The following is a 72,089-nucleotide window of genomic DNA, read 5'->3' as shown; positions in this document are numbered from 1 at the left end:
ATCTATTTTTGTTAGTCTCAGTCTAGTTTTAGTCATCACAGATCTATTTTTTGTTAGTCTTAGTCTAGTTTTAGTCATCACAGATTTATTTTTCTTAGTCTTAGTCTAGTTTTAGTCATCACAGATTTATTTTTGTTAGTCTCAGTGTAGTTTTAGTCATCACAGATCTATTTTTGTTAGTCTCAGTGTAGTTTTAGTCATCACAGATCTATTTTTCTTAGTCTTAGTCTAGTTTTAGTCATCACAGATCTATTTTTCTTAGTCTTAGTCTAGTTTTAGTCATCACAGATCTATTTTTCTTAGTCTTAGTCTAGTTTTAGTCATCACAGATCTATTTTTCTTAGTCTTAGTCTAGTTTTAGTCATCACAGATCTATTTTTCTTAGTCTTAGTCTAGTTTTAGTCATCACAGATCTATTTTTGTTAGTCTAGTTTTAGTCATCACAGATTTATTTTTCTTAGTCTTAGTCTAGTTTTAGTCATCACAGATCTATTTTTCTTAGTCTTAGTCTAGTTTTAGTCATCACAGATCTATTTTTCTTAGTCTTAGTCTAGTTTTAGTCATCACAGATCTATTTTTCTTAGTCTTAGTCTAGTTTTAGTCATCACAGATCTATTTTTGTTAGTCTCAGTCTAGTTTTAGTCATCACAGATCTATTTTTCTTAGTCTTAGTCTAGTTTTAGTCATCACAGATCTATTTTTCTTAGTCTTAGTCTAGTTTTAGTCATCACAGATCTATTTTTGTTAGTCTCAGTCTAGTTTTAGTCATCACAGATCTATTTTTCTTAGTCTCAGTCTAGTTTTAGTCATCACAGATCTATTTTTGTTAGTCTTAGTCTAGTTTTAGTCATCACAGATCTATTTTTGTTAGTCTTAGTCTAGTTTTAGTCATCACAGATCTATTTTTGTTAGTCTCAGTCTAGTTTTAGTCATCACAGATCTTTTTTTGTTAGTCTAGTTTTAGTCATCACAGATCTATTTTTGTTAGTCTTAGTCTAGTTTTAGTCATCACAGATCTATTTTTGTTAGTCTCAGTCTAGTTTTAGTCATCACAGATCTATTTTTGTTAGTCTAGTTTTAGTCATCACAGATCTATTTTTGTTAGTCTAGTTTTAGTCATCACAGATCTATTTTTGTTAGTCTAGTTTTAGTCATCACAGATCTATTTTTGTTAGTCTTAGTCTAGTTTTAGTCATCACAGATCTATTTTTGTTAGTCTAGTTTTAGTCATCACAGATCTATTTTTGTTAGTCTCAGTCTAGTTTTAGTCATCACAGATCTATTTTTGTTAGTCTAGTTTTAGTCATCACAGATTTATTTTTCTTAGTCTTAGTCTAGTTTTAGTCATCACAGATTTATTTTTCTTAGTCTTAGTCTAGTTTTAGTCATCACAGATTTATTTTTCTTAGTCTTAGTCTAGTTTTTATCATGGAACAAAGGCTGTTGATCATTTTTAGTTAGAGTTTTAGTCGCTGAAATTAACACTGACACACACACACACACATAAATGTTATTGTAACTGCCATAATAGTATGCCATTTGAGTTATTTACTTGCACATTTAATTTAGTAGTGTATTTTGTTGAAGGGTCTGATTTTATATGCCTAATGTAAGGTAGGAACTATTTATGCTCTCACTGCAATAAACCGGAAACAGTACAGCGATGCATTATCGGTTGCAGCCAATATTCACAGGAAAGACAAAGGCTTAAGGTATAACTTTTGGTTATTCAAACTCAGGAGACAACTGATGTCCACTCTTAGGTTTTAATCTCCACAGAAGAAAAGACGTGGAGCACCATGAAAACTGAAATTATAAACAATGTACAGTTTAAAACAATATACGACATACATACATCTTAAAACTCATAAACAATAAAACAAACAACATTTACTGTGTTCGCCTGAAAACCAACAGAAAAAGAGGACAAAAGGACAGTGGGAGTTTACTCTTCTCCATGGCAACCCGCGAATCTCTCTCTCTGTCCTAGCTTGCTTCAGGTAACACACGTCACCATAAAACTTTATTTACAGGATGAACACGGACAAATAAATAAAATAATAACTTGACTAATAACATTATAAACATTGACAAAGTAGAAATTTCTTGACTGAAAATAAAAATTACTCTAGCAACCCTGTAAATTAAATATATGTATTTTGCTTTTTATGTTGCCATGACAACCCAAAACAACTCTGACAGCATCAGCTACACTTAGGGTGAATCCCATTTCTACCCCTTAGCCCTTATCTTAGCCCTACCCCTTGGCTTTGCACGTTCACATCAGGTGAAGTGGTGTCCCAGTTCTCTTTTGAATCGAGGGGTAGGGCTAAGGGCCGAGGGCTACATAGCCCTTTAAACGAAGATTTAACAGGACCACACTTGAAACCAAGGGGTACGATGAATTTCCCCTCCATGCACTGCGTTCAACAGCGAAATGGCACAACAGACTATGAAGGAGGCGCATAACTGAAAAAAAAACATTTTCGGCAAAATGATTATAGAAAAGACAACCATTTTATTTTCTCATATATTGTATTTTTGGTGTCCACACATGTAAACGAGGGTTGTTAATTGTATAAATAAGTGGAGAAGATCAACGCAGTATGAACGAGACGGTCGAAGCTTTATAGTCACCTCCGATGACGCAGCTGTTTATCGGCAATGTGTGATGATGAACTGCGTGTTACGTTTTTTTTAAACATGAAAGATAGGTGGGTCTGTTGAACTTCACTGTTTTATGTCTCCGTGTAAACACATACAGCCAGTGTCGTCTTCTTCTGCTACTCACTTGCATTATTAAGTATTGACAATATAAGTAGCTCACAGGTCTAAACATTATCTTGGCGCCGCCTAGTGGCTTGGCATATTAACTACTCCCATCACTACACTGCAATCAAGTGGCGTCTCGTTTCTTCAGGGAAGGTTTTCACCTCCTCCCTTACCACTCTGTTTCAAGGGGAAAGGGGGAAGAGGTAGACGAAGGGGAAGGGCTAAGGGGTAGAAATGGGATTCACCCTTAGTCTCTGTGGAGGAGTGGGCAGACAAATGGGGCTTCAAGATCTCACCTGCAAAGTCCAAATGTATGATCTTTGGTTTCAAACGGAAGCCTCCAAGTATTGAACTATGTATGGATCCCCTTTAGAGAGGGTGAAAAACTTCAAATTTTTGGGTGTTTGGTTTGATTAACGTATGACTTGGACAGTCCATATCATCAAGAATGTTAAATAAGTGTGAGTAGAGTACAAAATGTCATGAGAAGTTTAGCAGGGTGTGACCGGGGGGCAGAGAGAGGGTCCATGCATTTAAGATATCAAGCAATGATAAGATCTGTTCTTGATTATGGTTGTTTTTTATATGGATCAGCTGCCAAGTCAGTGCTTGGCAAGTTAGCTGTCCTTCAGGCCAAGGCGTTAAGGCTATGTTGTGGAGCTTTTAAAACTTCCCCTGTCCCTGCGCTGCTTTTGGAGATGGGAGAAATGCCCTTACAGTTAAGGCGCATTAAACTGGGGCTGCAATACTGGGCAAAACTTAATGGCTTCCCTCAATCCTTCCCTTCAAGGTGTTTGTTACAGTAGTCCTCCGATACTGATCTCAGGGTCAAGTACATACCGTTTCTTGATGGCGTGAGTCAGCGGGTCAAAAACCAGGGATTAAGTCATGACAGCATAGCTCAACATTTAAGCTGGTCACCTTGGCTGCTACAAGAGGTTGACGTTAACTTGTCCTTTCTAAACCAAAGAACAAGTGAAGGGATAGGCCCTAAAGTAGAACATCTACTTAATATAGAAGAAAGACCTTATCTGAAAGTCTTTACAGATGGGTCTATGGATCCAGAGAGTGGTACTGCAGGATTTGGAGTATTTGTGGACCAGCTTGGGTATGGATTTAAGAAAAGAATTTCAAATGAGACCTCTGTGTTCACTGCAGAACTACTGGCAATCCTCTGGTCCTTGTGGTGGATAGAGGACGCTAGAATATCAAGAGTACTGATCTGCTCTGATTCTGCAGCTGCACTAACGGCTTTAAGAGGAGGCGGATCGAAAGCTCGTCCTGAAATATTCAATGAAATTTTGTCTGTCCTGTTCAGAGTCGGGAAGGCTGGCTGTGAGGTCAGGTTTTGCTGGGTACCTGGGCATGCAGGTGTACAGGCAGTACTCAAGTTGAGGGGGGGGTGAGGGGGGGTGGCATCCCCCCGAAATAAAAATGGTCAAAACCTTCCCCCTAGTAGAAACTATAGTAGATCCTTTAGTTAGTGAATTCATGGTAAAGCTCCCGTGCTGGTTCTGATTGACGTTGTAGAACTTCCACGCACTGATCAGCTGTTTTAAAATCAGATCACGGGTGAAAACAAATAAATAAAACATATATTTTAAGGTGATATAATAAAATTAAGCCTAGGGAGGGTGCAGGGGTGTATTTGAGAGGGGAAGAGGGGGGCAAGATCACTGGTTTATGCTAGTTTAATTCTGAGGGGAAACCCCAATAAAACAGAGCTGAAAGATGTGGGATTAATGTTACGATGAAAATAACTCTTGAAAAAGTCAGACATTAAAAATATTATCTTTATTATTGCAACAAGGAATATGATCATTGAAAGCTCACAAAAATGTGAGAAAAATGGTCAGAGGGCAGCAAAAACATGGCAAAAAATGAGTGTGAAAGTGACTAAAATGGGCAAAAATGAGGAAAAAAAGGGTCAAAAGAAGGAAAAACAGCCAAAAATGGGTGTAAATGTGACTAAATTGGCAAAAAAAATTGAGAAAAATGGTCAAAAGCAGCAAAAACATGACAAAAATAAGTGTTAAAGTGACTAAAATGGGCAAAAATGAGGAAAAAAAGGGTCAAAAAGAAGGAAAAACGGCCAAAAATGGGTGTAAATGTGACTAAAATGGGCAAAAATGAGGAAAAAAAGGTCAAAAAGAAGGAAAAACAGCCAAAAATGGGTGCAAATGTGACTAAAATGGGCAAAAATCTGAGAAAAATGGTCTAAAGCAGCAAAAACATGACAAAAATAAGTGTTAAAGTGACTAAAATGGGCAAAAATGAGGAAAAAAAGGGTCAAAAAGAAGGAAAAACATGACAAAAATAAGTGTTAAAGTGACTAAAATGGGCAAAAATGAGGAAAAAAAGGTCAAAAAGAAGGAAAAACAGCCAAAAATGGGTGCAAATGTGACTAAAATGGGCAAAAATCTGAGAAAAAATGGTCTAAAGCAGCAAAAACATGACAAAAATAAGTGTTAAAGTGACTAAAATGGGCAAAAATGAGGAAAAAAAGGGTCAAAAAGAAGGACCTCACTAATTTTGAAACCCTGGCTACAGCCCTGACCATCCCCCCTGATTTTTTTTTTACAACTCGACTACTGGGTACAGGGATATAAAATAGCAGACTTAATAGCAAAAGCAACCCTCAAGAAAGAGGAAACAGATGTGAAGATCCCCGTGGGAAGAATTGAGCTGAGAGCGAAAATGAAAGCGTGTGGAGAATGAACGGCAAAGAGAATGGGAAAAGGAAGACAAGGGAAGACACTATTCCTCTTTAAAACCAAAAATTTAAAAAGTTGTTTATTATCAAGGAACGCAGAAAGATTCTGTTAAAATATGAAGATTCAGGCTGGGACACTGTGGATTAAATCATGATTTGTATATTATTGGGAAACAGCACAGGGCTATGTGGGTGCGGACACCCTGAAACAGTAAAACATGCTCTTCTTGAATGTTGTAACTCTAATGCTGAGAGGAGAGCTTTGTTTAAGACACTATGGGATCTGGGATTAGACTCATTTTCTATGAAATCTTTCTTTGGCCTCCATAACACTCACCAGCAGATAATGGAAGCAGTTTTACAGTTCCTACACGATACAGGACTGTATGTGAGGATATGAGACGAGAGTGTGACATCTAGTCTGACCAGTGGAGGGCAGTGATACGCCAAGATGCGCCCAAACTGCCAGAAATTGCAAAAGAAGAAGAAGAAGAAGAAGAAGAAGAAGAAGAAGAGCAGTGTTGCTGCGGCCCGAATCGTTCTATATTCAATTTCAACAAAATCGATCTTTTTAACAAACTTAATTTAAAGTTTAATACACTGATACACAAAACGGCCAAAGCTGAAACTGAACTTTCAATAAAAATGCAGTCATGAAAACTCGATTGTGTGTGTGTGTGTGTGTGTGTGTGTGTGTGTGTGTGTGTGTGCATCATTCAGTTTAATGACAGTCGAGGGTTAGTTGAGCCGTTGTGTGTAACACTACAACACTGCTCCCTCAGTAACTGCCATAAAATGCTTGGATAGGCTGCTGAGCAGATGTAGACGCATGTTTGCACATGTGCAGAACAAATCAGGTTTCCGGGACGGATCGGGTAGTGACACCAACGTTAGCTCTGTCTCATCCTGCTAGCTAACTCAACTTAAACCAGTCCATTTTTGTCCAAAAACGCCAATTCATATGAATTTGACTGAAATCCAGACTCACCCACACGTCTCTCCTGTCCGTATCTCGCTGGATAGTTAGAAAATGTTGAGCTTTAATGTCATTTATCCTTCATTTCACCAACAGACAACTCTCCCGCTGAAAGCAGAGGGAGACGAGCAGCGCGCGCTTCCCGCCGTTTGTGTGGTGAGTTCAGGAGCGTCGGAGAACAGAGAATCTCAGCCTATTGTTGTCAATGACTGTGTTTAGAACTTAATGTCATTCTTGGAGGACTGCTGTAATGACTTTTTCTTGACTTGAAAACCTGTTTAACAGTTTTATAATTATTATTAGTAATAATAATAATAATAAGAAGAAGAATTATTAATTTGTAATGATTCATTTTCTAATGTTCCTTACTTTATGTGTGTCGTTTGGTTCTCCATCCTCTCAGCAACCATTGGTTAGAGTTAACTTTAACTGCACATGTGGACAAAATATTTGGGACGCTTCTGTTAAAGCAAGAAAAACCCACAATGGTCACTGAAATAACTGTAAACTGACAAAAGTAATAATAAATAAAAATGTACTGTAGCTTTGGTTTCCTGTTTCTGCTCTTTAGACAGTTTTTATTATCAGCAGTACATTAAAGATCAAGTCAAACAGCCACGTTTGGACAAGTTTCACTAGATATGACGTTATCTCAACATGTGATCCATGTGTGTGAGGGTCACTGACGACGCGTATCAATGATCATCATGAAATATGAGTGTGGGAGAGCATGGACAGGAAGTGACTAAAGAAACTTGTTCAAACCAGAAGAAGCTTCAGTTTGACAGCAGACAGCACATGATAATAACTAGATAAGCACTCGGAGAGCGCAGACCTCCGCCATTAGCCCTATCTCCCAAATCTCCACTTCTTGCCCCAGATGAACTCCTTTGTTGTTTTGGCAGTGTGCATTGGGTCATTATGGATGCATCTTTCCTTAAATTGCCAGGAAAATGTCAAACTGTCAGTCTCAATAGCCCAGAGGCATAAAGGACTGCCTGAGATATCAGAGGTCCTGTGTTTGATCCTTAGGGAGAGACCGAGACCAAAGGAAGGTGAAAATGTTCTTGGAAACCCTATCTACCATCTGGCTCATTACCTGGCCGTCTGCAGGTTGTGTGACTGATTCATATTCACTACTGCTGAGTTTGAAAGTCCAACATCCAAATGAAACACTGAAAGCTTTGGAGAAACTTCAGCGAGTCTCTGATCCTGTGGCTGAAGGTGATCGAAGACTGACTGGCAGTCCAAAGGTTCCTGGTTCAAACCTAATCCAGGTGGGGCTGGTTGATTTTGAAGTCCATTGTCCAAAGGAGGTAATGAAAACCTCAGACGTTCATCTGTAGCCCAGGGTCCAGGTTCAAATGTTAACACTTTGTCAGTGTTCAAGATTTGAGTCCAAAGAAAGAAAGGAGAATCTTTGGAGGCTTCTAGAGATGTCAGTCTCTGTGGTCAAGTGGAAGAGAGGTCTGGCTGGGAGTCTGAAGGTAGCAGGTTCAAATCTTAATACGGCTTTGTCAATTTTCAAGCTTTGACTCTAAATAAAGAAGAAAGACCCCTGGAAGACCAAAGCCAGTGTCTGTTTCTGTAGTCTAGTGAGATAAAGGATCGCTTGGGAGTCTGAAGGTTGCTGGTTCAAGTCTTACCATGGTTTGGTCAGTTTTCAAGACTTGAGTCTAAAGGGAGAATGTAAAAACCTTTGGAGGACTTCAGCAAGTGTCTTTCTCTGTGGCCTTGGGAGAGAGTGGGCTGCTTGGTAATCAGGAGGGTTGCTGGTTCAAGTCTTTCCATGGCTTGGTTAGAACTTGAGTTCAAAGTGAGAAGGGGAAAACCTCTGGGAGTCTAGGGGTGGAGGTTGTGACTTTTAAAGTCCGACATCCCAAATGAAGAGGATAAAAGCACCAGGAGAAGATCTCCTACTGTGAAAGGTACCGGTGGCGCAGTGGGTTTAGCACGCTCTCAAGCACCCAAGCGGGCACGAGCACCTGTGGTGGGAGAGGCTGGGGTTTGGAACTCAGTGTGGCCGGTACCTGGATCGAGCAGTGCCCTGTGGGATGGGGCCAGGGGGGGCCGTTTCCCCCCTGGCGTTCTGTGACACGAATCAGCAGGGGTTATGAAATTTTTTTTAAAAACTTGTTAAGTTATCGATAGTCGGTATCAACTTTAGTTGCCTATTATTGTTGTTCCCAACTTTGGTCACCTTCTATAGTCGTCTAAGATAGTTGTTGCCTACTATAGTGGTCGGTGACCACTATAGTAGGCAACAACTATTATATTCCAAGGCAACTGAAGTTGTTGGCAACAATGAAGACAACTATAATAGGTGATGACTATCAATAACTTAACACCTTTTTAAAAAAAATTTCATAACCCCTGCTAATTCATGTCACAGAACGCCAGGGGGGAAACAGCCCCCCCCGGCCCCATCCCACAGGGCACTGCTCAATCCAGGTACCGGCCACACTGAGTTCCAAACCCCAGCCTCTCCCGCCACAGGTGCTCATGCCCGCTTGGGTGCTTGAGAGCGTGCTAAACCCACTGCGCCACCGGTACCTTTCACAGTAGGAGATCTTCTCCTGGTGCTTTTATCCTCTTCATTTGGGATGTTGGACTTTAAAAGTCACAACCTCCACCCCTAGACTCCCAGAGGTTTTCCCCTTCTTACCTAGCCATGTGAAGACTCAAACCAGCAACCTCCTGGTTACCAAGCAGCCCACTCTCTCCCAAGGCCACAGAGAAAGACACTTGCTGAAGTCCTCCAAAGGTTTTTACATTCTCCCTTTAGACTCAAGTCTTGAAAACTGACCAAACCATGGTAAGACTTGAACCAGCAACCTTCAGACTCCCAAGCAATCCTTTATCTCACTAGACTACAGAAACAGACACTGGCTTTGGTGTTCCAGGGGTCTTTCTTCTTTATTTAGAGTCAAAGCTTGAAAATTGACAAAGCCGTATTAAGATTTGAACCTGCTACCTTCAGACTCCCAGACAGACCTCTCTTTCACTTGACCACAGAGACTGACATCTCTAGAACCCCCCAAAGATTTTTAGATAGATGCTTTCACAATCAGTTCAAATGTTTATTTTATCAGAAACAGGTACACATGAAGTTTTTAGCTCTTACACAATAAAGCAGAAGCTTAAATAATGATGATAGTATCCTTGCATAGTCAAGTGTTAAATTTGTTACTGAGTCCTTAACAAGGTGGGACGTGATATTAAACAAGGAAAAAGAGTCATGATTAAAAAAAAGTTCAAGGCAGGAGATTAAAAAGTCTGAGTGAACAGTGAGGTCAGCTCCTGTTGAAGCTTCAGCTTCTGTCCACACAGAGATCAGTGCATCATTGACCTTTGGTCAGCTGTTCATCAGGATCTGTCCTTACAAAAACAGAATGAGAACAAAATTCAAATTCACATTCAAACTTTGAATAGAAACACACCCAAAATGCTGCTGGGATTGAAGTTGCTCATGTCTGCCATCTCCTGGTGTAAAGTGGTAACAGCACAGACCTCCACCATTAGCCCTATCTCCCAGTAGTACAGAAACCTTAAGAAAATTCCTGAATCCAGACAGTGATCTGGATCAGTCCCAAAATCTAATCAGTTCTTCCTTATGCCATTTCTGACATTTCCTGAAAATTTAATCAAATCCGTCCATAACTTTTTGAGTTATGCTGCTAACAAACAAACAAACAAACAAACAAACAAACAAACAAACCCACCTGATCACATAACCTCCTTGGCGGAGGTAATAAAACAGGGATTAAAAGGAAATCCCAGTTTTCATGTAGACTTGGCACTAAAGAGCCACAGGTGACTGGAGAGCCATGGGCTGACTATCTCTGCTCTATAAGCAGAGAGGAACGTAACGCTGTGGTGCATTCCTTCATTCATTTCATCACTGTTTTAACTGGAATTACTGTTAGGGGGGCTGAGGAACATTTTAGGGGGGCTTCAGCCCCCCAAAACCAGACTAACCACGTCCCCGTTTTAGTCAGTCACTGCAATCAGTGGATTCCTGTAACTCAGTGAGACTTCTGCACCTGTCCCAGGTATTTTGGCCCTCTCCTAGGTGAGGCATATTTTTATAATATATCACAATAAACACGGTCTGTTGAATAGAAATGTTCTGTCTTCATTGATTATCAGTTAACTAAGCTTTGACTGTCAAAATGTTTCTGGTATCAGCTAAAATGAAAATTCTACTTTTAATTTATAGCAAATTCAGCTTTTGTTTATGGTAAAAATTTAAGTTGTTAAAAAATCAAATCATGTATTACATTGACCTATACTGAGTAATGTTTTGGCTTGTGACTAAAGCAAATATGTTGATTTAGGATTGATTTAGGTGTCGTTAAAAATGTGAGTTTGTACTGAATCAGAAATTTAAGTTGAGGTAACTTAATCACAACTTAATGTGTTGACATTAATCCTCAATCATCTATTCTGGCTGCTTTATTTCACTTTAACCCATTCTTGTTGGCCTCAATCATCTATTCTGGCTGCTTTATTCCACTTTAACCCATTTTTGCGGCCTCAATCATCTAGTAAAGGTCAATTCTTCTTCACATATTCTAACACAGTTTGGCTCAGTCAGATCTTGTATTTAAAGGCAAACCCTACAGTCATAAACTGTCAGTGAGTTTCATTGCTGATTCTCTCACCTATGAGAAAAGTAGAGTTACATCATGAATGTACAAATATCGAATTCTCAGCTTTCAAAGTCAAAAAGCCTGCACTTTTGATTTTTCACTGCTTTCCTACCTGCTGTCCTAAAACTCCTGCTGTGGTCTCTTTTCAGGGACCTCAGGGAGAATCTGTGCAGGAACCCTGATGGTGAACTGGCCCCCTGGGGTTTGACTACAGACCCTGAAGTCTACTGGGAGTACTGCAAGCTGAAGAAATGCTCCTTCTAAAAATAATGACAAAGAAGACTGAGGATAGAAGAAGACTGAGTCTGGAATACGTGGAGTTGAGCTTTTGTCCAGCCCCGGTCTCCTGGCTCTCTCATGGCCGCGCTCATTCCCACCTGCTTTAGCTAACCTTTATGTACAGTGCATGTCATTGATTTGGTTCTTTAATAAACGCAGCTAAATGTAGATGAAAGAATAAAGACAGCAACACTGGAAGGTGGGGAAGGAGAACTCTGGAAAACTAGCTACTCTTCTTACTTTCTCTCAAATAAAAGCATCAAAAATAAACCATTCCTGATTCATTCAAGGCTTTCTTTTCTTTTCTTCTTGCTTTTATTTACACATTCTTATTATGACTGCTTTTAATATCAAATAAGCCCTTTCACACGTTATATCCACTCATTTTCCATACAATCATCCTGTGCTTCAAACTCTCAGATGGAGAAAAACCAATCAGAGGCTCTCTAAAAGTTGAAGTGATTTATTTTTTCCCCAAATATCTGCAGATTGGCTCAACGTCCATGTGCCATGATCGGCCTACAACATGATGAGGGGGGCGTTAGCTCCTGAGACCCTAGCTTTTCTTTGGAAGGCATTTGAAATTTTTCTCACTTCTTTAGGATCAGTAGGACCTGATAGGTAAAAACCTAAGCCCTGTCTTTGAACAGGAAGTCATTTGGACCAGAATATGATGTCTGCATATGGGGACAGCAGGCTAATTTGACTCTACAACACACACTTCTACTCTCATGTGTTTTATGAACATTTCCAGTGTGTAGGGCCAGTTGGTAGGGGGACTGTTCAGTCAATAAGGCCTGGAAGGAAGTCAAATTTACACTAAAGGTTCTGGAGGTTCTGGAAAACATTGTCCAAAATTTTCAAAGATCATTAAAACATTATCAGAAATTTCTGTGAATTCAAAAAAATCCCTCCAAATGTATCCCAGAATATCCTCAAATATTCCCCAAGATTTTCAGTAAACTTTTCTGGAAAAAGTCTAAAGATAAACATCAAATTTTCTATTAAAAAAATCCATGACAAAAAAAAAAAATCTAATTTCAGAGCATTTAAAGTTTCACCAAAATAAATAAATAAATAAATAAATTCCATCGACAATTTCCTAAAAATACAAAACCAAAACAAAGTCCCCAAAAGTCCGTGAATATTCAGGTAATTTTTTAAAGTAAACTCCCTACCAAAATTTCCAATCAAATTCCCAAAACTTAAAAAAAAATCAAATAAAAGAACCAACAATTTTAAACATTTCAGCGTTAGGTCCCTGTAAAATGACAAAGATCTCTTTAAAATACCCTGAAATGTCCTCAGATATTTCCCAAATGTTCAGTAAATCTTTCTGTAAAAGGCTACACAATAAACTTAACATTTTCAATTAAAATTAGAAGAAACTGACAACTTTTCTTGGAAATATGGCAACTAACCATGAAAGGCGACAAAAACTGGGTGGAAATGGGCAAGAATTGGTTAAAATAGTCAAAGAAAATGGCATAAATGGGGGAAAAAAGAAGTGGGGGGATGCAGAAATGGGTGAAAAGTGGCAAAATGGAAAAAAATAGAGAAAAAGGTGATAGAGAAAAGGGCAAAGGGGCAAAAGAAGGTAAATAAAAGTGACAGTGTGAAAAGGGCAAAATAGGATATAAGTGGCTAAAAAGTTGACAAATACTGGCAAGAATGGATGAAAAATTGGGGAAAAAAATGTATAAAAACAGCAAATGGCAGCTGAAGTTCCCAAAAAGTTGCAAATTGATCATGTTAAAAGCAAAAACAAGGCAAAAAAGGGCATAAACGGCAAAAATTTGCAAAAAAAAAAAAAAAAAAAAACAATGCAAAAGTGGGTCAAAAATGTGCAGACTGGATAAAGAGAGGCAGAAATTTACAAATAGTTGGCAAATAGATCATGAAGGAGTGAGCAGAAAAGGAGCAAAAGCAGTAAAAAAAAAAACAACAGAAATTGGTGAAAAGCAGGATAAAGTTGCAAAAACTTGAAAAAAATTGCATAAGGTTGCTAAAGTAGGTATGAAGACAAAATTAAGTGGAAAAGAGGGGAACATGGGATGGGGGTGAAGAAATATGTTTACAAGGGGCGAAAATTGGCAAAAATGGGTGAAAAGTGAAAAAAAAAAATGGGCTAAAAAGTGGTAAAAACTGACTAAACCCAGTTTATGATGGCAGAAAGGAGAAGCAAACATTAGAGAAAGACAACAAAGAAAGTGGAAAATGGGTTAAAAAAGTGGATTTTATGTGACCATGGCTGTCGGTCTCTCTTTAAACCACTCTAACATTTGGTAACTGTTAGCAGACGCTGATCTGCTCAGAACAGGTCCTATTTATAAAAATCTCCCTGATAATAAAGAGCAGACATTTACACATAGAAAGAGAAGAGAACCATTCCTGTTTTATTGTTTAATCATTACAAGTTCAATTTCAAACTAAAGTCAGGATTAGAGTTAGTTCAAAGCTAAACATGAAAAAGAAGAAGGTTAACAACTCCATTATAACAATAAATTCAGATTACTGAATAAAACATCACTAAATGATTCAAACTAACCACTAATAACAGACTCATTTCAAGTTCAACTGCCCAAACAGACCATAATATGTTAGAGTTGGCCAGTTTTATTTCAGAACAGCATTCAAAAAAGAAAGATTGTTCAAAAATATGCTGAAAAATGACAACAATTCTTGTATGAACAGTCAGAAATGTTTAAAACTAGTAACAATGCTTGAATATTTCTGGTCCTAGCTAGTAGTGTGATCGTCTGTCTGTAAATAGACTTTTAAACAGAAGTGTGTGACGTCAAGATTGAACTGTTCACTACAATTCATTAGTTTGGATGAAAACATTTACAACATCAACACACTCAAGACTCAGCACAAGTGTTTTAAAAGTCTCTGTTTCACCTTCTTCTATCCTTCTCTAAAGCTGATTAATTATATTTATGAACAGTAAGTGTAGAACAATTACACATCTCAAAGTTAGTCAAACAGTTTAGGACTACAAAGAACTTTAACTCTCTTTTTTGACACATTTGTGTGTTTTCAGTCCAGAGCTCCATGTGAAGCTTTTCTCACAACCAACACACCAGTACGGCCTGTGTCCGGTGTGGACACGCTGATGCTCCTTAAGACTGTGAGCTGAAGCAAACCTTTTGTTACCAGGCTCATGCTGGTACTCTCTGACTCCAACATGGGTGAGTTCATGTTTGTGAAGTGAAGATGAACTCCTAAAACTCTTCCCACACTCCCCACAGACGTATGGTTTCAGACCGGTGTGGACGACTTCATGTGCGACACATTCCCCTTGACTTCTGAAGGTTTTCTCACAGTGTCTACATTTGTGTGGTTTCTCTCCAGTGTGGATCTGCTGGTGGCATGTTAAGTGTTTTTTTTGCCTGAAGGTTTTCCCACATTGCTCACAGCTGTATGGTTTCTCTCCAGTGTGGGTGCGTTCATGGGTTACCCATGTTGATGATACTGTGAACTTCTTTTCACAGTATCTGCACTTGTACGGTTTCTCTCCAGCGTGAACACGCTCATGATACTTTAAACCACTTTGATTTTCAAAGACTTTACCACAATCCTGACAAGGGTAGAGTAATTCTCTGGTGTGGATGTTTCTGTGAATCTTCAAGTAACCTGCCTGACTGCAACTTTTACCACAGTCCTCACATTTATATGGTTTCTCTCCAGTGTGCATCCGCTCATTGAGCTTGAAAGAACCTTGATCAGTAAAGCCTTTACCACAGTCCTGAGAGGGGTAGAGTAATTGTCTGGTGTGGATGTTTCTGTGATTCTTAAAGTTACCCACGTGACTGAAACTTTTACCACAGTCCTCACATTTATATGGTTTCTCTCCGGTGTGAGTGCGTATATGATTCTTCAATGCAGTTGTTCGTCTAAAAGCTTTCCCACACATCTCACAGCTGTATGGTTTCTCTCCCATGTGAGTTTGTTGGTGGATCTTTAAGTCCGCCTTTCGAGCAAATTTTTTCCCACACTGATCACAGCTATACGGTTTCGCTCCAGTGTGAATGAGCTCATGGCCTTTCAGCTCACCTCATGCCCGGAACGTTTTCCCACACTGATCACAGCTGTATGGTTTCTCTCCTGTGTGAACTTGCAAATGCTTCTTTAAATCTGATGAAGAAGAGAACTCTTTCCCACACTGCTGACAGTCATGACTACGAGGCGTGCCCCTCCGTTTCTAGAACAAGAAGAAGCAGAAAAGAAAACGGTCATGGTGGAGATCTTCAGCTGACAGCTTTGCATCACTGTGGAGGAGAGTTGTCACAATAGCAGTGTTTTCAATGTCAAACTGATACACTTTTCAATACCACTGCAACAAAAATAACCTCCTGGTACGAGTCAGTGATACGGCTAAAAAAATGGCTCACTTTTTTTTCCATCATGACCAAAACATCCACAGATTTCATTTTCCTGAGGTCAGTTGGCATAAAACATGAAAATGTTTGTTTTTGGAATGAAAACAACTGTAGAAGACCGGACTACTAGACTACTACAAGACAGGAGCTCAGTTACAGTTAGAGGAAACTACACCAAATAACTATGTCTAACCTTCCAGGACATCCAAACCTTTCTCACTGGAGGCAGAAAATCAGCTGATCAACTCCATCACGTTGTCAGAAAGGAAAAAGTCAAACTTGAAATGTGTTGAGTGTAAGTTCATTCCTACCTTGAGAGGGGGAGTCATTCTTCTTCCTCAGACAGCTGCCCTGAAGTCAGATTCAATGATGGACGGCGTTCCTCTCCACAAGAGTCTGGTCTCAGCACTGAGCTGAGGACAAACAGAGACACATTATCAGACAGCAGCTCCTCAAGTGTCCCCGGTCTGCAGAAGCCCACTGCCTCATTCTTAGAAACTTCTAGAAAGGTGCCATAGTGGCAGGTCCATTCAGAAAGAAAGGAACAGTAGGTTTTATCTCAGAGAGGAGGTGGGATCAAAAATAACACTTTAAAATAAAGCTTCAAGAACCTTGAAGTTAATTCTTCATCGCTGCTACCTTTTTCTTAAGTTCTCAATGGGGTTGAGATCAGGACTTTGACAAGGCCATGCCAAAACTTTCACATCATTGTCTTGAAAGGATTCCTCACCAATTTAGTCTTTTGTTTTGGGTGGTTGTCCTGTTGATAATACCAACACTCCCCCAGGTCCAGACTCTCAGCTGATGGCTTGAGGTTTTCTTTGAGAATCTCGAGATCCTGCTCATGAAGCCTTCCACTTTGACTAAGTTTCCCCCTGGAACAGTAGGCTGCCCCAGACATCATGACCAGTGAAAACAAGCCTTAATTTAAAACAAACAAGTCTATATCTACAGCTAAAACAAGTCTATATTTACAGTCAAAACAAGCCTATATTTACAGTCAAAACAAGTCTATATTTACAGTCAAAACAAGTCTATATTTACAGTCAAAACAAGCCTATATTTACAGTCAAAACAAGCCTATATTTACAGTCAAAACAAGTCTATATTTACAGTCAAAACAAGTCTATATTTACAGTCAAAACAAGTCTATATTTACAGTCAAAACAAGCCTATATTTACAGTCAAAACAAGTCTATATTTACAGTCAAAACAAGCCTATATTTACAGTCAAAACAAGTCTATATTTACAGTCAAAACAAGCCTATATTTACAGTCAAAACAAGCCTATATTTACAGTCAAAACAAGCCTATATTTACAGTTAAAACAAGTCTATATTTACAGTCAAAACAAGCCTATATTTACAGTCAAAACAAGTCTATATTTACAGTCAAAACAAGTCTATATTTACAGTCAAAACAAGCCTATATTTACAGTCAAAACAAGCCTATATTTACAGTCAAAACAAGCCTATATTTACAGTCAAAACAAGTCTATATTTACAGTCAAAACAAGCCTATATTTACAGTCAAAACAAGTCTATATTTACAGTCAAAACAAGCCTATATTTACAGTCAAAACAAGTCTATATTTACAGTCAAAACAAGTCTATATTTACAGTCAAAACAAGTCTATATTTACAGTCAAAACAAGTCTATATTTACAGTCAAAACAAGTCTATATTTACAGTCAAAACAAGTCTATATTTACAGTCAAAACAAGCCTATATTTACAGTCAAAACAAGTCTATATTTACAGTCAAAACAAGCCTATATTTACAGTCAAAACAAGCCTATATTTACGGTCAAAACAAGCCTATATTTACGGTCAAAACAAGTCTATATTTACGGTCAAAACAAGCCTATATTTACAGTCAAAACAAGCCTATATTTACAGTCAAAACAAGCCTATATTTACAGTCAAAACAAGCCTATATTTACAGTCAAAACAAGTCTATATTTACAGTCAAAACAAGCCTATATTTACAGTCAAAACAAGTCTATATTTACAGTCAAAACAAGCCTATATTTACAGTTAAAACAAGTCTATATTTACAGTCAAAACAAGTCTATATTTACAGTCAAAACAAGCCTATATTTACAGTCAAAACAAGTCTATATTTACAGTCAAAACAAGTCTATATTTACAGTTAAAACAAGTCTATATTTACAGTTAAAACAAGCCTATATTTACAGTCAAAACAAGCCTATATTTACAGTCAAAACAAGTCTATATTTACAGTCAAAACAAGCCTATATTTACAGTCAAAACAAGCCTATATTTACAGTTAAAACAAGTCTATATTTACAGTCAAAACAAGTCTATATTTACAGTCAAAACAAGTCTATATTTACAGTTAAAACAAGTCTATATTTACAGTCAAAACAAGCCTATATTTACAGTTAAAACAAGTCTATATTTACAGTCAAAACAAGTCTATATTTACAGTCAAAACAAGTCTATATTTACAGTTAAAACAAGTCTATATTTACAGTCAAAACAAGTCTATATTTACAGTCAAAACAAGTCTATATTTACAGTCAAAACAAGTCTATATTTACAGTCAAAACAAGCCTATATTTACAGTCAAAACAAGTCTATATTTACAGTCAAAACAAGTCTATATTTACAGTCAAAACAAGTCTATATTTACAGTCAAAACAAGTCTATATTTACAGTCAAAACAAGTCTATATTTACAGTCAAAACAAGCCTATATTTACAGTCAAAACAAGTCTATATTTACAGTCAAAACAAGTCTATATTTACAGTCAAAACAAGCCTATATTTACAGTCAAAACAAGTCTATATTTACAGTCAAAACAAGTCTATATTTACAGTCAAAACAAGTCTATATTTACAGTCAAAACAAGTCTATATTTACAGTCAAAACAAGCCTATATTTACAGTCAAAACAAGTCTATATTTACAGTCAAAACAAGTCTATATTTACAGTCAAAACAAGCCTATATTTACAGCCAAAACAAGCCTATATTTACAGCTAAAACAAGTCTATATTTACAGCCAAAACAAGTCTATATTTACAGCCAAAACAAGTCTATATTTACAGCTAAAACAAGCCTATATTTACAGCCAAAACAAGCCTATATTTACAGCCAAAACAAGTCTATATTTACAGCCAAAACAAGCCTATATTTACAGCTAAAACAAGTCTATATTTACAGCTAAAACAAGTCTATATTTACAGCTAAAACAAGTCTATATTTACAGCTAAAACAAGTCTATATTTACAGCTAAAACAAGTCTATATTTACAGCTAAAACAAGTCTATATTTACAGCCAAAACAAGTCTATATTTACAGCCAAAACAAGCCTATATTTACAGCTAAAACAAGCCTATATTTACAGCCAAAACAAGTCTATATTTACAGCCAAAACAAGCCTATATTTACAGCCAAAACAAGCCTATATTTACAGCCAAAACAAGTCTATATTTACAGCCAAAACAAGCCTATATTTACAGCTAAAACAAGCCTATATTTACAGTTAAAACAAGCCTATATTTACAGCTAAAACAAGCCAAAAAATACTAAATAGACTAAAACATCCAGCAAAAATAGTTGTAAAGACATTAAAAAACGTCTCCACTCTGTCTAAACAACGTCTAGATTTAATAGAAAAGTGAACGGTGAAAAGCAGTCATTTTCATGTCGTTGTAAAGACGTCTCTGTATAGACGTTGCTGTAATACTGTCATATTTTATACGACATTGATGACTAAATCAGATGAACAAAACATTGCTCACTTTCCTACGACTATCTTTTGTCTAAATTAAGGCTATGGAGGACTGAATGTAGAAATAAATCCTCTAAATAATGTCGTTTTTTGGGGGGAAAGGGAAGATTTGTATCTGAATCTCTTGATTTTTTGAGCTTTTAACATGTTTGATGTTTGAAGGTGAATCAGAAAACAAATCAAATATAAATTCTACACTGATTCACTCTTTATTATTGATTTTATTAAATATATTCTCAATATTTCACTGTAAATGCTTATTTCAAACACTTTTTAAATCCCAGCCCATCAGTTATTGAGCTTTTAAAACTCCTGATGTTTACTGCAGGTTTCTCTTCATGCAGGGGTTTCTGATCCACACTGAGACCAAACACTGTCAGTGTGGAGATTTGTTTACAATGAATACGGTATAAATTATGCAGACACTGCTGTTTCTGCCTCCTGACAGCTGATTGATGATCAGCTGATTGATGATCAGCCGGTACCGTCATCATAAACTGACGTCGCTTTACGTGACGCTGCAGAGAGAAGGACGTCCCATGGACCGTTAATCGTCGGTCTTATGGCTTCAGTCTTCCCTGTCGATTCCTCGGTCTCTCCACGTGTCTCTGGTGGGCGGGACTAAGACTCACGCCAAAGACTCAAGCCTTTATAACCAGAGATGTGAGAAGCACCCTGAAGCGGCTCCTTTTGTTGTTCATTCACGTTACGTCACGTTCCCGCGCTTGTGCTCCCTCATTTGCATCCGTGCCTCGTCCTTCAGTTCCGGGGCAGTGAAGCATGGAGCAGATGCCCTCTGAATGGTCAAACGTTCCGGACAGTAAGTCCTCCCTAACAGCTGGATGTTGGTTCTTCCTGGTCTAAACCCTCAAAATGTCAAACTTGTACTTAAAAACATTGAGAAAGCACAATGTAACAATATTTTTACGGACTTTAAATTAGTCCTGCAAAAACAAAATGGAGCATGGCATCGATCTCCAAAAAACAGATCTCTTCAGGGTTAATCTACTAATGTGGCCTACATTACCTGGATCATATTTAACAAACAAACAGACTGATGGGAGAGAGCAATGGGCAAGATGCTGCGGTGCGTTCAGGTGCGAATCCAAAAGGGGGACAAATAAGAGACAAGGCATTTAAATTCCAGCCTGTCCGGACACATGGCCACTAATCACTACTAAACACAGAATATGAACAGACAACCAACTTCAGCACAGATCACTTTACCTTCTTCTTCTTCCTCCTTTTCTTCTTCTTCTTCTTCTTTGGCGGTTGGCAGACCAGCTGAAAATCTCTTTAACCCTCAGAGGAGACGAAGGGCCGTGTGGACTCGCTCACACTCAGCCATGGACGAAATTTTGATTTCAGAGGTGGGGGGGGGCACAACTAGTTTGAGTACGGGGGGTATGGTCAATAGACCTTATTTACATAAAATTATACCTAATTTTTGAGAACAAATAAGCTATAATAAGCATAAAGATAAGATTATCGTCCCCCTAACATTTGTCACAATGCTCAATCTCATGACTAACATATCTTTATTCTTTCAACCTCACCTGTGAGCCTCCAGCCTCTCCTCCTCTACCTCCTCCAGCCTCTCCTCCTCTACCTCCTCCTGTATCTCCTCCTCTACCTCCTCCTGTATCTCCTCCTCTACCTCCTCCTGTATCTCCTCCTCTACCTCCTCCTGTATCTCCTCCTCTACCTCCTCCTGTATCTCCTCCTCTACCTCCTTCTGTATCTCCTCCTCTACCTCCTTCTGTATCTCCTCCTCTACCTCCTCCTGTATCTCCTCCTCTACCTCCTCCTGTATCTTATTCTGGATTTCTATTATCTGTCACCTGACAAAAATATATTGATGGATGACATATGAACAGTGGGACAATTAGGGATGCAACAATCATTGATTTTGATGGTATAGTCTGAAGACAAAACTCAGTTTCTCAATTATTATGTCTAATTTATTCACAAACAATATGGATGTATAAAATCACATTTATAATCCAAGGTTTTATTTTATTTTCCCCACAAACTTTCATTGTTAGTGTTTTTAAACAGTGGCTGCCTTTCAAAACACAAATAATACATGAGAAAAAAAATCAAAAAGTGTATCTCTTTGGCTTTAAATATACGCTTTTTTAAAATCTCTGTGTTGTTGAGGCTCTACAGTAATAATAATAATAATAATAATAATATTTTATTTGTCAGCTCTTTCAATAAAACTCAAAGACACTTTACAAGAATAAAACAATTACATAATATGAACATATTGATTGCAATATATAAAGTTAAATAATAGAATATTTAAAAGAAAATACAAGTAATACTATTACTACTACTACTACTAATAATAATAATAATAATAATAGGAGGGGAGAGAGTCTGAGTTTCTGATGATGAGGGGAAGGAGTTTGTGGTGTAATGTGTTCCTCTGAGTAACTTACACTTTGACTTCTAAAGAAGTCTCTTATATCCAGTTTTCTTTTTTCGACATCTTGCCACCTGGCTGATTACCAAACACACATACACACACACGCATGCACGCACACAGACACACATTCAATGTTAATGTAAACGAAACCTCTGATATTAAAATCCGTCTAGCTGACGTGACCCAGGCAGAACAAATGCCCAACATGTCAACAACTTACAGCAGCAGATGAACGTGGACTCATGGCCAACTAGCTAAACACCGGTGTGCTCATGTGCTGTAGTCCAGGAGCTGTTTACAACCAGATGGAGCGACAGCGGGGACGGCCAATCACACGTTAGCAAGAAACGACAGAGCCAATCGATGAGCTTGTGGGCCAGGGGGCGGTCTAAAGGGAAACAGGCTTCAGCTTGAGCAGCTGTTTTCTGCTTGATCCTAGTGCTCAACTTGTTTCCATTTAATATAGCCTAACATTGTTTTTTGGATGGTAAAAACTGCAGGGGACCAAAACTGCCTTTTTATTTATTTATTTATTACGTCCTCGCACTCAGCACTAATCGGAAGTAGATGAATGGCGGGAGTGTTGGTTGTCTTTTTTTTAAGTAAACTTTATTTCAACCCAGTTCCTCATCAGGCTGGGGCCCATAAATGCAGTTAATGGGACAGACCAGGCCAGGCTGGTCTTACCGTGCGTTCACACCAAGCGCGAGTGAATCCCATGTAAAGTCAATGTAAAGACGCGAGTTGACGCCCCTTCGCCTCGGGCGGCGCGAATCGCGCGAATACGCGGCGCGTGACGCGCGATACGCGCGAGTGATTCGCGCGAATGAGGCGAATTCGCGCCGCCAGTTCGCTTCATCGCGTCTACGCTCGAGTTCAAAAAATTGAACTCCGGCGAATTTTCGCGCCGCGATGGCCAATCAGCATGGAGATCCTCCGGCGACGTCACCGGATGTTTCCGAAGGAGGGCCGGCCCGGAGGAAGCGGCTCATTCAACCCGAAAATGGAGCAGAGACCGGGGTTGTCTGTTTCTGTGTGTGCCCCGAGCTCTACCACACAACGTGCCTGTTCCACCGGCACAGGAATAAAAGGAGATCGCTTGGAGGAAAGTCAGGGAGGACGTCGGATTGTCTGGTAAGTTGTACAAACATCCGTCTATCACGCGTTTTCTGCCATCTATTATGAAGTTAGCACAGCCCGAGTTAGCATAACATCGTCAGGCATGCTAATTTCCCCCTCACTACTGGACAGTTGTGTGTTTTATTCAGGTGGGTTATGATGAAGGAAATGGAAGAAACAGAGGGACACGTATTTGCAGAAGAGGAGAAAGGAGACAGAGTGGAGGAGTGGGTCGGGGGCAGGGCCATCAGGACCCTCCATCACCAAAGGGGGACGAGCAGTAACATGGAGAGGGGGGTCGAGGACAGTCGGGCTGCAGAGGACTTCCATGAAGATCAGGGCCAGCAGATGAGGTATAAAGTTTGTTGACAGCACACACAGCATGGAAATATTTAGGGACAAATGTCTTCAGAGGCTACAAATGGAAAGTTGTTTTTATGTGGACAAACAAGAATATAAATAGTGTCATAGCTGAACCTGTGTACTGTGTTCATATGTACACTTCTGTATTTTATCAGAACATCATGTACTCCTCTCTGAAACACTACTACCTGCTGCTGCTTCTGCTCCTCCAACACCTGGCCCATCCACTCCAGCTGCTGTTCCCACAGGTATGTAAATGAATAGAGCCACATCAATCAACAAATGATAGATTTGGTATTAAACTGATCATTCTGAGAATTTTAAAGGAGGAGGGAAGTAATCTATAACAGCTTTCTTTAGACCAGATATTTTATAATGTAATTCATGCATGTATGTTTATCTTTGGTAGAGCTAGTGCTGCCTCTCATGTCACAACCTGATCCTTTACTGTGTGTTTCCTTAGTAGTATTCTATTGATGAATTACAATAGTACCACTAAATATGTTGTTTCCATTACAGAGACCCCAAGGAGGAGACCCCTGAGTGACTCCAGACAGCAGCTCATGGAGGTGGAGAGGATGTTGCTTGAGGCCCCGAAGACCAGTCCGCCTGCAGCAGGAGGTGGAGAGGATGAAAAGTCTGCTTCCTTCCCTGCAGAGATTGCTGCTTCAGATGAACAAATTTGTCTTCAAATTCATAGACTGATGTATAAATATAGCACTGTTCTGCTTAATCTATAACAGTTGGAACCTATGGAATAGTTTTGGTTTCTACAAACTGAGGTAAATATCTCTGCAGGGAATGAGCCAGACTTTAATCTCCTGTCTCCTCTCCTTCTGATTCCTCTCTCTTCCATTTAACTCCTCCAAGCACGCTCCTTTATGTTTCTGTTGTAAATTGATTTAAGTTTGTTTAAATGTTAAATGTTTGTCCTTTTTATAAATTAAATTGTCTTTTAGTAACAATCAAAGTTGGACTTTTTAAGGTAACAATCTCATGTTTCTCTTATTATCATGGAGTAGATATTTGATTAACATTAACACTCATGTCAGTGTCAGCACTGTATGATCATTTAAAGTCTAATTATTGCTCATGTTTGGTTGGCTGGTAAGTCTGGGATAACTTTCAGTCAAAAACTTTTTAATTGGAGCTATCTTAAATTTCTGTATTGTATATATTTAGCCTCTTGCCAAGGTAATTAAAAAGAGCAAGTACTACATTTCAGTCATAAAATCATTCACAGATTCAGCTGTCCTGATACATGGTGCTGTCTTGTTAAACCTAGATTAAAATAGTTTTATCTGAAGTAAAGAGCTTCCTGTCATTAAGTTAATAATTACTCATTCTGAAGCCCAGGATCTACCTCCTTTTTCCCAGTAGATAAAGTGTGTTATTGGTATCAAGACCTTTATAGATGAGCTATTTCTGGATCTGTGCACATTACTCTGTTAAGAATAGGCTACCAGTTATTATAACTTCCTATGTGTGGTGCCTAGAGAAATGCATCTTTCAAACAAGAAATAAATCTAGTTACTGAATAGTTCTATTAGCATCATAATGTCATAATAATAATAGGACAGGTATCAAAGCACTGAAACAATTTTGTTATGGTGTTTATATGAAATATAAAAGTACAGGAAGTTTGTTGCTGTGGCTGTCTCTTTAAAGAGCTGTGGTGATGTGATGCTTTTTGCACTACATGGTGAATTGCCATGGGACTGCTCCTGCTGAGAAGGATGCCATGAGGTTTTCAGATGGCAGTGATTATATCCAGGATGATCTTACAGACGGAGGGAACACTGAGCCAGAAGCTGCTAGCAATGGTCCTGAAGGAGTCATCAGTGGAAGATATCTAGAACATAAAAAAAAACATAACGTAACTGAGTAGCAGAGAAAAACTGTAGATGAGAGTCACCATGAAGTAGCATCATTATAATAATACATGTGTACATGACTGCACATGCGTGTCCTCATGTCTTCTGCTGTTAATTGGTAATAGTGGTGTGTGAAATATACAAGTCATTTTTATTTTTCCATTGATCTGGGTGAGATCATTTCCTGCCTCTGTTTAATGTGGTTAATGAAACTACATGTGGTCATTTCCACCTGAATGACCAGACAATAGCAGAAGCAGCACACGTGTCTGTATATATGTGTGTATATATATATATATATATATATACAGTGTGGCGAGCTGTGATAAGATATGGATCAAAGATCTGTAACTTCAGTATGTCCTCATACAGACATAACCAGTGACCTTTCAGTGGAGCTCTGTAATGACCACAGACTCATACAGACAGACTACTCTGCATCTATGACTCCCCTCTCATGTGTTGCACTTTGTCAAATATTTTCCACTAAAACATGCATAATTACTCACCGGAGACAGGTGGACAGGTATCTGCAGCTGGGATATTGTCTGTAGTTGATATCCTGGAGTGATATCACGGCACCGATTCAAGCTAACAGGGGCTAACCGGGCTAGCCGACAATAGCACCGGAGGCTGCCGTCATCCAGACGACGCTTCCGGAGAAGGTGGTGGTGGACTTCTCCGAGCTGTGTGGGTCTCCCGGGGATCCGATGCACCCAGCCCCGACGAGTGTCCGTCAGTTATGGACTTTCCACAGCAGCTGTCTCTTGCGTGTGGTCCAGCTCCGCCATTGACAGCTGACTGATGCCGGATGTGGAGAAGAAAGCCCCTCCCTCCTCGCGTTTTTCGGCAGAGAGTTCGCGCGAACAGCGCGAGTTTATTCGCGCGAATTAAGCGATCGTTCGCGCTTGGTGTGAACGCAGGGTTAGAGAGAGTATTCATCGGCTCAGGTCAGGTTAGAATTTTTGTGTCCAGTCTAGGGTCTAATAGGAGACCCGCTTCCAGGTCTTTCAGAGGTCTGCCAGCCCTGGGCAGGCTTGCTATCGTTTTTTCTGCTAATGAAAGAAAAAACATTTACTAAACACACATTTATTCAAATCAACCATACAGAGAGACATTAATAGGTGGTTTTTATTTTTATTTTTTTTTATTGATTAAATGATCTGTCCAAAAACTTTACTGACAAGTTGGAAAATTCACAACACCATCAGCACATCTCTGGCGCATGTCCAGGCGATACGTTGTCTTCCTTCGGTGCAGCTGAATGCGACTGCCTGATTATGGCTCAAAAGCAGCTTATTGGCATGTTCTGGTCATCAACTGGCGGCCCGAGGGCCATATCAGGCCCCCCAATGCTTCCTGTGCGGCCCCCAGAAGATCATTCAATCCAGAAAGGAGGGAAAGAAGATGTTTTGGTTTTAGGAGTGTCTTTTGGCTTCAAATGTCTGCAGCTGTTAAATCCATTAAAAAAGATTATTGAAATAGTTTTAGAAAGATCTGATGTTGACCTGTTTTTACAGAAATTCACTCGTCATTCATAATTAGTAAATAGATTTTTAAAAATGGGTTAAGACTGGCAGAAATGTTGCAAGAATGGCCTGAGTAAGTGATAAAAAGGGGTTAGAGAGTGGCAAAATGGGTTGTGGAGACACAAAGGGGCAAAAATGTGCAGGAAAAGAGGTTAAAATGTGGCAAAAAAAATGGTAAAAGAGGAAAGAAGGGGCAAAAATGATTTTTAAAAAGGGGTTATTAGTGGGGAAATGGTGCAAAAAAGTAATGAAAAAGGGTTAAGAAGTGGAGAAAATGGATACAAAAGTGACACAAAGGGGCAAAAATGTGCAGGAAAAGAGGTAAAAATATGGCCAAAAAAATGGTAAAAGAGGAAAAAAGAGGCAAAAACTTAAAAAAAAAAAAAAAAGTTTTCAGTGGCAAAAATGGTGCAAAAAAGTAATAAGAAAGGGTTAAAACGTGGCAAAAATGGATACAAGTGGGGCACAAAGGGGCAAAAATGTGCAGGAAAATTGGTTTAAAAGGGTTAGAGAAAATAAAAATGATTTTAAAGAGGCAAAAACATTGCAAAAAAAGCCTGGCAGAGTAGTGAAAAGCGGTTAAAGAGTGGGACACTGGAACAGTCATTGGCAGGAAAGTGCAAGAATGGGTTAAAGAGTGTCAAAATGGGCAAAAGTGGCAAATATTGTTTTAAAAGTGGCAAAAATGATCAAAAATAAGTTGAGGGGCAGAAAATGTTGCAGAAAAGGCGAAATGAAGAAATGAAAGAGGTTAAAAGTGTAAAAAAAAATGAATTAATATTAGAGCTCAATCACCATTGTTTTGAAAGTAATACAAATACTAATACAATAATACAATCAGACCCAAATATTTATTTAATTTTTGTTTATTTGAAAGTCCGGCACCCAGAGTCTCTGTGGAGACTAAAGGGTTAAGAAAAAAAGTCGTAATTTTACAAGAATAAATTCATAATATTAGAAAAAAGTTGTAATATTATGTAGATCGTAGATCCACGGCAGACTGTCTTTCTTGTAATATTTTATTTCCGTAATATCACGACTTTATTCTCGTAATATTATGTCTTTTTCAGCGTATTATTACGACTCTTTTTTTTTAAATATTACGACTTTATTCTTGCAATATTATGACTTTTTCGCGTAATATCGCGACTTTATTCTCGTAATATTACGACTTTAGCCTCGTAATATTATGATTATTTTCGCGTAAATTTACAACCTTTTTTTCCTCGTAATATTATGACTTTTTCGCATAATATTACGACCTTTTTCGCGTAATAATACGACTTTAGTCTCGTAATATTATGACTTTTTCCGCGTAATATCACAACTTTTTTCTCGTAATATTACGACTTTTTTCTCGTAATATTACGACTTTAGTCTCATAATGTTAAAATAAAAACCTGATTGTTCATGTTGTTCTAATACTCCATCGTAGTTCTCTGCACCTCCATCACGGTCTGGTTTGGGTCTGCCCCCAAACTGGACAAAAACAGACTGCCTTGGCAATAAGGACCGCAGAGACAATCACTGGGGCAGACCTGCCCTCCATCCAGACCACATGGATGACTCATCCAGGAGGTCCCAGAAGAACCCATACCATCTAAAGACCTGCAGGCCTCACTGACTTAGTTAAGGTCAGAGTTCATAATTAAAGGGAAAAATTAATTTTCTTAGAAATTTGACTTTTTATTGAGAATATGAGGAGAAAACATAGATTTCAAACATAAATTTTCAGCGGCCCTGATCGCTTTTCCTTGCATCCACTAGGTGGCAGTAATAGGCAGACGCCATCATCGCCACACATAGAAGGAAGACATGAAGCGGAACTCTTGTTTTTTCCGCTTTCCAGTCGGGCCGTTATTCGCGCGCACCTCAAACATGGCGGGGTCTGTAGTGATGTTTGATTCTTCGGAGGAGTTCTCGGACTATAAACTGTCTAGAGCAGACATTCTGAGAGGGATCGTTACCGAGAAGCTGACCACGGCGGCGCAGGAGATCTTCGCGGTCTTGGAGAGAGCCGTAGCCGGATATGAGGAGGAGGCGGCGGGTCTGAGGCAGGAGATCGACCGGCAGAGGCTCCAGCTGGAGGCTGTCCTTCAGCCCAGAGTCTCTCTCAGCAGGATAGGTGGGATCTGACACTGTGGACTAAAAACTGATGATTTACTTCATTCTGGTCGTTAACAGGTCAACTGTTACCGAACGAATAATCTGGAAGGATTCAAATGTTATGCTAGTTCCGGTCGGACGTCTGTAGCGCCACACTGGGGGGTCACCTGTCCTAATCCTGACTCTTATCTCTGATCCAGATCCAGAAGCTGGATTTGAAGAAGGTGGAGAACCAGAGAGACTAGCTCGGTGCACACAGACCGGTATGTATCACAGCATGTTTGGACTGACATGTATGTTTGCGTAGACGTTGTTTACGTAGACGCCTCATTGGCTGGTGGGCCGTACGTCAACTCCGCCGCCATCTTACCAGAGGTATTCCTGGTCAAGATGCATTACTCCTGTTCAGCGTGGGGCTGACAAGTTTGGGTTGAATAACATTTAAAACAATAATAAAACCCTTCATCCCCTATCCATGGAACGGTCTTTCCTCTGGCAATATGGCGGACACGTTGACGTATAACGTCAGCGGGCAAACACAGTCAATGAGGCGTCTACGTATACAACAGCGTTACTCAACCAAAGAGCCAAATTGTTGAAAAATACCTTTAAAGAGCCACAATCTAAGAGGTTAAGCAAAAACAGCTTGAAGAAAAATAACAATGAGCCAAAGGTGGCAAACGTGGTCGAAAAGCTACAACAATGGGTGAGAATGGGGGGGTGTAAAAAAAATAAAGGGTCAGGGTTTAGCAAGAAAGGGGTGAGAAGTGACAAAAAATGAGTTATAGGTGACATAAAATTAGGGCTGGGCATTGTTAAGAACCTCACGATTCAATTTGAGTTTGATTCTTTAGGTTGCGATTCGTTTCGATATTGATTTAAATGCTTCGATGTCGATTCAGTAAGAAGTAGAAACACACAAATAACCTGTTGACAATTTTTTAATAATTATTTTCATGCCCATGTGAACATATTTGGTAAGTCACCTCACATTTTTGAGCAATAAAACATCCGAAAATAAAAATTTGCACAATAATAATTTATTTGTGCATATGGAGTACAAAAGTAAAAAACATGACAGTTCTGTATAAACACTGAGAAAGTAAAGTGCATGTAAACTTACATAATATTTCTGTCCTCTTGGAAATTGTGATAAACCTCACATAACACGGTTATGGCTGGTTGTTGTTTGGTCGAGTGCGGCCTCCGTCCATACTACGCGATTCACACTGGCCAGGAGGTGAATTAAGTGGATTTGCTGAATCGATATTGAACTGGGGGAGGAAATATTGCGAAGCATCCCTTAATCGATATTTTTGCCCACCCCAACATAAAATGGTGGCAAAAAAATGACTGAAAAGTGACTAAAATGGGTGAAAAAGAGGAAGCAAGTGGGTGGTTATTTAATGGCAAAAGGTAGCTTAAATGGGTGAAAAACGGCAACAAAAATGGTGAAAAAGGGGCAAAAATGGGAAAGGAATGGCAACAAGAAGTGGCTAAAATTGGCCAGACCTAGGAAAAAAGTGGTATTCAATGACAAAAGGTATAAATAGAGAAAATCTGCACATGTTTATGATTTTTTTTATGGCATCCAAGAAGTCTTCTGAGACGTTTCAAGGACAATGGAGCTACAGTGTGGCGTGCAAATTGACACAGACAGACACGCCGCCAATTAAAGTAGTAGGATATTAACTAAACCAACAATTTAAAGACTTGTTGTAACTTTTCTTTTACTGTTCAGGTGTGATGGGCTCAGGGATTCATAACATCTTCATCAAGACTGAGAACGACCTCAGTGAAGACTACGGTGGAGATGTGGGGGAAGAGGAGTCCGCAGATGAATCTGCAAAGAGCGACAGTCCTGGCCTAAACATCACCAGAGAGCGAGATGATCAGACCCCAGACACAAGGTTCAAATACACATCTTACCTAAAACACAAACCTGTTAACGGATACTTCTCTAATCCTTAATGCTTTGTGTGGACGCATCTTTACGTGCACCAGTTTGATAGCCGGTCGCTCAGACTGCATAGAGAGGTGATCTAGGATGTCTTCATACGTTTAAGGCCCCGTTCACATGGAAACGAAAACGCTATACTGCCGTTTCGTTTTGGAAAAGTTTTCCATAAAGACAGAATCGTTTTAGGAAATATACACGTAAAAACGAAACGGCTGAAGCGACTGAATATACCAAGCCTGTAAGTGGCGCTGTAACGCTGCCACGAAAATGCACCAAAGTAGACGAAGAATATCACAGAAAACTAACAAAAACTTTCTTCTATTTCTCCTTCTGGTTGTTCTCTGCGTTGGATTTTCAAACACATGGTTTATGCATTTCGTGGTGATGGTAAAGGAGCATCAGATTTTGCTGTAAAAGCCATAACAAGCTCAGTAGCTTCTGCAGCACAAACACAACCCTGTAGCCAGCCTTAATTGTTTTGGTCAGACCCGCGCAGGCGCGTTAGAAGAGCTACAGGGCGTAGCGTAGCATGTGACGTAATCGTTTCAAGAAATATGTGGATACGCATCCACATGGAGACGAAACGGCAGTCGTATATGGACGTATGCACTCTGGGACCCGGTTTCAAAAAGTATCGTTTACAGTCATCCGAAACGCCGTTTCCGTGTGGATCAAACACCAATCCGACAAAAAACTTTTGCGTATACACCTGAATTCGTATCCGTGTGAACGGGGTCTAAGACTAATGGTTCAACTGGTGTGGGTCCAATTTCAGCTGATATACAGTTGAGGACAAAATTATTAGCTTGTTTTTAGTTTTCTCAAGTATTTCTCAAGTATTTCCCAAGTGTTAAACAGAGGTGTGTTTTTTTTTTAACACAGTGTTTCCAAAGATCCTTGTGTTATGTTGAATGCTTACATTATTATTTTTATAGAGGTCCATGTTTGAAGAGGAAGAGGAGAAAGAGGTCTTCACTGAACCTCAGAGTCTGTCTACTGGAGGACTTCGAGGGTGACTCGGTCTTAAAATGTGGTAAGAGAAGTCAGAAATCCTGTCCAGATACTGCTATAAGAGGAAATCTCCTCAGCTAGAGGCATGAGACTAAAAGTACAATATTCTAGCTCATCCTTTAGTAAGTTTGAGCTGCTGTGAAGTTTAGTTTTAACAACATCCATAGCAGAAGACATGTCTTTTTTTCTAGTGTTCAAACACCAGGTTCAGGAGGTGAAGTGTCCCCCAGGCCTGGAGGAGGCAGACTTCCTGGATCTGCTGAGGTCTACCTTCCCTCAGCTGACAGGAGAGTTTGACATGTTCACGATCAACGCGTCCAGAGAGCTGATGCCTCTGAATCTAGAGAAACTGACTCCAGAGGAGGTCAGAAGATCCCTCAGATCCACAGCAGAAGGAACGGCTCTGTTCATCAGAGAGAAGGTGGGTCTCTTTTATTTTAACGGCCTGTTCTCTGATATAACCCTGTGGTTTTAGTTTCAGTCTTGTGATTCTCTTGTGTTTGATGACTCTGGATATCTACTGGAATCCCTGCCTGGCCATTAAAGCTGTCTGGGCTGATGACGAACCCAGAGAATGGCTCTCCCCAGCTGTAAAGCATCAGTGCTAGGATCCTGGCCAACAGTTAACAAACTATGTCAGGGTTCTCAGGTTCAAAATATTTAGTTTTGCCCCTTTTTAACACCACTTTACCTTTTCTTCCCCTTTAAACCATTTTTGCTACTAGCAACCCCTTTTTTCCATCTTTTATTCCCATTACTGCTCATTTTGACCACATTTTACTGTTTCCTACACCCATTTTTGACACTGACTATTTCCTGCCCTGTCAGCCCAAGGTTGTCCCTTTAACCCACTCTTTGCCCCTTTCATAATCTGTTTTACCACTTCTTCCACCCATTTTTGACACTTTTAAGCGGTTTTGCCTGTTTTCAAATGTGTTTCACCATTTTTCTGTGATTTGTTACTCCCATTTTCACCACTTTAAACATATTTGCTGCTCTAAACCCATTTCAGTTCTGTTTATAAAAGGATTTAACTTTTGAAGAAGGTATAACTACAGCATAGATTTAAGAATATATAAATTTGTTGCCTTTTTAAAAGGAACCCTGCATGATCAGACAAGTTGGTCTTGATGGATAGATATTTATATCTCTCAAATGTGTATCAAACTAAAAAACTCTCTAAATATCCCACATATCTGCATATTGAGTACATTTCAGCTCATAAACTCAGCAGTAGACCGCCATGTTTTGATCCGTGCTGATAGTGTGACGTCACGGTTCCGCAGCGCTCCTCTCCATTGTTAAACAGTAACTGTTTTTCAGACGGTTTTTCTGCTTGCAGCTGTTGCTGCCATGAGCTTGTTGTCTGTTGGTTTTGTCTTTCTTTGTATTTCTATGCTTTTTAGCTAATTTATGCTGTCTTCAGGGGTTTTTAATGCTACTTGTAGCTATTTTTATGCTATTTAGCCATTTATGCTATTTCTGGATTTTTTAAATGCTATTTTCAGCTATTTTTATGCTATTTAAGGGCATTTTTAATGCTATTTTCAGCTATTTTAATGCTGTTTAGCTATTTTTTATTATTATTTATGCTATTATTAGAGTTTTTCATGCCATTTTCAGGTATTATTATGTAATTAACCTATTTTCTGGATTTTATATGCTATTTTTATGCTATTTGGCCATTTTATGCTATTTTAGGGGATTTTTAATAATGTTTTCAGCTATTTTAATGCCGTTTAGCTATTTTATGCTATTTTCTGGATTTTTTATGCTATTTTCAGCTATTTTTATGTAATTTAGCTATTTTCTGCTATTTTCTGGATTTTATTTGCTATTTTTATGCTATTTAGCCATTTCATGCTATTTTAGGGGATTTTTTTCCATGCTATTTTCAGCTATTTTCATGCTGTTTAGCTATTTTTATATTTAGCTATTATATGCTTTTTTCAGCTAATTTTTTGCTTCTTCAGCGATTTTCAGCAGTTCTTCCACAATTCAGCTCTCAGCATCCCCACGCAATTTCAGCTGAAATTGCAATTTTGATCTAGTTAGCAATAGTGCCAAAACAATCACAATTAGATATTCGTTTTGAATCATTTCCCCTAGTATATTATGTCTAATATTGTGTAAATTATAAATTACAATGATTTTTTGCTTGTATTTATTGATAAATATAAAAGATGAGGAACTTTAAAATAATCTTAAAGTCAATGTCTGATGTTTTTCAGGACCCAGGTAACTCGCAGACCAGCACCGAGCAACAAAGTGAGCAACAAAGCTCTCCATTAAGAGAAGAAGAAGCAACCAACATCACAACAAATGATGAAAACTGGGAAAAATCGAAGTGAGTCAGAGTACGGAAATAAAGAAGGTTTTTAACTGGTAGGTCAGGACTAAAGTTGGTTGTGAGGTGCCCCCCAAGGATCAGTCCTGGGCCCTCTTTAATTTACATCCCCTATTAATGTTGTTTCTCCTTAACAGACTTGAAGTTTCATCTTTATGCTGATGACATTTTTGTATATTACTCTGCTGATTCTGCTTGTAATTTTATTTCTATAGTTCTAGTTTTGATAGCCGAAAGGAAAGTAGAAAGTGCTTGACAGATTTTTATCTGAATGATTCATGAGCAGCACTGCAGACGTACTGTACAGGTGTGGTGAAGAGGGAGCCGGGTCAGAATCTCTGCTCCAACTTTTTCCATGACAAAAACTAGACTAAAGGCCGGCTCAGACTACAAGATGTTTTTGGTCGTTCACAATGACACCATGTCAGACTATGCCGCCAGGATTCCGCCAGGATGTCGTTAATTATGTCACACTACAAGACCGTTTGTCATTCACAAAGCTCTAAATTGGACCTGAGTTTTGATGATAAGCTGCGGCGTAGCAGTCGGACTAAATTCTGGCTGAGTTCATGAAGTCTAAGCTGGCCTTAAGTCTAACAAAAATAGATCTGTGATGACTAAAATGGACAAAAACTAAGGTAAGTTTTGGCCAGGATGACTAAAACTGGACCAAAATATAATGTTGTTTTGGTGGGACATTCAAAATCTGTTTTATTTCTCCACTGTGGGTAAATCTGTCAAAAAAACAATGAATCTGTATCTGTTCTGCCTCTCAGCTGTAAGCAGGGACCCCAGGTTTAGCAGAGAACACACTACCATGATTTGGTACCAGATTTAGGCAAAAAAATAAGTGCCTGGACTAAAAGTAAAGACTAAAATGTGAGGACATTTATAGACTAAAACTAGACTAAAACTAAAAACGATAGTAACGACTAAAATGTGACTAAAACTAAAAACGATAGAAATGGCAAAAATGTGACTAAAACCAAAATGCATTTCATTTAATTTTTGGAAAACTTTTGGCTATTTTCTAGGGGTGCACCATATTGGATTTTTTGTTGATATTTACAGATTAATTTTAGCCGATATCGATATTTAAATGTTTTTCAGTGCTACAGCACTCTTTAAGGTTAAGAAAGAAGCAAACTAAAAACACACAAGTTTAAAGAAATAGTACAAATAAAGAAAAAGACCTCAACTTACATAAGTCTGTTGGTCCAGCCTCTAACCTATTAGTGTATATGCCCAAAATTTACAATCACTGTATGCTAGGGGTGTAACGGTTTTTGTATTCGACCCTAACTGTCATGGTCCGGGGGTCACGGTTTGGTGCTCGTAGCTCCATGACAATACATCAGAACCTTTGAAAGGATAAAAGAAAAGAAATGTAAATGTATTTTTCCACCAATCTTGGTGGCAGTAATGCTGGTAAGCGTGGCTGCTAACAGCTATTAAACCACCAAAAAAGAAGAGAAGGTTGCCGTCACACGCGAATGAAGGTCCACTCCGGACATTTGTTACAAGAGCAGAGCAGCAAGACCCGCTGCCCATTTCTCCCGCTCCTCATCTCTGCACCGTTTTAAAAAGACTTTACATGGACCGGTAGTAGAGAACGTCGACTACAAATGTGTATTTAAGCACTCTGCTCAGACCGGTTTTACCTTAACAACTTCAGAACTGCTTAAAACATCTAAACATTCAATCATTTTCAAGATTTTAACCCTTTAAATGCCAGTTTGATTATTTGAAATATTTATTTTTTACTACAAAAAAAAAACAGAAAGTGAATTATTTTCCATAAAATTAATATGGAAAGATGGGGCTTTGGTGCTGATGAGAGTCTTGGATGGGTCAAAGATTAACAACAAAATTATTTTTTTTTTTTTTGTATTTTTTATGCAGTTCCAGTTTTTACATTAGGGCACCTTCTGGACACCTTCGAGGCAAAAATGTACATGTTAAAAAAACTGCTATTAAATCAGCATACATTAATAGTTTTTTCTATTTTTTTTTTTCATAAATATCTTCAACAACTTCAGACCTGCTCAAAACTACCAAACATTCAATAATTACATGTACATTTTTGCCTCAAAGGTGTCCAGAGGGTATTAAATTTGAGGAGGGCATAAGGGTTAACTTTGGTGTGCTTTGGGCAAAAAAACGTTTGAAAACCACTGGTTTACAGCATGCATTTAAAGGCTCCTGCTCCCACGTTTATTAGAATTTGTGTTAACTGGAAGGAAATCATTCGCCCAGGAACATCACTGCTATTCATTTTGTCCTGAATACTGAGGTCTTTATTCTGTACATTTTCTAGCACATTTGGATGTCAGGAGAACTGATTCTAACAGCGTCTGTTTTTTGCTACCTTCAGTTTTAACAGCGGTCCTGATGAAGAACTGGGGGGCAATGACTGGGAGCCTTACCCGAGCACTTCAGGACTGCAACAAGATGTGGAAACAGAGTTAGACTGGCAACAACAGGAAGTACCTGAGCACCTCAATGCCCTGTATTCTACTCAGCCTGAAACTGGAAGAGATGACAAAGCTGAAGGTAAAGATCAGGGGGATGAAGAAACACCAGGAGAGCCCAGTACCTCTGCGCCGCCTGTAACTGAAAGAGATAAAAAAGCTAAAAATAGAAAAAAGGGAAGTGATGATGATGATGAAGAATGGAAACCAGACAGTGAAAAAGAGCTGAAACCGAAAAAAACACGTTTATCAAAGAAATGTACTAAGAAAAAAGAAGAAAAAGAAAGTGCTGATCCTGTGTCCTGTAAAGTCTGTAAAAATCTGTTTAGGACAAGTAAGGTGTTGATCAGACACGCCTGGATTCATGTGGAGGATCCTGAGAGCCTTTGCGGAGTATGTGGAGAAAAATCCGAGTCTGCAGAAGAGCTGAAGAATCATCTCGTAAGTCACGGGACAACACATGGCTGTGACACCTGTGGAAAGAAATTCCTCTCTGAACTGAGTCTACAGAAGCATGCTCGTCTCCATGCAGGAGAGAAACTGTTCAAATGTGACGCCTGCGATAAGACATTCTTCACAAAATATCAGTGGAGGAGACACTGCGTGATTCATGGGAAGGAGAAACCACACAAATGTGAAGTCTGTGATCAGTCTTTCTTTTACAAACAACAGCTGAAGTATCACCGCAGCGTCCACGCAGTTGAGAAGCAGTTCACCTGTGATGTCTGCGGTAAATCTGTCAACACCTTACGGTCGCTGTCCCAGCACAAGTTGATTCACGTGGGGGAAAAACGATACAGCTGTAAAGTGTGTGAGAAGCGCTTTTTACTACCTGAAAAACTTAAACTGCACTTGAAACGTCACGCATCTGAAGACAAGACGTACCTGTGTGATGTCTGCAGCAAAATGTTCCACACGCAAGCGCAGTTAAACGCTCACCTGAAGTATCACGGCGAGGAGAAGGAGGGGGTACCGTGCACCGTGTGTGGAAAGAAAATGTCAAAGAGGAACCTACGGGCTCACATGAAGGTCCACACTGGGGAGAAACCCCACAAATGCTCCCAGTGCGAGAAATCGTTCAGTTCCACCAGTCATCTCAAAAATCATCAAAGCACCCACACAGGCGCCAAACCCTTCATTTGCGGGGTTTGTGGGAAAGCCAGCGCACGCAGGGAACACCTGAGAGTCCACATGAGGACCCACAATGGGGAGAAACCGTACATATGCAAGATTTGTAACAAAGACTTCACTCAGAGCCACTGCCTGAAGACTCACATGAAGAGCCACTAGGGGGAAAAGTCCGCCAAGACTTAACAGAGGAGCTGCAAGTCTGAAAACATTCTTTTGTACCAAAAACTCAATACGTGTTAATCTCTGTAAAAAGTTATTGGCAATAAACGGCTTTTTGTGAAAACAGGACTCTAGTGCTCCATTATTTTTCTTACATGAAGGTATTAGAGATTAGAAGAACAAAAGAATTAGCTAAGGCTTTAAATGCTGGTTTAAATGCTTTAAACATCACACCAGGATGTGCTCAGGGATACTCTGGCTGGTCATCTTTTCAGTCTGATCAGTCAGGTCAGGCTCTGGAATAGAAAAGGGCCTTCTACAAACTGTTCCCACACAGTTGGAAGCCTAGCATTGTCCAGAATGTCTTGGTATTGGCCTTCACTAGGTCAAGGGGTCTAGCCCAGACCCTGAAGAACAGCCCCATACCGTTATCCCTCCCCCACCAAACTTCACAGTCAGGCAGGTAACGTTCTCCCAGCATCCTCCACACCCAGACTCACCCATCTGACTGTAAACAGAGAAGATGATTGGTCACTACAGTGTCGGTGTGCTTTACACCACCCCTGTTTTTGATGTGAGGCTTGCATGCAGCTGTTGCCATGGAAACCATTCATGAAGCTCCTGCTGCAGTTTTATTGTTTACATTGATGCCAGTGGAAGTTCAGAACTCATCAGGAATTAGCAGAGACTTTTACATATGTTATCAGTTGACTCCACTCCTTTTTACAAGGACCTTTTACAAGGTCTTCTTCCATTAGCTGAGCTGCTGTTGTTCCTAAACGCTTCCACTTTCCAATAATATTACTCAGTTCATTGTGAAATATCCAGCCGGAATGGGCCCCCAGAAAGAATATTACACAGGGTGCCCCCTTAACCGGCTAGCCAAGCAACAAATGTGTCGTTTTTACAAAAATCTATACATTTAAATGTATTTCTGAGCCATAATTTCCCAATAGAAGAGCATTATTTTACTATGGTTAAATTTACTTGAATTATTTAGGGTTTCTGGATTACACCATTTGGACATTTTAAAGGAGGAGCAGCCCCCCCCCCACCCAAAGAGCCAAATTGTTGAAAAATGCTTTTGCAAGAGCCACAAGGGCAAAAGTAGGCATAAAATTGCAAAAAGTGGGAAACAGGGAGAAAAAGTGGCAAAATAGGGCAGAAAGTGGCAAAAATGGGTGAGAAGTTACCCCAGAATTAGTCACAAGTGGCAAAAAAAATGAGTGTAAAAGTGACTTAAATGGGCAAGAATGCTGAAAACAATGGCATTTAATGGCAAAACGTGGCTAAATGGGCCCAAACTGGCAAAAAAAAGGAAAGATTGCAAATGGCAAAGAGCAGGATAAAAGAGGCAAAAAAAGGTAAAAATTGTAAAAACGGATTCAAACTGATGAATGTGACTTGCAACAGATAATTTCTGAGGTCACAGTTTCCCTTCATAAAGGTTTTCTGGGGGAATATTATTTCAGATTAAGACATAAAAGAGCCACATGTTTAGTATCACTGATTTAGATGCTTTTGATTCAATAATGACACGAATTACAAAGAAAAATAAATAAAAACAAACTCTAGGGCCCCTTCACACTGTGGGCCCGGGTAATCAGTGCCTTTCCCCCCTGTGCTACGCCTGTGCACTGAGCTCTTCAGAACAATGATGGAGACTGCATGGGTTCTTGATTTTACACATCTGTAGGAGCGGGTCTGAGTTCAATATAAAAATCAGGTCAATAATCAAGGTTAAAAAGCATTTGCATACCACTTTATTCTGTTTTTATTCACATTTTACAAATGTCCTCATTTTTGGAATAGTCTGCTATCTGGACGGCAGCTTTTGTATTGGTCTGTATGATTCTGTCGTCTACATCTGACTCCTTCCAGTCAGACCGTCAGCGTTGCCTTTCGATGGTTGTGTAACATGGTAGCCACCAGATGGCGATAAAGTACCTCAGAGGAATAAGAAGACTGCAGACCACCACAGCTTTATTAGTCACGATGGCAAAGTTGTAAATATGCATAAAAATAGACTTAAAGGTCTGACCTCGTCCTGTTTTCTGCTTTATATGCATTATGGTCCTTTTAATTTCAAACAAGCATTTAGTCCTGATAGAAATGTGTTTTTGTAGATGCCGTCCTTTCAATAAGCGCTATCAAAGGTGGACAAACCTGCTACAAACATCCTTGTGTGTGTCTTTCCCCAATTCAAAAAAGCTGGGACGCTGTGTACTCTAAAATGTAAATAAAAACAAAATGCAATGACTGTCAACTCTCATAAATCCATATTTGATTCACAATAGAACAGAAACAACATGTCAGATGTTAGACTGAGACATTTTAACATTTCATGAAAATTTGAGCTCATTTTGACTCTGATGGCCACGCCACATCACAAAAAAGTAGAGACAGGGCCATGTTTACCAGTGTGTAGCATCCTCTCTTCTTTTAACAACAGTCTGTAAATGTCTGGGGATTGAAGAGACCAGTTAATGAAAGAGGAATGTTGTCCCATTCTTGTCTGATGTAGGATTCTAGCTCTGCAGTCCTGGGTCTTCTTTGCTGGAGTTTCCTTGCTGCTGCTCCAAATGTTTTCTATTGGTGAAAGGTCTGGACTGCAGGCAGACCACTTCAGGACATGGACTCTTCTCCTGTGAGGCCATGCTGTTGTGATGGATGTGGTCATGGGTGTACCACGGGGTGGGGGAAAGGGTACTGGTTACCTGGGCCCACAGTAGAGAGGGGCCCTTGAGAGGGCCGCAATGAAAAGTGTGTTTTCATGTATTTTTCATAGTAATTCGTGTTATTATTGAATCAAAAGTGACTAAATTAATTGGCTAACAGACTGAAATTTGTATGAAATAGAATAAAATGAAATACTGGGGGGCCCTTGCTCCCCCACTGAAAATATCCAAATGGTGTAGTCCAGCGCTGTGAAATAATAAAAGTAAATTTAACCATAATAAAATGTCGCTCATAAATGGGGAAATTATGGCTCAAAAATACATTAAAATACAGAAATATTTGTAAAAACATTTCACCATCTTCACTATTTTACATTGAGGAACATTTTTCTGAAATTAAGATCCAAGAAGATTCAGTAACTTGTGTTTTTATTTGAAGATTTAAATGCTGACGGAGAACTTTGGAAGGTAAGAAAACACACGGCAATTTAGAGCCAGCTTTCAGGGAATGAGGCAGCTGTATAACATTATTAGCGGGAATGCTGAGCATCCACACTATTGATATTCACGTCGGCCATTTTGTTTATTATTCTTCTCCCGCACCGGCTATCTCCTGCTTCATACTTTGTCGTATCGACACTGTTTGAACTTTAAAAAATTTAGTTTCTTCGTCATTCGACTACCATGACTTTTCTCATTTCTAACTTTTATAATTTTCAAAATATAGCTATTTTTATGCTATTGTCAGCTATTTCTATGCTTTTTCAGCCACTGAATGCAATTTTCAGCTACTTTACTCCAAAATCAGCTATTTTTAGGCTATTTTCAGCTATTTTTATCCTTTTTTGAGCTATTGAATGCCACTTTCAGCTACTTTTATACCATTTTGTGCTATTTTATTCTATTTTTATGCTATTTTCAGCTACTTTCTGCTTTTGGCTATTTTCAGCAGTTCCTCCACAATTCAGCTCTCAGCATCCCCATGCAATTTCAGCTGGAATTGCAATTTTGATCTAGTATTAATATGTGGGAAAACTATACAATATAAAGCATACTTAGAAAAGAAAATACAGACAAAACTATCCATGTAATTTCCACCCCGATTCACAACCTATACAGATATAATATACAATGATTCTTTGCCAAAAGAGGCAATAAAGGGGAAAAATACACACATATTTAGCAAGTAGAGCTGCCATTTAAAACATGTATTATCAGACAAATTAACTTTAGGTCAAATGAGATCGGTATATCCAAAGTCTTTTTTACAAGATTACTTAAGTAAGTGTTGATGCTAACTATCAATTAAAGTATTCTGAGTGCACTTCAAGTGTTTATCAGTCATAAATTACTCTAAAGTGATCGTTACTGTATTTATTTATCTCTGGAGCTGATGTTAAAAGCTTAAATTCAGTGGTAATTACAAAAATAAAGAATAAATACCTCAAATTTTACAACGGATGCAGTGCAGTTCCCCGGTAAACGCAGTGGCGGGAAAGTTCCCCCTTTGTTACTAAAATGAAAAAGTTTCCTCTTGTTGCTAGGAGCGGCAGCTTCTCCCAGCGTGCACTCTGATTGGTCCGTAGTCCGTCACCGCAGGCCAATCAGAAGCCAGTGCGTCCGCCATGAGAATCCATAATCTGTCTTCTCCTACTATCCGTACTTCGTCAAAATAAACACAGAGATAAACTGTGTCCGTCATTGATTCAAGCCCTGGTCATTTTCTCGTCCTGCTGCATACATGGATTATTATAAAAATTGTGTTTTTGTAATGTTGAAATACAAACACGGCGTCGAGTATGGCCGTTAAAACAGAACAATAATGTTGAGTAAAGTCGGTGATTTGGGTGTGTTTTTCTGTCATTTTCTGCCCTGGTATCTGAGGCAGACCGGGGATTCTGTTCAGAGGAGGACTCGGTGCCGTTACCGGTGGTGGGCTGTAATGGCGGGGCTGTCAAGTTTGGCTAAAACAGGAACGATGGATTTCCTGTTTTCGTAAAACACGTACGTTCATTTCAAAATAAAAGCTTGTTCATAAGATTAAAGAACCGCAAAACACTATTCAAGTGTGGAAAAATAGGAATATTTAAAACTAGTTGTCTCTCAGCTTAATCAAACTTATATCTGTAAGTGTATAGGTTATGTTATTTGTGAATTGAGTAATAATGCCCAGGGCCTCATCTAAAAGCTCCACACAGCTTTTGGGAGTCCCATTTTACAGCTGACTATTTTATGAAATCTCATGATTGGAGGCTTTTAGTGCATTTTGAGTGATTTAAATTCTTGCAAAATAAAATGTATAGAAGCCCTATTTTTTTTTCAAGAACTTTATTTATTTTCAAATTTATTTGACACAAATGTCTTTCTTTTTCAAGAATCTTTCAGTTTTATTTACAAATTTTATTTACGAAAAATGCATACACAACAAATTTGAATGTGGTAGCTTTGCTGTCAACATACAGCTATTAAACAATAAATGTGAAAATAAGTAAAACTGAAAAAATACATAAGATTTGAGAATAAAATATGTAAAGCGCCAGTTTATTTCACATATAAAAGACTGTACTCGAAAGGTGTGGAAAGGTGCAAGAAAGCTAAATAGACATGATAAAGAATATCTTTTATTAAATTTAACCAAGTATGTCCAACACTGAATGACTGTAACTCGTTAATATGTTTAGTTAGCCTCGTTAAATAACTTGACCTCAAATAATTGGCATAAAGCCAACGACTGGCTCTCAGAGGGGCTTTTATTTTGTAATCAGCAAGAGCGAGAAGGCGGAAGTGTGTCGTCTGGTACCGCGCGGGCTTTACGTGTCGCTCGCGCTGATGGCGGCGGGGCTGGCGGAGGGTCGCACCGAGGAGGGAGAACGAGAAGGAGGGGAACCGGAGAAACGGAGACAGCAGGCCCCGGCGGTACCGATCACCGTGACGCCGACCGACCAACACCACCAACACCGACGGAGGGAGCAGCTAGGCCCGCGAGCTGACACAAAGGAGGACGGACGGATGGATGGAGCGGTAACGGTTGTTTTTGTTTATCTGCTAACCGGGAGATTCTGCCGTTAACGGCGGCTGGAGGGTCTGTCTGCAGGCTGGCTGGGGCTGAAAAAACACATCTGAAACACATTTTTACTTATCACTTCGTCTACTAATGAAAAATTCAAACTTAAAAGCTTAAACGGTGTGTAGCTGTCATATTTCTAACGTGTACACATGTGGCCCTGTGTATTTATGAGGGGGGAGGAGGGGGGCCTCACTATGGAGACCCATCAGGATATTAGGTCGTTTATTTGTTTCTAATCCCCCTATTACTCCCTTTGTAAAACTTAATTAAAATACATAAGTAGGCAGAAAATGAAAATTTAAAATAAATCAACTATAATAATGACAACAGGTTGGTAGGATCTAATAACTGGAGAACCTGTTCAGGTAGGTCATTTAAATCTTGGTACCGTCCTTGAGCTTAGAGCTGTGTTTATTTGACAGCTTTATATTTGGTTAAAAACCTCACGTGGTCTTTGTCTCTGGTGGGGACAGATGGAGGCCATTAACACCAGGCTGGTGGCAAAATATTGGTAAATAAACCTGATCAGTCAGTTGATTTTTCAACATAATGTTGATCATGAAAAGCCAAAATAAAGGTCCAGTCTGTATTTTGTTGTATAATTTAAAGAGTCACAAATCTCGTATTGGGAGCAAAAAGGCAGAAACCTCGAGCAGAACCAGACTCATTCGTGATCAGACATCCGTCATGACCACAAAACGTTTAGCCTGACAAACCTCCGATATACAGCGTTTGGGAAAGGTCAGAGCTTTTGAAAAAATACTCGAAGGATGATTGGATGAACGTTCGGTCTGTCACATCTTTACGGGCCAGTCAGGGCAACAAAACATGTGACGTCGTCACCGCTACCGAGGTGCACGTGCACAGCTACTGAGGAATTATGGAACGCTAACTGGACTATAACGTCTACTTCGGCGTTCGCATTAAAACATCAAATTTTTATGTCTTAATATGTAAAAATATTACGTCTTAACACGTTAAAACCGCATTAAGACAAAAGAAAATGCCGTGTTACAAGTACACTTTTAACGTATTAAAGGAACAGTGTGTAGAATTGGAGGCTGACGTAACGAACCACCACGTTGTCTACGGCAACGTTTTGGGGACAGAAGAGCAAAACGCGATTTTTAAATACAAACCTGCCCGCCGGTCCTGAAAGCTACCTGGAAGGCAGGTGGAGAAGAAGACTGACCTATAATCTATAAAATAATGGTTACAAAAATGAATGAATAAACCCTCACCTCGTCACTGCTGTAAATGATGTCCAGGCCAGTGCAACTATGGCGGAAGAGATTAGCGTGGATGCTGCTAAAGCGCCAGTTTTATCAGAACTTGACGACATTTCTTCATTAAAAGAAGAATAAAGAACAGCAGTGAGTTGTTTTCTTTTCAAAAACCACAAAAGTCGAGTACTGACATGTCTACAGTCGCCATGATTTAGTTAGTCCTCGGTAGCAGTGCACACGCAGCTCGATAGTGGCTACATCACATGTTTTGTTGCTCTGATTGGCCTGTAGAGATGTGACAGACAGAACGTTCGTCCAATCACACTCTTGAGTTTTTTTTTTTTTTTAAATCCCCTGCCCTTTTCCAAATGCTTAGTGTTGAAGGTTTACCAGATGGATCTGGTGTGTCAGGTTACGTCACAACTCCACCGCGCCCGAAAGTACTGCCCCTCGTCGCTGATTGGTCCCGTCATTTTCTAACCGGGCCCAAACGGCTCACACGAGAGCTTTGCAAGATTGATTCGCCAGTGAGAAACAAGGAAACGGGCGTATGCATCTGCTTTACAAGGTTAGAAAAAGTTGGCATCACATTAAACCTGGTAAAGATGCAAAATAAGCAGTATGCGTTACCTTGATATGAGGGTTTAAAGTCATCTTTTCAACATGCAAGTATCCTCTGACAGTCTGGGCCTATAACAGCATCACATCCAAGCCTGAGTACAAGCCTTCATCGAAAAGGGAATTTTGGAGCCTAATCCTGACAGTAGAACGGTTTTTGTTTCCCGGACACTGATTTATAGATAACTCCAAAGCAATGAGGCCTGATAATTCAAGGCTCCACCTCCCATATTATTTTTGAGACGTCAGGTACCATAAACCCTGTTATCTGTTGGTATAAGCTGAACTGAGTTGATCCAAACCTGAGTCACTGAACCTGCGTGTTCATTTCTCGGGTTAGGGTGAAGTGCCAGGGGTATCACTTGAATAGAGGTGTGTTTTTTACTGGAGGCACACTCCAAACCCTGTTATGGGAAATCTTGCAACATGTCAGAATGCATTGTGGTTCTTTTGATTTCAAACAAGTATTTATTTAATGGCTAGTAGCAGGATTGTCTTATTTACGTAAAGGTGTTGACAACCACTGATGACGCATGGATGAGTTGGGAGAGTTGTCCTATTTCGTGAGATAAAGTTTCACCTCTACCTCATGGGGTAATGGGTTCACTGAGCATGACAGTGTGGCGTTCCCAATATCTGACCATGCAGACGAAAGTCAGTCTTTGGGTCCTTGGTCCTCCTGGTCTTACTGAGGCCTGGACATTGACTGATGGCTGAGGGCAGTGACATTTTTGGTTGTCATTGTTAGACCATAGGTCTAAGACTGGTGTGTTCAGGACAGCAAGGGTATCCAGGACCCGGTGGGCTGAAGGCGGCGGTGTGCATCAGCTGGGAAAATACCTGGAGAGATGGGGCATGGGTCTAACGCAGACCTGGACGATGGAACGGCAAAGTGCCGAATCAGCGTATGCTCCCAGACCATACCTGAACCCAGGTGTTTAAAGAGGCAAGCAGTCCCTTGAAACTGAGAAGTGGGGTAAAAGTTTGAAAGAGGATTGAACCAAAGTTTTATCATTTACAGACCCTGAACTCCAAGCCACCATGGGCAAGGAAACTTCCCATTACAGGCAGAAATCACACACCTGGAACAAAATATGCCAGCATGCCCTGTCGGTCTAAGCTTATAGCAGCGTAACTGTGGGCTGGTCCAAGCCTGTCTCAGACAAACCTTAAAGTTTCGTTCAAACGCTTAAAATCTGAACATTTGCATCAACTGCAAAAAGCTGGGAGCAGCTAATCTATGTAGAAGATACGTAGTTGTTTTAAGTTTAAGACATACATGCTAGTATCAGGCGGTCTTAGCTTATAGCAGCATCCTTAAAGGTTGCCTCTACCAATGCTAACTATTAGCTTTATCCAAAAGAAGGCCTAGAGATGGTGTTGTAAAATCCTGAATGCTAACTGATTCCATAGACTGGGGCCTGATATTTAAAGGCTCAACCTCCCATACTAATTTTAGAACATGTAGATACCACAACAGGCATGCATTCTTAGAATGTAATGTTCTAGATGGGTGACATAAACTTATATAATGGAGGTCTGCTTTTGTCCTGTATGTTGTTGGTACATGTTCTGCAGCGTTTTGGACCATTTGGAGTTGAAATAACCCGGTCTAGTAGTTACAAATTCATGGGATATTTTTCTGCATCATTCTGAGACTGGATGTGAGTGATTTGTCTGACTATGAGCAAGCCATAGTAGCATATTTTTACTCTCGCTGCTTCTATTTAATAGATAGGACTTTGGAGTCGTCAGTTTTACGTGTGCAGCTTCTGGATTTTGGTCAAATACAACTTTAATAGCACTGCAGTTCTAAGATGCAAGCACAATCTAGGTCAGACAAGATGATTTAGCTTTCTAAGCAGCCTCTATCACTCAGGAGTCTGACTGAAGCAATGGTTTTCTGATACAAGTGGGTCTGTTTGGTTTATTTTCACATAGGCATGGTTCCAAAAAATGTTTTTACAGAACATATAATGCTGAAAATAATTTATGGGCAGAACTAGAAACTGTGTCATCATGTTTGCAGCAAAAACTTCGGAGGTCGACCTCGACAAAATCCTTGGTTAAATTATAATCTAACCACCAAAATGCTAAAATCAGTGCTGGCACCAAGATAATTCAAATTGGATGAGGAATGACTTTAACATAAGTATAATTCACAGGCATTTTTTTTTTCACCAGAAAGTCAAGTAAGAGGGTCTGATCAGAGCTGTTGTGATTTCAATTCTAAAACTTCAGTCCTGAAGACACACTTTAACATTTAAGGAATGAAGTTTTCAGCTGACACAGGTCTGCAGGTCCTGCCTAAAACTCCTCAAACATGTCTGTACATATGGCTGATATCTACCGCTGAAATACTGGTAGTAAATGTAGATGAAAATGGTCATATCTATAAAGATATATCTGTTAGGGATGCACAATATTATCAGCCAAATATCGGTATTGGCAGATATTATCCAAAAAAAAAAGGCAAATATTGGTATTGGTAGATATTAGCAAAAAATGCCAAATATCAGTTTCGGCAGATATTAGCGAAAAGACCAAATATTGGTATCGACAGGTATTAGCAAAAAAGCCAAATATCGGTATCGGCAGATTTTAGCAAAAAAAAGCCAAATATCGGTATTGGCAGATATTAGCAAAAAAAGCCAAATATCGGTATTGGCAGATATTAGCAAAAAGCTAAATATTGGTGTCAACAGACGTTAGCAAACAAGGCAGATATCCGTATCAGCAGATAACAAAATTTTTGCTGATGTTTACATCCGATATTTTGGCCGTGCATATCAGCATATATCAACTGTAAAATTTGTCCGCATATACTAATAAATTATTGAAGTTTTAGGCTGAACCAACAGAAATATGTATGTCGAGATCTTTTTCTTTAATTATCTCATTCTTTAAACTTTAACCCCTGAAAGCCTGTTGTATCATGTTTGATACATACTTTTATGATACCTCTATCTAATCAATATGATCAATAAATTACTAAAAGAAATGTCGGAATACAATCTGATAAATGATTTTTAAAAATGCCCTTAAGTGGATTATCAGTCACCAAAAACACCCGATGTATCAAATGAGATACAAAAAATATGTATGTCAAATTTTATGGAAATTTAGATTTTTTTGGATTTCAGTAGAAAGTGAAATAACATTTCAGTTCCAAAAAATTAGAATTTTCTGGCTATAATTTAGTTTTTAGGCTTTAAAGGGTTTAAGTGTGTTTTAAGAAAAAAAAAGTTTGTTTCTTTTTTAATCCTCAAACCTAAAATTGTGTTAAAAGAACGGGATTTTTAGTTATGTAAAATGTATTTAAATATCGGTATCGGCTAAAATGAATCTATAAATATGAGCATATATTATATAAGCAACAATCCAATATGGTGCATCCCTAATATCTGTCCTGTTTTTTCATTTATTCCTGATTCTTTGTGGATTTTTCTGACTGTTATTTCCTCATCTAGGCCAGGTACCAAAACTATTTTTTATTGATAAACAGCAGAATAATTCTTTACTTTAGAGATGAGTGCTCATTAGAGAACTTTAATTTAAACTCGTTTTACAGGGACAGATAATTATTTTTTTAATAACTGCAGCATCGCCGCTTTAGCCTGAAATAACTAGCTTTACAGGTGTAAACAATCATGTTTAACCCTATATCTCATTAATAATACAGTGATATTTAAAAATTGTATATTTCCCAACCCTAACTCACAGTTCACCTCTCTGTTAGATGCAGGTTTTTCTCTACTGATTAGCATATTCGCCTTGTTGCAGCCCAGTCTCTCTGCATTCACATATTAACTAAATATCCTTGTCAAAGTAGCTGTTCTTGTATATAACAAGGTAGCTACGCTAATACCCTTGGTAGTCTTGGTTGTTGAAACACCAAGATCAGACATTCAGGGCTCTTACTGAGGGGATCACATCAGCAGCTGATAGATCTGATGTCCTGACTTCTTTAAGCAGCTGTTTAAATGGAGAGAGAAGTGTGGTAAAGTTTTAGATGCACCCGCTGTTCTGTTGAAGTTGATATGTCACAGGTGTGTGATTTTTCTCCCAGATGTTTTGTATCCAGCAGGCTTGATTCCCCACTTAACCTGAACAACCTGTGGGTGCAAAAAGGCAACAGCAGAATGTTTAAGGTGTGTCCCTCTGTTTTCTGGCCGACTGCTGCCACATCAAACATGCAGCGTTGGCTGCAAATACCATTGTGGTCAGCTGGGGGGGGGTGTGCCATGCTGCCAAAACTCACCAGACTGCTGCCTGTCATCACCTTTGTCATATTTTTAGCTTTACGGTGCTATTAAAAAGTATTCAACCTTTTGAAAAATTTACTCTTTCTTAGATTTTATAAATCAGTCATGGTCAGTATAATTTGGCTTTTTTTTTTTACAAAAAAAAACAAGAACCTCATTGATGTCAAAGTGACAGGAGGTTTCTACAAAGTAATGTCAATTAAATAAAGAATAAGTGACTGCATAAATATTCCCTCCTTCTATTCAGTAGTAGGGCTCAACGATTTGGGAAAATAATCTAATTGTGATTTTTTTTACCCAATATTTCAATTATGATTTGATATGCGATTATTTCTGAAGTTCCTCATTTCATGTATTTTCCAATAAAAATGATCAATAATTCATTCTATATTATAGCCAGCACAATATTAAATTAAACTAGGGCTGGACAACTTTGAAAAAATATCTAATTGGGATGATTTTGACTCGTTTTATATAATTGGATATGAACTGTGTTCTTAAAGGGAATGATCATTTTTTAAAATAAATCTCATATTTAATGAGAAAAACAAAAATGAGGAAATTATTATATTTTTTGTACACTATTCTCAAAATATGCCACTAGAGTGATTGCATGATATATAATGCATAACGTCTCAGCTGCCAAAAAACAAAAAAAAAAATTCTCAGAACAAAACATTCTTGTTGTCTTTAAATCATTTGTGTGTAGCTTTCTCTGGATGCTTCGGCTCATTCTCTGACTGGAAAACAAATCTTCTCCCAAGCTGTGGTTCTCTGTCCTCCACATTCGTTTCACCCTCAACCTTTACAAGCCTTCCAGGGACAGCTGCTAAGAAGCATCCCCACGGCACGATGCTGCTGAGAAGCATCCCCATGGCATGATGCTGCTGAGAAGCATCCCCATGGCACGATGCTGCTGAGAAGCATCCCCAAGGCATGATGCTGCTGAGAAGCATCCCCAAGGCAAGATGCTGCTGAGAAGCATCCCCAAGGCATGATGCTGCTGAGAAGCATCCCCAAGGCAAGTTGCTGCCACCAGCGTGCTCCACAGTGGGGATGGTGTGTTTGGCGCCTTGTCTGATGGTCTAAAAGCTCCATTCTGGTCTCATCAGACCAAAGAACTTTCTTCCTCTAGACCATGGAGTCTCCCACAGTCCTTCTGGTGAACTCTAGTCCAGACTGAATCTGAGTTTTCTTCAACAGTGTCTTTCTCTAAAGCTCTGACTGCTGAAGAACCCGGCCAACAGTTGTTGTCTGCAGAGTCTCTCCATCTCAGCCGCTGAAGCTTGGAGCTCCTTCAGAGTAGTCATAGGTGTCTTGGTGGCCTCTCTCACTAGTCTCCTTCTTGCACGCCCACTCAGTCTGTGAGGATGGTCTGATCTAGGCAGATTAACACATGTGACATATTCCTTCATTTCTTCAGGATGGATTTAACTGAACTCTAGGCACACTGAGGTGATCCTCATTTCACTAACTGTGAGACTACCAGCACCAGGTGGTATTTGACATTACATATTCTTATTTATTTGGCATTATTTTGTAGAAATCTGCTTTAACTTTGACATTAAAGAGGGGTTTCCTGTTATTATTTGACTAAAAAGCCTAACTATATTGTCCATGATTGTTTTATTAAGTCCATAAAAAGGTAAAATATCCCAGTGGTGAATACTTTAAAGCTTCAGCCTTTAATGTAAACGTGTAGAATATTTTATACCTTTATTTTTAACAGTTTAAATTCAAACCAGTGGTTTCAGGCCGAGAGATGAAATGCATTGTGTGAATGATGGTCCTCTAAAGTATAGGATAACAGTGAGTGTGTGAACAGAGAGAGGGAGCATTGTGTCGGCTGGGGGTTTGAGCTGATGCAGTGATGAATATCAAACAGGCCTGTAGTAGTTTCTGCTGTGTATGTGAGAGACATACTGTTGTTCTGTTTATCAATAAACCATTGTCTCTCTCTCTCTCTCTCTCTCTCTCTCTCTCTCCAGTTTAGGACCTGTCTCGCTCCACCAGCCAGTGCGACTGCTACAGCTGCAGTAGTGTTTATGTGAAGCTGCATTAGGTGTTGTCTAATTGATAAACGCTGGCCTTCACAGCAGGTTTAATCAGTGAGGAGTGGTAGGAGTTCTTCAAACAGCAGCTTTGGGGACACTCTGAGTGCATATTGGTGCTAACCGCCTCTAACGATAGCCTTAGCCCATGAGCTTGTTAGCATGACTGTTGCAGGGGCATCTGGGGCCGCAGTGCTTCTACGGCCCTTGAGCCGTGCCTGAATACGTCTTTGTAATCTCGCCGAGTTATGAGCTCAGCATTTCCTCATCAGAGGACCCTCGTTGACACTGCCAGGCTAGCTTCTGTTTTACTGTGAAATCCTCTTAGCTTCAATGCAAACCAGACGCAGAGATTCAACGAGAGCATAAATCGTTTTGAAAATGTAGTGAGAGCACCGCCGAGGTCCAGAGTTCTGCAGCTGACGGCTCGTTAGCTGCTAGCGGCTGCGAGGAACAGGTAGCGGTGGCGCGGGGCTAGCTCCGGGTAGAGCAGGGGTGCGATGGAGTACCACTCCGGTGGCAGCCTGCCCCTGCTGGGGAGACCGCGGTACTGTCCGGGAGCCAACGCTAATGGAGGGTACCTGTGCGAGACGGGACACTGTTGTGGAGAGACCGGATGCTGTACCTACTACTACGAACTCTGGTGTAAGTTACTTTGCTGGGTTGAGTATTTGCCCCTCTCTGATTTCTTTTTTTTTTTTTTTTTTTTTTGCATATTTATCATACTTAAGTCTTTAAATCAGTGGTTCCCAACCTTTTTTTCCTCAGGGCCTCCCCTACTCGCATCAAAGAAAGCTAAGCCTCCTCAGACCCACTCGGAAAAAGTACACATCATTTAAAATTGTTTTTGTTGACAAAATCCCAACATAACAGACCCATATAGACTTGTTCTGGACTAAATATTGATGTGAAAACTATCCATTATTATGACAGTGCATTAGGACCACTCCTGCAAAAAAGAAAGACTAATTTCAAGAAAAAAAAAACAGGTTTAAAAAAATTAATTAATAAAAAAAAATACATTTTTATGACTTTAAAATGGTAAATGTCCCAGAACCCTGGATAAGAATTTTTAAGATTAAAAAGCTGACAAAAAAATCCAAATCTGACCAGTGTTTTCTTGTAAATTTTTGATTTTGTTCTAAAATTAGGATTTAAAAAACTTTAAATTTCTGAGTTTCTAATGTCATTTGAAGTCTTTTTTAAATTCTGAAATTTTGTTTGTTTTTTCTCTTAAATTCCTGACTTTTGAAAGTCTGAAGTGTTGTAAATATAAGACATTATAATCTCAAAAATTTGGATTTTTTTTCCAAACATATTTTTGACCTTTTTGATTAGAAATCTACAGATTCTTCTTATATTTTAATCTTATAGGTTGGCTCCTGTATCATCTTGTACATTAGGTTTGTAACCATGATTTGTTTTTAAAATGAACATCTAATTTTGACAATGTCAGAGCAGACAGGGTCCCGTGCCCCTTTGGAAATCTTTGGCGCCCCCCCTAGGGCAGTGGTTCTCAACCTTGGGGTCGGGACCCCCTTCGGGGTCATGAGACACTGAGAGGGGGTCTCCAGATTCCCTTAAAAAAACTAAGAATATTTTTTAAAATTACACTGTTGCCTCTTAACACAAATTTAGCAAAATTGTAACCAATTTTTATCTTTTTTTTCCCTACCAATTTCAACATCTTTTTGCCAGTAACAAATGTATTTTTGCCCATTTTAAACCCTTTCCACCACTTTTTTCTTCCTGTTTTTGCCACTTTGAAACCAATTCTTACAACTTAAGCCTAATGTTGCCTCTGTTTACCCATTATTGCCACTTTAAAACCCCATTTGACCACTTTTTATGTCCATTTTTTCCCATTTTAACCACATTTCGCTATCTAATACGCCCATTTTTTTCCAGTTTAACCAATTTCTGCCAATATTTGCCTTTTTTTCTTTCTCAGTTAACACTTTTTGCCAGTTTGTATAAATTTTTCGTCCCATTTTACCCAATTTCCATCCATTTTTGGCACTTTAGCACCTTTTCAGCCACTTTTTAATCCCCTTCTATCACTTATTATGCCTGTTTTTGCCACTGTATTCATTTTTTGCCATTTTTTCGGTTATTTTTGCTACTGTTATGTATTTTATGCCACTTACAACCCATTTCTGCTACTTTTAAAATCCAATTTCACCACCTTTCCCACCATTTTTTGCCATTAATAACCCATTTTAGCTATTTTTAACTTTTATTTTTTTATTTTTAAGAGGGCAACTTACTACACAAATGAATTAAAAAGATATTTGTTTCTTTGCTAAGCATATACCACAGCTTAACTTCACAATGGACCATGATTTTGCTGACCCCCAGTTTGGCTAGTCCCCAGAGCACTCTCCCATTTTCCCCCCTTGATGGCCTTGTCTCCACATGACTATTCCAAAATGTGCATGGCTGTGTTCAGCCACCTTCAGGTACGTTGGGGGTCCCCAGTCTCTGGCACCTTTATTTTGAGGCGCGAGTTGAAAAGGTTGAGAACCACTGCCCTAGGGGTCCCTGTCCCCCAGGTTGGGAACCACTGCTTTAAATGATGATTTAATTACTAAGGGAAAAAGCCACCCAAACCTACCTGGCCCTGTGTGAAAAAGGCATTACCCCCCTGGTCAATCATGAAGTAACCACATTTTTTTGTAAAGCTGAGTTCATCTTGGTTCCACTATCCACACCCAGGCTGGATTTCTGCCGGACATGTTGAATCCAGAATCCCTTAAATAGAATCTGACAAAGTGAAGTAGGCTAAAAGATCTCCAACATATCATGGAACCATCTAAAGAAGAAGAAATGAGAAACAAAGTCACTGACATCTATCAGTCTGGAAAGGGTTACAAAGACATTTCTAATGCATTGAGACTCCACCCAGCCACGCTGCGAGCCATGACCCACAAATGGAGAAAACTGTGAACAGTGATGAACCTTCCCAGGAGTGGCTGGCCTACCAACATGATTCCAAGAGCACATGGACGACTCATCCAGGAGGTCCCAAAATAACCCAGAATGGCATCTAAAGACCTGCAGGCCTCATTGACTCAGTTAAGGTCAGAGTTCATGACTCAGCCATAACAAAGAGACTGGGCAACAATGGCATCATGGGAGAGTTCCAAGGCCAAAACCACTGCTGAGCAAAAAGAAGACAAAGGCTCGTCTCACATTTGACTTAAAAAGTCCTGATGATCCCCAAGACTTCTGGGAAAATAACCTGAGGACTGACCAGACAGAAGTTTTGGAACATCAGACCAACAGTCAAACATGGTGGTGGTAGTGTGATGGTCTGGACCAGGACCTGGACCACTAGAACCATGAATTCTGCTCTTAAGCAAAAAATCCTGAAGGAGAATGTTCAGCGATCAGTTCATGACCTCAAGCTCAAGCACACTTGGGTCCAGTCCAGCAATCCCAAACACACCAGCAAGTCCACCTCTGAATAGACTGAAGACTAAATGAAGGTTTTGGAGCAGCCTAGTCAAAGTCTGGACTTAGATCTAACTGAGATGCTGTGATGACCTTAAACATGGCGTTCATGCCATTAAAACAATTCTGCAAAGAAGAGTGGGCCAAAATTCCTCCACAGTGATGTTAGAGACTCATTGGCAGTTTTCACAGACGCTTACTTCAGTTGTCAAGAGGGTCTGGCTGCAGCCCTCGAGCAAACCTCTACACTGGGGCATTTGGCTGGAGACCTCTACGGTGGGGCGAGACCTCTTCGCTGGGGTGTGACGTCATTGCCCAGTCCTCCGCTGGGGCGTGCAGAGTGTTAGCTGTTGTTAGCATGACTACACCACTGTGCTTATGACACATTAGCATAGCCCCGTACGCTATATTTGGGCATGCAGCAGCACACCCTGACCCCTACGCTGTCTATGCTGGACCATGCAGTAGCAGACGCTGACCCATACCCATGTATGGGTCTATGCTATTAAACCCCGACTGGTTCGGTTTAGGCGTTTAAATCCGACTGGTTAGATTTAGGCATTAAAACCCGACTGGTTAGATTTAGGGTCAGCCTGTCGGCAAGCGGATAGAGCTGAAATTTCGTCGCGGGTAATATACGTCACGCCCCAGTGTAGAGGTTTGCCCAAGGGCTGCAGCCAGATGCCTCTCTCAGTTGTTGCCTTCATGAGTGGAACCAGGTATTAGGTTTAACGACCTTTATACACAGGGCCATGTAGGTTTGGATGACTTTTTTCCTTTAATAAATGAAATATCATTTTTAAAAACTGACTTTTGTATTTACTCAGGTTATTTTTGTCTAAAAGTGGCAAATATTTATACTTTTACAGCACTGTGGCTACATGTGAGCATAGGTAGAGTCCTGACATAATCATGGACTCCTGATTGGATTTTGAATTCATTAGTAAAATGTTCTGGACCTGACTGTTAGCAGAGGAAGTGTTTTAGTCTGAAATATCACAATCATGTTTTTCAGGGTTCTGGCTTCTGTGGACGGTCCTCATCCTGTTCAGCTGCTGCTGCGCCTACCGACATCGGCGAGCCAAACTGAGAGTTCAGCAGCAGCAGAGACAGCGAGAGATCAGCCTGCTGGCTTATCACGGAGCCAGCTCCTACCCCTCCTCTATGCTGGACCTCAGTAAGACACCCCTCTGTCCCTGTTTACATTTAGCATTACCAGATCACTTCAGGCATTCAGATACAAAGCTGACTGAAGCTATGCATTGACAATGTCTTCAGTGACTGCGTTTACATGGACTTGAGTATCCCGGTTTCTCTTCGTGCATGTATACATTTTCAGAAACCAGGATATTACAGTATCCCCGTTTTGAGAAACCCAGTTTGGTACCTTGAGAACTCCAAAAGAAAACGGGATACTGTGTCATGTATATGCAGTATCCTGTTTTCTGGCTGCTCTAGACTATCTGCCCAGGCAACTGCGACTTTGATTTAACTAAATTTAACTTCAGACACTGTAAACACTGCGTCTGTGTCGCGGAGGAACAGCTGATCTCTGCCCAGAGAGAGTGACAGCTGAGCGGCTGTGTCTGCAGCGGATCAGTCTGTGAACTGATGGCAGTTTTGTGTCATAACTCGCGCATATTTATATAAAACATGAACTGAACAGTTTAATTTTACAGCCATGAATGAAACATGAGCGTAGTTTACTGTGGAGATAGAGAATGACCGCTCACGCCATGAGTTAGAGCTCTGTGAGCTGAAGATGGAAAGACGGCACTCAGTAAGCATCCTGCACAGTTTGTCAACTCCTCCCAGTCCTGAAATTTAGAAACAGCTCTTCCAGTGTACTTTTCAAAGTAAAAGCATAACCTTTTTCAAGGCCCATGTTGAGCTCACCCCATTTTTCACAAACTTTTATTTTGAAGTTTTTTCCAGGACAGTTACTTGAAGTGAAGTGAAGTGAAGTTAGGCAAGTTGCTTGCTAAACTTTAGTAGTGTTTAATAATAATACTTCTTCTAATAGTGATAATAATTTGAAATATCAAGTTATATTAAGCTTACTTATTTGAGATCTCCCTTTCCCTCCTTGCCATCCTCTCAGTCTCTTTTCTGCAGGTGTTTTATTACCTGTAAGCAAACGTTTTTAATATAAACAAGATTATTTTTGTTTTCTCCCATTGTTGGAATGAGGTGGGTACCATTTCTACAACGTGATGTTGGCATTTAACTGTGATAAACCCAAAATAACAGTGATCTAATTCTTCTCAACTTTCAAACTTACCTCGTCTGGTGTTAGATAACATCACAACTATGTGTGTGCAAATTCAGTGATCAGAAACCAGGATACTAGTTTTTCTCATGTATACAGGAATAGGAATAACCGGGTTTCTCTGTGCCCATGTAAACACAGAATCCAGAATATGATAAAAACCGGGATATGACTCATAACCGGGATACTCAAGTCCATGTAAACGCAGTCAGTGACAACCTGCAACTGGAAAACCCTTCCCTGCCTCAAACCACAACCCATTCATCCTTCATGTGGCTCTTAGGCCTACCATGGCTTGGTATCCATTTATACCATGTGCAGTGAGGTGGCAGTGTCTCTTTCACAACTCCTCACCCTCATTTTGTCATAAACAAACTTTTAAATGAAACAGTGTTGTGCTACCTCTGGACATTTGGATGTGTAAATTACCAAAAAGAGAAAACTGCTTAACAAATGCAAACAAACAAATAGAGCAACCTGAAGCTAAGTTCATAATCAGCAACTACAAACTAGTAATAATAATAATAATAATAATACATTTTATTTGTAACGCACTTTACATTTAAAGAAAATCTCAAAGTGTAGTAGTAGTGTAGTAGATATCTGTTACTTCACTGACTTTTCCACACTTGCCTGTTTTCAGGTTTTCTGGCATCTCTGAAGCTGCCATCCTACGAGGAGGTGGCAGCTCAACCCTCCACCCCCCCTCCACCCTACAGCTCAGTGTTTACCACCCCACGCTACCCACAACCCCCCCGCGCGACGGACCCCCACCTGCTCACGCAGCATGGCCCACTGCTGCACCAGACGCTCAGTGATGGTCCGTCTTCGCTCAGCTCAGACAACAGGTAAGAACACAGTTGCAGCTACCACTTCTACTGCTTCTTCTTTATTTGTACCCCAACAATTCTTACAAGACTATGAAGTTTTGGAATCACCTGGCAGTGCATATTTTCATAGTACCCACTCATTATAGGCAGGGTCATCATAGCACAGCTACAGGAAGCTGCTGTAACGTCACACAACAGCAGTGGAGGAAATTGCAGTGACAGTGTACCTAGGTATTCTGCTTCTCTTTGTCACAGCAAGGAGACAAGTTTGGCCAACTATGGTTGCAAGCAGACAAATACTATTGAAATGTGCAGGAGAGTCACAGTTTGATTCCTGTGTTGGATATCCCACTGGTGACACTCCACGGTTGGCAGTCAGGCACCAGGCCAGGCCCTCATGGAGAAAAAAAAAAAAAAAAAAAAAAAAAGGAACAATCTGAGCCAAGACAAAGCTGGTACCACATATTAGAAAAGCTCCCTGCTCCAGGGGTGGTGGTTATTGATGGATTAGTTTAGTGGTTTTCAAACTTTTTTCACCCAAGGCACACCTAAGGTTAAGCCAAAATCTCAAGGCACACCATATTTAAAATAATACGAAGTAGACTTTTTAAATAATGTTACAGTCAAGGTGGCCTATAAGGGGAGATAAATGGGAGAGCTATCAGGGGCCCAGCCAACTGGGGGATCATGGAGATGGCAAAAGTGGGCAAAAGGTGGCAAAAATTGGTTAAAGGTGATGACTAAACATGGCAAAATTGGGCAAAAAGTGGCTAAACAAAGTCAGAAATGGGCGAAAATTGGTAAAAAGTGGCCAACCAATGGGTTGAAATTGGCCAAAACTTGTTGAAAGTTTCAAAATAGTGACAAAAATGAGTTATAATTGGCCTAAAAGGATTAACCGTGTAAAAAGGTGGTAAAAATGGGATAAGAGTGATAAGAAAAAATAGCAAAAAGTGGTCAAAGGCAAAAGTGGGCAAAAAGGTGGCTAAATAGATCACATTTGAAGAAAGTGGCAAAAAGGGTTCGTTACTACAAGGTGGTAAAAAGGGGTTAAAAGTGATGGGAGAAAATTTCAAAAAATGGGCAAACAATAGCAAAATTTTGCGAAAAGTGGCAAAGAGGTAGAAAAAATTGGTTAAATGTGGGCAAAAAGGTGGCAAAAATGGGTCAAAAGTTGTAGTAAGAAGCAGCAAAAATGCAGTCAAAAGAAGTGGCAAAAATGGGTACAAAAAATGTTTAACTTAAAAATAGCACGATTTAATAACTTTAACACCAATTCAACCCAATTGCCATGCTTTTCAGCTCTTAATGAGGTAACTGTTAGCCAGGATGCTAGCACCAATGCTACTGATCCAACACACATGCATCGATATCATCAACAAATCCCAACTGGGGTGGCCTGGTTACAGTTCTTGCCATAAAGTTGTAGTAGTAACATACGGCACACCTAGACTTGCCTTAAGGCACAATAAGCACACTTGGCACACCATTTGAGAACCACTGGATTAGTTGATGTTAATGTTTTCACAAACTTTAATTGGGCCTTGAAGCACTGAATGATGATAGGTTGAGTACCTGAAGCATTCAGAGGACCAATGGAGCAGCAAGTTGAATTGCCCGGATCTGTTGCTGAAGCAAGATCAAACACCAGTAAGATTAGTGTTAAAAACAGGAGGGTTAATGGGATCTGATAAGAGAGGGGCACTACTCTACCCACTGGAGCAGCCACCCAAAGTCTTCAGCCCATCTTCTGCATACTTGACTCAGACCTGCAGCCTCAAGGTGAAAGTCCATCTCACTCACTTCTCCTAAAAAATTCTCTCTTCAGCTCTCCTTTCAAATGAAGACAAATACAGAAAATGACCAGTACTGTGCAGAACTTTTAGGCATGTTTGGGCCAACATTTAAGGCTAAAGTAAGGCGTAGATGTGGCGTAAGCTGCCTGAGGGCACCATCAGGGCAGGAAGGAGGATTGACACAACCCTGGTTGTGCTCTGGATGCCCTTGGGGCATTGGAAAAATAATCAGTTGAAAAAGATAACCACATCTTTAGGGTGGAGTTAGCAATGGATGTGGCGAATAAGTATGTCCTGGGTTGCCGATTGGGTGAGTTATGGTGTTGCCATGAGCCCCTGGCCATGCTGTGGATGTCCAAAGGGCCCTGAAACCACTGGCAGTCTACATGCTTATTACCAGGGGGCGGGTCTGGACAAAAGAGATGCCATCTAGCTTGACCTTGACCCCGTGGTTAATCTTTAGTGCCTGATATGCCCAAAATTTTTGCACAGTACTGTATGCTCAACTGCAGGTGATAGGTTAAAGGTTGGAAGTGACAGAACAGACAACTCTGCAAAAATGTTTTAATCTGTAAACTGTACAAAACATGAGAGGTCATTTTAATCTTGGATTTTTGGACTTAGGTGGAAATGCAAACATTAGCCAGTATGAAAAAGAGGTTCCTGGGACTTAGATTTTGGCCTCCATAGTAGGAATCCCAGTTTGATAATGCTTCATATGAATGCTGAAAATGCTACCGAGAAAACTGTTTGATCCTTTGAGAGCCTCTATAAGTGGAGGGTATGTCTGCATACTTACCTGACTACAGAAACATTATTAAGTCTGACCTGAGGTCCTCTTATGCTGATTGGTTAGGGATGTACACTTAAAAATGGAACCACTTTCCCATGTTCTCATATTAAGGAGGATAATGTCTTCTCTCTTGCAGCTCCAGTTGTTCCTGTGACTCCTGCTGCCCCTCCTCACCTTGTAGCTCCTCCTTATCTGCACCTGTCACGTATGAGACTGATACAAGCCACGCCACCACACCCAGTGAGGTGACACCCTTCACGCTCGATGTCACAATGGAGACTATTGCTGCTGCCGCAAACTGTTTGGAGGTGAATCGGACACGATATGAGTCTGAGAGGACTGCTGCCGCTGTGGCCATCGACATCGGCGATGAAGTTGCTTCCAGGGTACAGGAACCAGTTGCCACAGACTCATCAGCTCCCAACCAGACTGTTACTGTGGCGCTTGTTACCAAGGCTGCCTCCCCTACTCCTCTGCCCTCTCCTGGATCCGAGGTGGCTCTTCCAGCTGAAACTTCATCTCCCATAAAGCTAGACCTAGAAACCTGTCCCTCAATAGTTAGCGAATGTAGCTCAAGTACGCTCCCTAGTCCAAGCGTTGACACAACACGCACCTCCAACCTAACCATAAGCATTGTGAACATCCCTACAACAACCCATTCACCTAAAACCAACTTAATGCCAGACCCCGCTACCATGACAGCTTATAATTCTGACATCAGTGCAGTCACTGAACCCCTAAAAACCCTTGATCTAACAAGAACTTTTGATACAGCCAATGTTCCAAGTAGCCCAAGTCCTGCACCTTCCCCTGATGAAGGAAAAATATCAGCCCTAATGATAGGCTCTCCTGGCCTCCAAACCCAAGACCCACATCCTAGCCTTGTGGCGATTCCAGCACCTACAATCCCTACACAAGTTCAAGCCCCTGAACCTTCGATCCATACTCAAGCTTCAAGCCCAGTACTTACTAACAATATTCAATCTACAAGCACAGTACCCAAAAAACCTACCCAAACTTCAATCCCAGTATCTGCAAACCTTACCCAAGACCCAGATGTAGTACCAACAAACTTTATTGAAGATTCAAACCCGTTAACTTCAAACCCAGCACAAGTTCCAGTTCCAGAGCCTTCAATTCTTACCCAAATGTCAGTCCCAGTATCCACACACCTTACAAACCTTGCCCTGGATTCAAATCTAGAATCAACAATCCATTCCCCAGTTTCAGACCAAGTACCAACAGTTACCCAGGCTCCTTCAAAATCTACCCTAGTGCCAAATTTACCTCTTGAAATCCCTGTAGTTCTAGACTGTGAACCTATTCTAACTCCAGACCTTGCACATCAAAACTTAGCCTCAGATGCAGCTCCCACTTCTCCAACATCAACCCACTGCCAGGTTCCAGAACTGTCAACTGGGTCAAGCCTAGCTTTGAGTATCATAAGCCCAAGGTCAGACCAGCCCCAGCATCCAGGACCTGTTGCTGTTCTTGTATCTCATCAAGATCCAACCGCAGTGCCAGCCAGTTCAGGCCCTTCTCTAGTTTTGCCTCTGTCGTCAGATTCTGACCTCGTCCATCGCTCAGCATCAAGTGTCCAGGCGGGTGTAAGGACTGGATCTGGTTCTAATGTCAGCAGACCAACAGAAGACACCTCCTGCTCCTCCTGCCCAGCCATAACCATAGAACCTGAAGTTTCCTACACCCTGTCTCAATCTCCCCTGACAGTCCTTTCTCCATCCTCCCCCTCACCCCAGTCCCTGCCTTCTCCCCCTTTCTTCCCTTCTGTTCCAGCCCTGTCTCCAAACTCTCCCTCAGCCCCAGCCTTATTCCTGGACCCCCTAACCGCTCTGCACCAGTCAAACAAAGGTGGATCGTCCTCTGGCCATGCCTCCTCCCTCTCCCCCTCGCCACGTGCCACTCAGTCACCTCCCAAACAGACTCTCTTCTCCCCCTGCGTGGACATCTTCGAACCAGAACCCAGCTGGGAAGACGGGGACGAGGAAGATCAGGAGGACAACGATGACGACGAAGACGAGGATATCGGAGCAGATGAGAGCCAGTACAGACATCGGCGGCTCACTGGTGACTCTGGGATCGAGGTGTGCAGGTGTCGAATGGAGGAGGAGGAAGAGGAGGAGGAAGAGGAGAAGGGGGAAAGGACGGAGGACGGCAGGAGAGCAGGAGGAGGGGAGAGAGATAAAAAAGGAGTTGGAAGCACTAATCTCCATGACAGTGTGGACTGCCCTGCCAGAAGTCAAATAACCACAGAAGAAGATGGTTTACTTTGCAACCCAACCTCCACCACCACATCAACATCTGAGGACAGTGGCAAAGCTGTTGTTGTCATGGAGACAGTGTGATCGACTGGAGTAGGTGGATCAACCCTTGGTTGCCCAAATATTGGGGGAACTATAAAGACTATTGGAATCCACTGATCAACACTGTTTTAAGTTGTTTGGAAACTTGGAGAGTGTTTAACACCAACAATGGTACTTAAGGTTGAGTTTGGTCACTATGATAAATGTCGGTTGTTCAAGTGACTAGCATAGATGTTTGATGTTTACTAGGAACAGATTCAGTAGGTTAGCATTTGGTCGTTACAAAATTTTCTTCAACTGGGAGTTGGAATTTACATCGGCTGTTGTTTGATTGGTTTAACCACAAGAGTGATGCTCTTTTTTGAGGACAGGCAGACTGCGCCATGGGTTAATTCAACTCAGACCGCTAGAGCATAATAGTGGTGTTGTCACTGGTATTCAAAATATCAAAGACCACCCCCCCACCCACTCACCAGTTAAAATGCCTTCACCTTCATGCTAAAACTTTACCAGAAGGACCTTGCTAAGGGGACTTGCACTTTGTCTTTAGTTTAATGTGGTCATGTCCATCAGAGTAGCAGTAGAAGGTGGTGAATTTTGTTGTCGAAATCAGCGTGATAACAACGTACCTAGGTTTCCCTCATCTTTCAGAGAAAGCTGTGCTAATAAACAGTCAGTCAAAGTTGCAAATACTGTAGGGTTGTGCAGTAACGAGTCCCAAACCCCAGAATTGAGTTAGCAGTTTAGAACTTGTGGGTCCATCCTCCTAAAGTCTTTGGGATTTTGAATGGGTTTCTGGTTACTTGTCTGAAATAAGGTCCCATATGTTTGTCTTCATTTTGAAGTGCCCCACTTCTGGATTCAGAGCTTCTTCACATCTTTGCCGACAGATAGCTAAACAGGACTACAAAGTTTGTCCATGACATTGAACGTCAGCATCCTAAATGTTGATTAATCTACTAGTTTGCCTTTCATGTGACACATGTTTTGAGCTAAAACCAGCTAAACTAAAAAAACAAAAACACTGGTGAGGACCCCTAGCGGATCAAAATAATTTTCTTTATTAGCCGCTTTAAAAAATGCTCTGCATTTCGGGGGATTTTCCCTGCAGGGAGGCGGTTTTCAGGGTAGTTACCCCGCGGCGGTGTGTAACCAGCTTTGGAGTTTTAACCTTAGAAGCATGTTTTTGTTCTGTTGGAGGATGACGCAGAACCCATTTGTAGAAAACATGGAAACTCCATACAGAAAGGCCCTGTCTGAGCAGGATTTAGATTAGGAACAGAGCTGACCCCTTCATGGCCTTGCAGCCCACCAAAATCAAATGAAAATTAAGATTAATCTAAAAAAATATATTTTTCAAATTTAAACTTTGAAATGCACAAGTACCAGAAACGGCTAAAAAGACTGATGGAAACATGAACTAGAACTTTGAAAAGGAGTAATAAGAAAATTTGATAGATATCTATAGGGTTTACCTACCTATTTTACAAATACATATCCATCTTGAGTGGTAGGACGACGTTGACACAGAGAAGTCAAAGCGGTGGGACTCTTTCCCAAATGTCCAAACGGGTGCTTCTGCCCCTGATAGAGATGACGTGTAAATTCCTACACTTGAGCGACTTTAAATAGCCGACGTTTAGCCGAGGACACCTCACTTGTCCTGGGAGATGACGAAGGTTTGGAAACGTGCCGGGACAATTTGGCTGTTTTGGAAAATAAGTGTCTTATGTAGGAGGATGATTCACAGTGTGACTGACAGAGGGAAGACTGATTCATTGATTAGCTGAAAAGTATTCATGAAGAAGTCTGTCAGGAGAGCGGAATGAAGTGGGTAGTTTATGAAAAAGGAGAAATTTCTCGGATCTGATGCTCGCACGGCGACTTGATCCTATATGGAAGATTTCAAAGAGGGCGAAACGTTCGGTTTTCTGTGCGTCAGCTTTTCAGAAGAGAAAAGCTTTTGCATGAACCAGAATCAACAATGGGCGCTTTTAGACAGAAACAAAGCGGCAAACAGAGATGAGAACACGTCATCTTTCCTGTCTTTGTGTCTTTCTCTGAATTCGAGGTCGGGTAAAACAATACATTGAGGACAGAATTTATTCAGTCCCAGTTTAAACACAGGATTTTCTTCGAGAATCCAGAACATGCTCATGAATGTTGACCCGATGGACAAAAAAATCTCTGTTGAAGAGTTGGAAAACACTAATTCAGGAGGTTGTAATATATTGATGTTTATGTCCTTTCAGATTCATAGACGAGTCGATATTTTGAGATAAAAAGACAAAGGTAAACTATATTTTGTCAATGGCAGAGTTATTAACATAAGTGTAATAATATATGGTGATAAAGTTAGCAATTAGCAATATTTTTCAACAGAAGGGCCCCTGTGAATAAATACCCTGTCCAGAAAAAAGCCTGGATAGAGAAAGACACTGACTTTCGAATGAAAAATACTTAAATTTTTGTTTGTTTAAGCTTGTCTGGTGTGTAACAGACAAATGAATTCTTACCCACAATTTCCACAAGGTCCATGTGCGCAGGGTCCAATACATGCCATAAAGTGCGCAGCGTGGCTGGAGCTGCACAGATGGACTATGTGGACATTGGGGGTTTTACACTTTAAGTTATGCCATTACTGATCCCAAGACATTTATTTTACTGTTTTGTCTAAATCCTTCTTCAATAATGAAGAAGGCCTCTCTTTGTTGAGGCAGGGTGCTCCCCTTATAACTGGAACACAAGTCAGATTGTAAAAGCGGGATCTCTTTGATTTTCCCTCAACTTGTCCTATACCTAATCCTTAAAAGTGCACTTGTTTTTCTTTGCTGTTACTGTGAGCTTTGTTAGCAAGTTTCACAACTGCGTGTTGTTCCAAACTTAGTGTTGGAGTTAAATTTGACCCATTTGAAGACAAGAGAGTGCAGGGACATCAGATTGTACTCAAACCAGAACTCCAAAGTAAGACCCAGGAGACTGAAGGTTGGAGAAAGTAATGCTCTAAGGTTTCTGTGAACGTATGGCGACCACTGAGGACCAGGGAACTGGTCATGGGACAACTTTCTCCTTTACGGATAACTTTAAGTCAGCCGTCTCCAATGAGAACACCTCGAGTCTGGTTGATTGACCCTTGTACCTTGTGTCAATGCTGCATTACAACATGGACTTCATGTACTTGTTTACCCATTCTTACAGCAGATGAGGGGTATGGAGGATGCCCAATGGGGACAGAACTATGTTGCACACCATTATGACAAAAGCAATGTCCAGACATGGAAAGGACATGTTTGACTACAGTTTCAGCAAAGGAATGGACGGATTGTTACCACGAGTCTTGACCGTCAGTTTGGAAACCAGTTTTCCAAGATTTAAGTCGTACATGAACAGTTAATCAAATCTTTTATTTTCACACCTTTTTGGTTGCTTTCACATATCATGGAATCCAGTTTGAGCAGATGTGGACTGAGGAGAGCTCCAACTCCTTCTCTGGTGGCATCTTGGATTTGTTCCATACCTTAAAAGATGACTGCTTTGACTGAATCCAGGCCAGCGTTGCTTCTGTTGACTAAGATTTTGTAGAGGCTGAAGGACCTCCTCGAAAACGCTCAAGGGTGACACCGATCCGTTGATGTTGTGGTTGATGGTGTTTTTTTGTTTACCTTAACTAATAGGGTTGTATATCTTCATGGTTACAGAGTGCCATTTCTACTTGACAACTGTTACAACTTAGCATTAGATAGAGCTGTTCTCGCTCTGTGTGGATGTGGACTTTTGACCAGAGTGACTGTGGAAATGTTGTCTCAAATCTATCTGTAACTGGTGTTCACAAATACTTTGCAGCCCTGACATCAGCCACATGAAAGGGACGTTGCAACCTTGTGTTAGGTCAAATTCTTCTATCTCCTTAGTACTACTGTCAAACACAGTACCCATTATGTACTCCATACTGGGTTCAACAGTAGTATGCAGTTCAGCTGCCAGTCAGTCATTATTCTGCAGCGGCCTGGCTTTGCTTAGTTTCAATCTTGGAAAATGGACGTACATAATTCACTTATTTAAATCCCTGAATTACTCTGAGGATGAACCCTTATTTACAACAGTGCCAAGGTTCAGACAACAATAAAACTTATTTACAAGCAAAACCATCAAAGAAGGCTATGGCTAGCAGTAAAAAGTGGGCAAGAAAGGAACAACGAAAGTCCCTGTGTTAAGAGTTGTGGACAATACAATTTTATATCTAAAATTAAAAAGCGTTGAGAAAGTGAAAAAAAGGCAGCATATTAAAAGCAGTGACAGCTAAAACAGTGGTTCTCTAATGGTCTGGGGTCAGGTCAGGTAGGGGTGCGTATGATGGGTCGGCACTTTGCCCTGTCAACCTTGGCCCTGTGCTGCTCTGGCCTCCTGATAGCCATCATTCAGGCCCATGCCCTGTCTTCCCAGCTGACCCCTCCATGGCGCATGCAGCCACCCCTGAGGTCTGGTCAAACCCAAGGGATACTGGGCACTCAGGCCTGGGAAAGCATGTCAGGTTCCCATAGAAGCACAGCTGCCACTCTCGTACCATGCAGCTGATCCTTTCCACCCCCACTCCTATAAGCACAGCAGCGTCAGACACAGGGTCTTGCCAATGATAACCAAAAATGCACCAAAGGGAAGTCGTTATATAGAAGTCCAGTTGGCGCCTTTTACCATCAGTCAGTATCCAGGCCTCACAACAGAATTGTAAGACTGGGATGACCAAGGACTGAATGTCAGGGGTAAGGACCCACCAAAACTTCATTTATTTTTTTTTCAGCCAATCAGAATAGAATAGTTGGACCTCAAACAGTACAAAATGTGGTAGAACACAACAAACAAACTGAGCTTTATAGACTTATGACCCTTTTTCCAAAACATACGTGTGACCCACTGAAAAAAGCGCTGTGACTTTTGGTTTCTGGCCAACCTGTCCATTTATTATCTATATTGTTTACCCCATTCCGGGTCATCAATTCCAGCTGCTATTGGGTGAGAGGCTGGCTACACCCTGGACTGGGGCCAGTCAGTGGCTGGGCTGACCTATGTGCAATTTGGAGAAACCACTTAACCTAACAAGCATTGTTTATAGTCTGTGGGAGGAAGCCTGGAGATCGGATGTATGCACAGGGAGAACATGCTAACCCCACTTAGAAAAAAGCCCTGACCAACTGAGATCATAACCAGGAACCTTCCTGTTGTGAAGCAGAAGCGCTAGCCCCTGCACAACTGTTGAGCACCACTGGTTTAAAATCAACGAAGTCAGCAATTAAAATACTAGCAGTGGAAGGCCATTGTAGCAATTCAAAGAAAGTCAGTTCACCGGTACTTGATTCACCTAACTCTGCTGTAAATGAGATTGATGCTAATGCTAATAATGCTAATGCTAAAGATACACACAAGCTGGGTTTCCATTACACTTGGAACTGCGCAAAAGCTAAATAGCGCAATAAAAACTGGTAATGGAAACACTTGAATTTCAAAAAAACCCTAAAGTATCACTAAAAAGCTTTTACGCTTCCATGAGGAGGTTTTCCGGGTGTTTCGATATAGAAATATATCGCAAAAGTGCAATGGAAACCGTTTTTCTGCATTTACAAGTCACGGGACGTGACGTACGGTGTCACATGACCGGTCACTCCGAGACAACGTGGCACGGTACTTGTGGGCAGAAGAAGAGACGAGACTTTTCTTAACATCATACTTCTACCTTTGCACGTGGCTTTTACCATACATACAGACTTTACCTCTGAACTATCATCTGTTGCCTTCGTCTTTTGTTCAAAATTATCAAGGCAACCGCCGTAGATGTAACCAAAACCGTACCAACAGGTTTTGAGCGTCAAGCTTCCCTGCAGCGGATTCACGCGAGGTGAGATTTTACAAGAATTGCAAGGCTTTTGCCCAAAACTCACTTCAGTAGAAATGCATTCAAAGCGCAATTGTACTTAATCGAAATTTAAGAAATATCGCTTTTATTTTGTGAAAAACTGTAATAGAAACCCAGCTACTGTCATTGTCTGGGATTTCAACTTCTAACTACTTGGCCCTTACATTTTGGAAAACAGTATGCATAGGAGACTTTTCCAGTTCACATGGTCTTTTTTTTTTTTTTTTTCTTCTTCTTTTTTTTTTGGGCATACTGGCAGTTCACATTTGTTCATATACTACATAACCCATAATGCTCTTTGGCCAGTCAGTACATGTTGCTGGTATAAGGGGGGGTTTTGAACACAGCCAGTATTTCTTGAGGTCCATAAGAACCTTGATCAGGTTTGAATGATTGCTCAGACTAATTAACAATTGAACCAGGGCTAGCTTAATGAGACAAGCTTTCATTTGCTCTTGGCGTCATGGGAAATGTAGTTAACCATTGTCTGAAGTTGAAAATGAATGTTGATCAAATTAACCAATCTCTGTTTAGTTTGAGGCGGCTGCACTGGCATAACCAGAAAAATCAAAGATCTCCCTTTACATGTGGCTGATCACAGAATGTTTTCACACTTATTTTGAAATCTATTAAATTCTGGTGAAAAACTGTTAAAAAAAAATGGCCCTCCCTGACAGAAGAGTTTCTCAAAGACTTGATCCACATCATCAGGTTTGGTCTACCAAAACAATTGTTTAAAAACTTTTGTTTTGTTGACTTATGGCCCATTTATGCTCAACGTTAAATACAAATCCCGATACGGACGGACCCTTCGGTCCGTGCTCCACGTTCATTTCGTCCCTATTTCTGCACGTTCCCGTAAAGCTTATATGGGCCAAACGGAGCAGTACCACCGGAAACCGTGGGGGCAGTTTTGCTGTCACTACCCGATATGTAGCTCTAGTGAGACGCGAAGAAGAAATAACAATGGCGGAACTTTTTGAGGAAAAGTTGTGCGAGTTGGTTAGAAACGCTGCCTCCGTTTTTGTCTTTTATGCAAGAGGTACATTATCAATACCTCCTCCACAGTCGCCATGTTTGTTTTTGAGTTTGTTGTCATAAACTTTTGACTCTGGTGGATGTGGTTAACATCCATGCCAACGTAAAGGACGCATGGAAGTATGTGAGCAGTGATGGTAACATCATTTGAAAAGGAAGTGTACATTTTCATACGTAAAGGGAGTATAAATGGGCCTTAACTCTTAAAACTGTGAATGTTTGCCTCGTGGATGTTATTCTCTCAGCATAATTCAATATTTCAAACAGACCGGAACAATTTAAATCTGTAGCTTTCAGTCGCATGACCAGCAGGGTCTGGAGGACAAAAAGAACTTAGGACTGTAGCAGCTAATAGTAGCCGCTGCATGGAGACATTTAAATCCTGCATCTGTTCATACCAATGCATGTTTACACCACAGAAGAACTGAGATACCTGCAAAAGGAAGCAGCATCAGTAGTAGAACCCCTGTATTTTATTATTTTATAAGCAATTTGGTTCTTGAAAGACATTTTTAATCAGAATGTCATGCCGGTCCTAACCTCCAATCCTGACTGAATGTGAACCCAGTCTCAGCTTGAGAAACTCTTGGGTTGGCCTCACTGAATGTGTACCATTCTGGCTCTTTGAACAGCGTTCACTTGTTTCACGATGAGCAGCTTCACCTGTGCTATTACACAAAGTTATTCTGAATCCCTCTGTCATCGTTCTGTTGTAGGAGCCCCTTCCTCTGCCTACAGGATGGTTTCATCCTCTCTCTTCTGTCTTTCCTGTTTGCATGAGGTTTCTGTCGGAGGAGTCGAAGGAAGCACAGAAGAGATCAGTCTCTAAAGTCTTTTAATATTACAATGATGATAACAATGCTAATTATTGGTATCACTACATTAATACTGAGTGTGTATGTGTGGATGTATGTGTGTGATTTAACTAAACCAGCCTGTTCTAAAAGTGTGTGAAGATATACTGAATAAAACTGTCAAATCTACCACTGGTCTCGCTCATGATTATTGAAGGCTTACAGTCGGACTTTAAGAGCAGATTTTCAGACCAAAATTTCAGACTAAAATTTTTAAAAAGCTGCCAAAATTAACACGTCACAGAGATGCTGTACATGATGTTTCTATTTGTTACCCACGCCGATGAAATCAGCATTGTTCAGTTTTTCTCGGAATTCAATTTTTTTTTTTTTTTTTAACATTTATTTTTGGGCCTTTTCATGCCTTTATTTGATAGAGGAAGGACAGTGGATAGCTTTGGAATCAGGGAAGAGAGTGAGACATGAGGTAAAGGGCCACAGGCTGGATTCGAACCCAGGCCGCTCGTACATGGGTAGCGCCTTAAACCACTCGACCATCTGCGCTCCCAGGAATTTGAAATTTTGAACACCATAGTAATCAATGGGAGTGTAAGTTCCTCAGTAGCGCTGCTTAGGGGTGGGTCTGCCGCCTCAGACGGCTGTTCTAGTTAAGCCATGTTCTGAGTCAAATATACTGTAAGTCTAAAATAATTATCTAGTCTGCACGGTCAGTCCAGAAAGTCCATGCTGGTATCGGATCAGTACTTGGGATCGGCCAATACCCAACACCTTGGTATCAGAATCGTATGAGGAAGGAAAAAATGGTATGGGAACATCCCTAATTTAAATAGAATGCATTTGATTTAAACAACTGATACTCAGAATGCAGAACGTTACACATTTAATGGAGCAAATAATGAAGAAAACACCCCCACCACTGAGGTTTATCTG

General features: G+C 40.2%; 3 protein-coding genes across 3 annotated transcripts; 2 read left to right on the top strand and 1 right to left on the bottom strand.

Moving 5' to 3' along the window:
• Positions 1-14,399: 14,399 nt before the first annotated feature.
• On the bottom strand, positions 14,400-16,675 carry LOC121504370 (zinc finger protein 239-like). Its single transcript, XM_041779080.1, has 3 exons — positions 16,552-16,675; positions 15,197-15,448; positions 14,400-15,112 (listed from the first exon to the last, which is right to left on the bottom strand). Exons 1-3 carry the CDS (start codon positions 16,673-16,675, stop codon positions 14,400-14,402), a joined length of 1,089 nt encoding a protein of 362 aa, XP_041635014.1.
• Positions 16,676-28,708: 12,033 nt separating this feature from the next.
• LOC121504394 (zinc finger protein 320-like) lies at positions 28,709-38,136 on the top strand. Its single transcript, XM_041779110.1, has 7 exons — positions 28,709-28,971; positions 29,153-29,215; positions 30,694-30,862; positions 31,848-31,945; positions 32,115-32,344; positions 34,155-34,270; positions 36,645-38,136. The coding sequence occupies exons 1-7, from the start codon at positions 28,725-28,727 to the stop codon at positions 38,029-38,031; spliced, it is 2,310 nt and encodes a 769-aa protein (XP_041635044.1). The 5' UTR covers positions 28,709-28,724; the 3' UTR covers positions 38,032-38,136.
• A 5,423-nt stretch (positions 38,137-43,559) lies between these two features.
• On the top strand, positions 43,560-69,066 carry LOC121504392 (mucin-2-like). The gene is made up of 5 exons (XM_041779108.1): positions 43,560-43,730; positions 51,874-52,581; positions 56,405-56,566; positions 58,302-58,506; positions 61,214-69,066. Exons 2-5 carry the CDS (start codon positions 52,437-52,439, stop codon positions 63,438-63,440), a joined length of 2,739 nt encoding a protein of 912 aa, XP_041635042.1. The 5' UTR covers positions 43,560-43,730; positions 51,874-52,436; the 3' UTR covers positions 63,441-69,066.
• Positions 69,067-72,089: the final 3,023 nt, after the last annotated feature.

The sequence above is a fragment of the Cheilinus undulatus genome, linkage group 22 (assembly GCF_018320785.1).
Source record: "Cheilinus undulatus linkage group 22, ASM1832078v1, whole genome shotgun sequence".
NCBI lineage: Eukaryota > Metazoa > Chordata > Actinopteri > Labriformes > Labridae > Cheilinus > Cheilinus undulatus.
Note: the sequence above shows the minus strand (reverse complement) of the source record. Positions and strands in the feature narration are given on the sequence as shown.

Excerpts from the sequence above, each read along its gene's own strand:
- LOC121504370 (XM_041779080.1), bottom strand. The coding sequence starts at position 16,675 with ATGTCTGGGGCAGCCTACTGTTCCAGGGGGAAACTTAGTCAAAGTGGA. Across the intron at positions 15,449-16,551 it reads GAGTCTGGACCTGGGGGAGT|GTGAGCTGAAAGGCCATGAG; the intron begins GTTGGTATTATC and ends TCCGGGCATGAG. Across the intron at positions 15,113-15,196 it reads TAAAAGTTTCAGTCACGTGG|GTTCTTTCAAGCTCAATGAG; the intron begins GTAACTTTAAGA and ends TTACTGATCAAG.
- LOC121504394 (XM_041779110.1), top strand. The coding sequence starts at position 28,725 with ATGGCGGGGTCTGTAGTGATGTTTGATTCTTCGGAGGAGTTCTCGGAC. Across the intron at positions 28,972-29,152 it reads AGTCTCTCTCAGCAGGATAG|ATCCAGAAGCTGGATTTGAA; the intron begins GTGGGATCTGAC and ends TCTCTGATCCAG. Across the intron at positions 30,863-31,847 it reads GATCAGACCCCAGACACAAG|AGGTCCATGTTTGAAGAGGA; the intron begins GTTCAAATACAC and ends TTATTTTTATAG.
- LOC121504392 (XM_041779108.1), top strand. The coding sequence starts at position 52,437 with ATGGAGTACCACTCCGGTGGCAGCCTGCCCCTGCTGGGGAGACCGCGG. Across the intron at positions 52,582-56,404 it reads CTACTACTACGAACTCTGGT|GGTTCTGGCTTCTGTGGACG; the intron begins GTAAGTTACTTT and ends CATGTTTTTCAG. Across the intron at positions 58,507-61,213 it reads TCGCTCAGCTCAGACAACAG|CTCCAGTTGTTCCTGTGACT; the intron begins GTAAGAACACAG and ends TCTCTCTTGCAG.